We start from the raw sequence: 72,089 nt of genomic DNA, 5'->3' as shown, positions 1-72,089 counted from the left end.
ACTCCGAGATGCTTGCACCAGTCCATAGATGGATTGCTGGAGCTTGCACATTTTGTTAGCACCTTTAGGATTGACAAAACCTTCTGGTTGCATCATATACAACTCTTCTTTAATAAATCCATTAAGGAATGCAGTTTTGACATCCATTTGCCAGATTTCATAAAATGCGGCAATTACTAACATGATTCAGACAGACTCAAGCATAGATACGAGTGAGAAGCTCTCATCGTAGTCAACACCTTGAACTTGTCGAAAAACCTTTTGCGACAATTCTAGCTTTGTAGATAGTAACACTACTATCAGCGTCCGTCTTCCTCTTGAAAATCCATTTATTCTCAATTGCTTGCCGATCATCGGGCAAGTCAACCAAAGTCCAAACTTTGTTCTCATACATGGATCCCATCTCAGATTTCATGGCTTCAAGCCACTTTGCGGAATCTGGGCTCACCATCGCTTCTTCATAGTTCGTAGGTTCATCATGATCTAGTAGCATGACTTCCAGAACAGGATTACCGTACCACTCTGGCGCGGATCTTACTCTGGTTGATCTACGTGGTTCAGTAGTATCTTGATCTGAAGTTTCATGATCATTATCATTGGCTTCCTCACTAACCGGTGTAGGTGTCACTAAAACAGTTTTCTGTGATGTACTACTTTCCAATAAGGGAGCAGGTACAGTTACCTCGTCAAGTTCTACTTTCCTCCCACTCACTTCTTTCGAGAGAAACTCCTTCTCCAGAAAGTTTCCGAATTTAGCAACAAAAGTCTTGCCTTTCGGATCTGTGATAGAAGGTGTATCCAATAGTTTCCTTTGGATATCCTATGAAGACGCACTTCTCCGATTTGAGTTTGAGCTTTATCAGGATGAAACTTTTTCATATAAGCATCGCAACCCCAAATTTAAGAAACGACAGCTTAGGTTTCTTGCCAAACCATAGTTCACACGGTGTCGTCTCAACGGATTTAGATGGTGCCCTATTTAACGTGAATGCAGCTGTCTCTAATGCATAACCCCAAAACGATAGTGGTAGATCGGTAAGACACATCATAGATCGCACCATATCTAATAAAGTACGATTATGACGTTCGGACACACCATTACATTGTGGTGTTCTAGGTGGCATGAGTAGTGAAACTATTTCACATTGTTTTTAACTGAAGGCCAAACTCGTAACTCAAATACTCTTCTCTACGATCAGATCGTAGAAACTTTATTTTCTTGTTACGATGATTTTTCACTTCACTCTGAAATTCTTTGAACTTTTCAAATGTTTCAGACTTATGTTTCATCAAGTAGATATACTCATATCTGCTCAAATCATCTGTGAAGATCAGAAAATAATGATACCTGTCGCGAGCCTCAATATTCATTGGATCACATACATCAGTATGTATGATTTTCAACAAATCTATTGCTCGCTCCATTGTTCCGAAGAACAGAGTCTTAGTCATCTTGCCCATGAGGCATGGTTCGCAAGCATCAACTGATTCATAATCAAGTGATTCCAAAAGCCCATCAGTATGGAGTTTCTTCATGCGCTTTACACCAATATGACCTAAACGGCAGTGTTACAAACAAGTTGCACTTATCATTATTAACTTTGCATCTTTTGGTTTCAATATTATGATTATGTGTATCACTATGATCGAGATCCAACGAACTATTTTCATTGGGTGTGTAACCATATAAGGTTTCATTCATGTAAACAGAACAACAATTTATTCTCTTACTTAAATGAATAACCGTATTACAATAAACATGATCAAATCATATTCATGCTCAACGCCAACACCAAATAACACTTATTCAGGTTCAACACTAATCCCGAAAGTATAGGGAGTGTGCGACGATGATCATATCAATCTTGGAACCACTTCCAACATACATCGTCACTTCACCCTTAACTAGTCTCTGTTTATTCTGCAACTCCCGTTTTGAGTTACTAATCTTAGCAACTGAACTAGTATCAAATACTGAGGGGTTGCTATAAACACTAGTAAAGTACACATCAATAACATGTATATCAAATATACTTATGTTCACTTTGCCATCCTTCTTTTCCGCCAATCACTTGGGGTAGATCCGCTTCCAGTGACCAGTCCCTTTGCAGTAGAAGCACTTAGTCTCAGGCTTAGGACCAGACTTGGGCTTCTTCACTTGAGAAGCAACTTGCTTGCTGTTCTTCTTGAAGTTCCCCTTCTTCCCTTTGCCCTTTTCTTGAAACTAGTGGTCTTGTCAATCATCAACACTTGATGCTCTTTCTTGATTTCTACCTTCGTCGATTTCAATATCACGAAGAGCTCGGGAATCGTTTTCGTCATCCCTTGCATACTATAGTTCATCATTAAGTTCAGTAACTTAGTGATGGTGACTAGAGAATTCTGTCAATCACTATCTTATCTGGAAGATTAACTCCCACTTGATTCAAGCAATTGAAGTACCCAGACAATCTGAGCACATGCTCACTAGTTGAGCGATTCTCCTCCATCTTTTAGCTATAGAACTTGTTGGAGACTTCATATCTCTCAACTCGGGTATTTGCTTGAAATATTAACTTCAATTACTGGAACATCTCATATGGTCCATGATGTTCAAACATCTTTGAAGTCCCGATTCTAAGCCGTTAAGCATGGTGCACTTAAACTATCAAGTAGTCATCATATTGAGCTAGCCAAACGTTCATAACGTCTGCATCTGCTCCTGCAATAGGTCCGTCACCTAGCGGTGCATCAAGGACATAATTCTTCTGTGCAGCAATGAGGATAAACCTCAGATCGCGGATCAAATCCGCAACATTGCTACTAACATTTTCAACATAATTTTCTCTAGGAACATATTAAAATAAACACAGGGAAGCAACAACGCGAGCTATTGATCTACAACATGATTTGCAAAATACTACCAGGACTAAGTTCATGATAAATTTAAGTTCAATTTAATCATATTACTTAAGAACTCCCACTTAGACAGACATCCCTCTAATCCTCTAAGTGATCACGTGATCCAAATCAACTAAACCATGTCCGATCATCACGTGAGATGGAGTAGTTTCAATGGTGAACATCACTATGTTGATCATATCTACTATATGATTCACGCTCGACCTTTCGGTCTCCGTGTTCCGAGGCCATATCTGTATATGCTAGGCTCGTCAAGTATAACCTGAGTATTCCGCATGTGCAACTGTTTTGCACCCGTTGTATTTGAACGTAGAGCCTATCACACCCGATCATCACGTGGTGTCTCAGCACGAAGAACTTTCGCAACGGTGCATACTCAGGGAGAACACTTCTTGATAATTTAGTGAGAGATCATCTTATAATGCTACCGTCAATCAAAGCAAGATAAGATGCATAAAAAGATAAACATCACATGCAATCAATATAAGTGATATGATATGGTCATCATCATCTTGTGCTTGTGATCTCCATCTCCGAAGCACCGTCATGATCACCATCGTCACCGGCGCGACACCTTGATCTCCATCGTAGCATCGTTGTCGTCTCGCCAATCTTATGCTTTCACGACTATCACTACCGTTTAGTAATAAAGTAAAGCATTACATCGCGATTGCATTGCATACAATAAAGCGACAACCATATGGCTCCTGCCAGTTGCCGATAACTTTGTTACAAAACATGATCATCTCATACAATAAAATTCAGCATCATGCCTTGACCATATCACATCACAACATGCCCTGCAAAAACAAGTTAGACGTCCTCTACTTTGTTGTTGCATGTTTTACGTGGCTGCTACGGGCTTAAGTAAGAACCAACCTCACCTACGCATCAAAACCACAACGATAGTTTGTCAAATAGACTCCGTTTTAACCTTCGCAAGGACCGGGCGTAGCCATACTTGGTTCAACTAAAGTTGGAGAGGCAGTCGCCCGCAAGCCATCTCTGTGCAAAGCACGTCGAGGGAACCGGTCTCGCGTAAGCGTACGCGTAAGGTTGGTCCGGGTCGTCTCGTCCAACAATACCGTCGAACCAAAATATGACATGCTGGTAGGCAGTATGACTTGTATCGTCCACAACTTACTTGTGTTCTACTCGTGCATATAACATCAACATCAATAACCTAGGCTCGGATGCCACTGTTGGGTTTCGTAGTAATTTCAAAAAATTTCCTACGCGCACACAGGATCATGTGATGCATAGCAACGAGGGGGAGAGTATTGTCTACGTACCCAACGCAGACCGACTGCGGAAGCGATGACACGACGTAGAGGAAGTAGTCGTACGTCTTCACGATCCAACCGATCAAGCACCGAAACTACGGCACCTCCGAGTTCGAGCACACGTTCAGCTCGATGACGATCCCCGGACTCCGATCCAGCAAAGTGTCGGGGATGAGTTCCGTCAGTACGACGGCGTGGTGACGATCTTGATGAACTACAGCAGCAGGGCTTCGCCTAAACTCCGCTACAGTATTATCGAGGAATATGGTGGCAGGGGGCACCGCACACGGCTAAGGAATCGATCACGTGGATCAACTTGTGTCAACTTGTGTGTTTAGAGGTGCCCCTGCCTCCGTATATAAAGGAGTAGAGGGGGGAGGCTGGCCGGCCATAGAGGGAGGCGCAGGAGAGTCCTACTCCCTCTGGGAGTAGGATTCCTCCCCCCAATCCTAGTCCAACTAGGATTCCTCGGAGGGGAAGGGAGAGAGGGGGGTCGGCCACCTTCTCCTAGTCCTAATAGGACTAGGGGAGGGGGAAGAGGCGCAGCCACCTTGGGCTGCCCCTTTCTCCTTTCCACTAAGGCCCATGAAGGCCCATATAGCTCCCGGGGGGTTCCGGTAACCTCCCGGTAACCCGGTAAAATCCCGATTTCACTCGGAACACTTCCGATATCCAAATATAGGCTTCCAATATATCAATCTTTACGTCTCGACCATTTCGAGACTCCTCGTCATGTCCGTGATCACATCCGGGACTCCGAACAACCTTCGGTACATCAAAATGCATAAACTCATAATATAACTGTCATCGTAACCTTAAGCGTGCGGACCCTACGGGTTCGAGAACAATGTAGACATGACCGAGACACGTCTCCGGTCAATAACCAATAGCGGGACCTGGATGCCCATATTGGCTCCTACATATTCTACGAAGATCTTTATCGGTCAGACCGCATAACGACATACGTTGTTCCCTTTGTCATCGGTATGTTACTTGCCCGAGATTTGATCGTCGGTATCCAATACCTAGTTCAATCTCGTTACCGGCAAGTCTCTTTACTCGTTCCGTAATACATCATCTCACAACTAACATATTAGTTGCAGTGCTTGCAAGGCTTTATGTGATGTGCATTACCGAGAGGGCCCAGAGATACCTCTCCAACAATCGGAGTGACAAATCCTAATCTCGAAATACGCCAACCCAACATCGACCATTGGAGACACCTGTAGTACTCCTTTATAATCACCCAGTTACGTTGTGACGTTTGGTAGTACCCAAAGTGTTCCTCCGGTAAACGGGAGTTGCATAATCTCATAGTCATAGGAACATGTATAAGTCATGAAGAAAGCAATAGCAACACACTAAACGATCGGGTGCTAAGCTAATGGAATGGGTCATGTCAATCAGATCATTCTACTAATGATGTGACCTCGTTAATCAAATAACAACTCATTGTTCATGGTTAGGAAACATAACCATCTTTGATTAACGAGCTAGTCAAGTAGAGGCATACTAGTGACACTATGTTTGTCTATGTATTCACACATGTATTATGTTTCCGGTAAATACAATTCTAGCATGAATAATAAACATTTATCATGATTATAAGGAAATAAATAATAACTTTATTATTGCCTCTAGGGCATATTTCCTTCAATATGCCATGCCGACGTTGAATGCCTAGATTTTAAGGACTTCCTCGAGGGCAACCTAGTCAAATTCGTTATTGTAGACTTTGATAACGACAAACAAGTCCTGGGTCTGATAGGCCTCGTTGTAGGCAACACCTTCGACCTCCAAAAGAATCGGTTGGTGTCCTCTCGTCAGCCTTCAATGCTGACCCTGGCAGGAGCCATGGTTCATCCTTCGTACGGTAAACTGGAGAAACCTCCATACACGTTTCATCGTTATGCATGGTAGCGGAATGTACTAGATATAGACCACATCCACTATGCTGCAATGGATGGCTACCTTTGTTTCAATATCTACAAGGGTTGGATGAAGAGCAAGAGCCAAGTGTGCGGTTCAAGCAAAGAAGTATCAGCCAAGAGGAAGAGGGACAAGGACGAAGTCGAGGACGTGGATGAGGACTCCGAGTAAGGTGGCAGTCTTATTGCTCATGATGGTTCTAGTGCAGTGTCTACCGGAATAGTTGCAAAGTTTAATTTCAGGTGTGCTTAATTTAATTTGAGGGGTGTGTTGTGTTGAGCCCCCAGCAGAACTATGTTATGTTTCTTCTCATTACTTTAACTCTTCAGTATGTACATACTAGTATTTCTTACATTTCATCTTTTAGTTGGTATAGTACTACCACTCGTTTCTTCACATTATATACGTACAATATATATGGCCAACATCATATATAGCCAGCAGTTTAGTTGTCAAAGAATTTCAGGGTGCTTAGTTTTGTCAAAGAATTCTAGGGTGCTTAGTTTTATTTGAGGGGTGGGTTGTGCACTTGTGTTGGACACCATTATTGTGACAAGACTTTTTAATAGTACTATATGCATAATTTGACGACGAGCGCTCTCTATATGTACCACATTTTTTTTAATTCCAAGTTTTGCTCCATGGCGCAATCCATCGATACTACTACTGTACAAAAGTGGAGTATATACATTTTTTAAAAGGCTAGAGGGCGGGGCAGTCTAGCTCGGTCGGTTTCACGAGAGGCGAGGGCCTTTGTGATTTGACAGCTCATTACTGTTATCAAATCGAATAGTACTGTGCTGCCCGCTGCATGCCCGACGCCTTCATTAAACTCCTCCGTTAAACCCGCATGCAAACCGACAATCCTACTCCGGCCACACGTCCGTTCATGAGCGGGCCGGAATTAAACGCAACACCGGCCGAGATTCTCCCGTCCGCCCTCAGTTTAAACAAGGCCAGACGCCGGCCAAGCTCCTACCGTCCGCCCTCTATTTACACGAGGCCAGACAGACAGCGGGCAAGAATCGCACCCCTCCGCCGCTCCCCCATCTCCTCCTTCACCATTTTCTCCACTCTTCCGATGGCTTCCGATGAGCCGTTTTCCGGCATATTACTCGGCTGGGTGGCCCGCCGAGCCCTCTGGATATGGGCGAGGCCGCTCGGTGCTAAACCAACCTTGCTTGGCCCGACGGAGCCAGTTGCCGCCCCAAGCAAGCGTGTGGTTCAACAACTCGCCAATCCAGTTCAGCTCGATGAGGAGTGGCGAGTTGCTCCATGTCGGCACGTCGGTGAGCACGCCAGTATGGGCGCCGTCGCTGCCGCGTCGTACCGTGCCACCAGTGTCTGCGGTGGCCGCGCCTCTCGTGTCTGTGGGCGCGCCTCCCGTGCCTGCGACAGCGCCATGCAGGCAGAGACAGTAGATGGGTGTGTGGAGAGCGACGAGTCGGTGGCCAGCTTCTCCGTGTCCGCCGCCATCATCAAGGAGAAGTAGAACACGGGAGGCCGCCGCCACTTGGGACCCATGAAGGCCACCGCCGAGGCGACGACTGCGAATTCAGGTGGTTTCTTTGCTGCTTCATCTCTTCCGAGGACCTTCGTCGACCCTGCAAGTGTCTGACAGACATGAGAAAGACAAAGGGATCCGCGGGCAGCCATTTAGAACTAAAATAAGTCTAGATACATCCATTTCTAGGACAAGTATTTCCGGACGGAGGGGGTATTAATTATACTTGAGAGCCGGATTGGCACCTCTTAGTTCATGTAAATGTAATGAAATCCATCATGTTTATATGAAGATCCGACTTTTTTATACGAAATCCTTCATGCTTATATGAAATCAGTCTGTGTTTGCACGATTTTCATCTGGTTGGTTAGAGTTGTAAAAATGTATGCCGCTGGCGTTTGATGTCGTCCTCCGCGGAAGGAAGCGGGAGAAAATTTGCCGGCTGCCGTTGGAGATGCTCTTTATGCTGGAAATAATAGAGTGACATCCAATCCATTTGAGTTAATTGCCTGTATGATTGTCCCTTTATAAAAAGTAATTGCATGTACAGTGTACACGTGACTTGCAGGGTGGCTACAGCTTCCTACAGAAAGTTAAAAAGAAACAAGTCCATCCTTAATCTTGTATTCTAAGTACTCTGTGGGTTCCACTATCAGTACAGTAGCGAAAGAAGTATATATTAAATAAGTAGAGTAATATATAATATAAAAATCTAAAGTTAAAAGATAGAATTCGAACTCATGTCATCGCGTTGCGAGCATCCGGCGCTAACCAGCCCAGCACATTTTTGTTGTAGACCATGCTGGAGATATATCTCCATGTCTACTCTTATACTCCATTCGTTCCTAAATATTTATCTTTTTCAGATTTCAAATGGACTACCACATACGGATGTGTATGTAGACATATTTTAGAGTGTAGATTCACTCATTTTGCTCTGTATGTCTTTTTAGGAAGGGGTCATATTTGTCCTTGATTTATTTATGAGGTATCCAGATGGCACTGCACCGCCAAGAAAAGAGGGTAACATCAAAATTATGGACTACTTTTTTGAGTATGTTGGTAAGGTCCGGTCATAGTCACTTGTTGAAATCTCTAAAAAGACAAATACTCCCTCCGTCCGGAAATACTTGTCATCAAAATGGATAAAAGGAAATGTATCTAGACGTACTTTTGTTTTAGATACATCTCTTTTTATCCATTTTGATGACAAGTATTTTCAGACGGAGGGAGTAGAAAACAGAGTTGGTGATGATGGTGTGCATGCCATCCTGCAATATAGGCCGTCGGATTTATATCTAACGGATAGGTAAGAAACTATGGCAATTTTGCAAAAATATACCCACACGTCTCTCCACGTTCGCAAATAAGGCCTTCCCTCGTTCAGCCTTTTTTCTCACAAGATAAACTACTCATACAAATGCATCTTAATGTTCCGTGCAACGCACGGGCAGCTAGCTAATTTCTTTTAAAATAGTTGCTGCCATAATTGGGTTGAAGTGATATATTTTATGTCTGCCCCGAATGATTTCAGATTCACTAGTAGTAACAAAGAAAAGGTTGCCTTGTTAATTAACAGAAAATAGGGTGAAAACTATCACATGAGGCCAGTAAAAACAAGGCACACTGGGTTCAGCGTCATCGTCACTATAGCTGTGCGCGAGAGAGAAGTCTACATATCGAGGGGGCTACCAAGCGAGGCACCGAGACACAATGTCTGAGAGAGAAACCAATTGACATATTATGATCAGATCGAGTTGTCACCCTTATGCTATCATTGTTGGGGGGGAGAGAAAGACGTATCGAGAGTGTGCGAGGTAGGCACAGAGGCACAACTAGCGAGTGTGTGTGTGTGTGTGTGTGTGTGTTTGAAAGAGGAGTAGATAGATTATTATCAAGATCGATGTGCCACCCTACTCCTTTGGTGTCGGGTAGTGTGTGTGTGTATGTTTGAGAGAGAAGCCAGTCGATAGATTAGTATCAAGATCGAGGTGTCACCCTACTCCTTCGGTGTTGGGAAGTGTGGGTGTGTGGGTGTGTGGGGGGGGGCAGTGACACTCACATATCTCTACTCTTATAAAAATACAGAGTTGGTGATGATGGTGTTCCTGCCATCCTGCAATATAGGCCATCCGATTTATATCCGACGGATAGGAAGGAAACTATGGCAATTTTGCAAAAAGATACCCACACCCCTCTCCGCATTTGCAAATAAGGCATTCCCTTGTTCATCCTTTTCTCCCACAAGATAAACTTCTCATACAAATGCATCTTGATGTTCCGTGCAACGCATGGACATCTTGCTAGTAGGTAGAAGGAGTTTGTGTGACACATATCTAGCTATATTAAGGGATAGGTAGATAGCATATGTGTGAGAGACATTATTATACTTTGAGACATTAGTGGCTGTGGGTAGGCGGAATTAAAGGGGTGGGCGTTTTAGACATAGAGAGCGTGTGTGTTTTTGTGTGAGAGACTTGTAGGACGGGGTAGAAATACGAATTTAACCCTGATGGAGGGAGAGAAATACACGAAGTGCGCGTGTGTGATTCCGATGCCCACAGGGAAATGAGATATGTATGCGTGTGAGAGAGATTGCACAATTCATTCACGTATCACTATCTAGCGATCGTGGACGTGCATCGCTTGAACATAAGTCAATATCTACTTCGTATCGTGGCCAAAGATACAATATCGATTCAATGCTATAAAGATTGGACACTCACATATCACATTTTTTTACATTTAAATAAACCTTTTCAGTTGTGCATGCCAAAGTTACAGTGATGTTTCTTCAAACAACCAATGTAGCTATCATGTACATGCACCATCGTTACTCTTGCATTCAAATTCATTAGTCTAGGATGATTTAAGTTTCTATTTTGAAGTAATATATGTAATATTCATATATGAATTCAACGGTTACGCAATTTATGAAATGGAGGCTATGTGATCATATGAGGTAACACTTTTAAGTAGCTGACTACAATATCCATTTCTTTTTGTGCGCCTCTACACTAACACATCAATGCATTATGTTTAAAGTAAATAACCAATGGCACTAAATTATCTATTTACACGAGAAATACATAGGCTGAGCGTTTGATCCCTTTTTTTGTGAACGCGCCACTACACCCGTACGATTGGCCGCACCCATGTGAACGTCCAAGTTATCAGCGCATCATCCCGAGTTATTGTCTTTTTTTCTGGGGTGGACTTCACACCAGTTATTAACTGCTGACGCGTGCCCCGTGTACACAGTCTAGCATGACCTTCCCGCTAGCACGGTCCAAAATTAGCTGAAACTGGATACGAATGATCCCACGGGCGGCAAAATCTCCCGCCTCCTTCTAAAATTTCCGCCACCTTAGTCTTTAGCATGCGAAATCCCTCTTTTGTCCTTGGTGAACAGAGACCAACAGTTACAATACCGCCCTCATCTACATGATAGGTCGGGGCTGCTTTGGTACCTTCCGGTTCCCCCCACTACACGGCACCCCCATTTCCTCTCCCCCTCCCGCAAAAACGACTAACTCCACAGCACCAGAGCATCTTACATCACGCCGTCCGTACTTCATCGCCCTTTCTCCCCTCCCCTCTCAAAACCCCAGACAGCTCATCCACCGGCGTACCATAGCCCATTCACTGCCAGCGGCGTCCACCTCGCCGGATTTGCTTCTGCGGCCGCATCTACCCCTCCCGCCTCCCCTAGAAACAAGTAGACTGCTCATCCACCACTGTACCACAGCGCATTCAGTGTCGGCCTTGTCCATGGCGCTGGATCTGCTTCGCCGGTACTCTTGTCACGTGCATCTGTAGTGGCTCATTTGTACTCCCCATTGGAGACGCTTCGTCCACACCCCCCGGAGCCGCCCCACCGACGCCACCGTCAACGGCCTCTGATCCTCTTCGCCGACACCTTCCTCAACCCTACCGGAGCCGCTTCGCCGACACCTTCCTCAACCCTACCGGAGCCGCTTCACCGACACCATTATCAACCCTACCGAAGTAGTTTCGCCTATACCATTCTCAACCCTACCGGGGCCGCTTTGCCAACTCACAAGTCCACGGCCTCAGATCCGCTTCCTCGCACCCTCATCCAACCTACCGGAGCAACTTCTGACGCCCCGTCCACGGTCGCAGATCCGCATCGTCGACACCACCCTTAACCCAACCATCGGAGCAGCTTCTGACGCCCTGTCCACGGCTGCAGATCTGCATCGTCGACACCATCCTTAACCCAACCACCGGAGCGGCTTCTGACGCCCCGTCCATGGCTGCAGATCCACGTTGTTAATGTTGGGGCACGTTGCAGAAAAATTAAAATTCTTCCTACGGTTTCACCAAGATCCATCTATGAGTTCATCTAAGCAACGAGTCATGGGAGAGATATTGCATCTACATACCACTTTGTAGATCGCGTGCGGAAGCGTTCAAAAGAACGGGGTTGAAGTAGTCGTTCTCGTCGTGATCCTATCACCGGAGATCCTAGCGCCGAACGGACGGCACCTCCGCGTTCAACACACGTACGGTCAGCGTGACGTTTCCTCCGTCTTGATCCAGCAAGGGGGAAGGAGAGGTTGATGATGATCCAGCAGCACGACGGCGTGGTGGTGGATGCAGCAGAACTCCGGCAGGGCTTCGCCAAGCTGCTGCGGGAGGAGAACGAGGTGTAGCAGGGGGAGGGAGGCGCCAAGACTTGGGTGCGGCTGACCTCCCTCCCCCCTCCTTTATATAGGCCCCCAGGGGGGGCTCCGGCCCTGGGAGATCAATCTCCCAAGGGGGGCGGCGGCCAAAGGGGGTGGAGTGCCCCCCCCTAGGGTTTCCAACCCTAGGCGCAGGGGGGCCCAAGGGGGGCGCACCAGCCCACTAGGGGATGGTTCCCCTCCCACTTCAGCCCACGGGGCCATCCGGGATAGGTGGCCCCACCCGGTGGACCCCCGGGACCCTTCCAGCTGTCCCGGTACAATACCGGGTGACCCCGAAACTTTCCCGATGGCCGAAACAGCACTTCCTATATAGTTTTCTTTACCTCCGGACCATTCCGGAACTCCTCGTGACGTCCGGGATCCCATCTGGGACTCCAAACAACATTCGGTTTGCTGCATACTCATATTCATACAACCCTAGCGTCACCGAACCTTAAGTGTGTAGACCCTACGGGTTCGGGAGACATGCAGACATGACCGAGACGGCTCTCCAGTCGATAACCAACAGAGGGATCTGGATACCCATGTTGGTTCCCACATACTCTTCGATGATCTCATCGGATGAACCACGATGTCGAGGGTTCAAGCAACCCCGTATACTATTCCCTTTGTCAGACGGTATGTTACTTGCCCGAGACTCGATCATCGGTATCCCAATACCTCGTTCAATCTCATTACCGGCAAGTCACTTTACTCGTACCATAATGCATGATCCCGTGACCAAACACTTGGTCACTTTGAGCTCATTATGATGATGCACTACCGAGTGGGCCCAGTGATACCTCTCCGTAACACGGAGTGACAAATCCCAGTCTCGATCCGTGTCAACCCAACAAACACTTTCGGAGATACCTGTAGTGCACCTTTATAGTCACCCAGTTACGTTGTGACGTTTGGTACACCCAAAGCACTCCTACGGTATCCGGGAGTTACACGATCTCATGGTCTAAGGAAGAGATACTTGACATTGGAAAAGCTCTAGCAAAACGAACTACACGATCTTGTGCTATGCTTAGGATTGGGTCTTGTCCATCACATCATTCTCCTAATGATGTGATCCCGTTGTCAATGACATCCAATGTCCATAGTCAGGAAACCATGACTATCTGTTGACCAATGAGCTAGTCAACTAGAGGCTTACTAGGGACGTATTGTGGTCTATGTATTCACACGTGTATTACGATTTCCGGATAATACAATTATAGCATGAATAAAAGACAATTATCATGAACAAGGAAATATAATAATAATCCTTTTATTATTGCCTCTAGGGCATATTTCCAACAGTCTCCCACTTGCACTAGAGTCAATAATCTAGTTACATTGTGATGAATCGAACACCCATAGAGTTCTGGTGCTGATCATGTTTTGCTCGCGGAAGAGGTTTAGTCAACGGATCTGCGACATTCAGATCCGTATGCACTTTGCAAATTTCTATGTCTCCATCTTGAACATTTTCACGGATGGAGTTGAAACGACGCTTGATGTGCCTGGTCTTCTTATGAAACCTGGGCTCCTTGGCAAGGGCAATAGCTCCAGTGTTGTCACAGAAGAGTTTGATCGGCCCCGACGCATTGGGTATGACTCCTAGGTCGGTGATGAACTCCTTCACCCATATTGCTTCATGCGCTGCCTCCGAGGCTGCCATGTACTCCACTTCACATGTAGATCCCGCCACGACGCTCTACTTGCAGCTGCACCAGCTTACTGCCCCACCATTCAACATATACACGTATCCGGTTTGTGACTTCGAGTCATCCAGATCTGTGTCGAAGCTAGCATCGACGTAACCCTTTACGACGAGCTCTTCGTCACCTCCATAAACGAGAAACATGTCATTTGTCCTTTTCAGGTACTTCAGGATATTCTTGACCACTGTCCAGTGTTCCTTGCCGGGATTACTTTGGTACCTTCCTACCAAACTTACGGCAAGGTTTACATCAGGTCTGGTACACAGCATGGCATACATAATAGATCCTATGGCTGAGGCATAGGGGATGACGCTCATCTCTTCTTTATCTTTTGCCGTGGTCGGGCATTGAGCCGAGCTCAATCTCACACCTTGCAGTACAGGCAAGAACCCTTTCTTGGACTGATCCATTTTGAACTTCTTCAAAATCTTATCAAGGTATGTGCTTTGTGAAAGACCTATGAGGCGTCTCGATCTATCCCTATAGATCTTGATGCCTAATATGTAAGCAGCTTCTCCAAGGTCCTTCATTGAAAAACACTTATTCAAGTAGGCCTTAATGCTGTCCAAGAATTCTATATCATTTCCCATCAAAAGTATGTCATCTACATATAATATGAGAAATGCTACAGAGCTCCCACTCACTTTCTTGTAAACGCAGGCTTCTCCATAAGTCTGCATAAACCCAAATGCTTTGATCATCTCATCAAAGCGAATGTTCCAACTCCGAGATGCTTGCACCAGCCCATAAATGGATCGCTGGAGCTTGCATACTTTGTTAGCAGTCTTAGGATCGACAAAACCCTCTGGCTGCATCATATACAGTTCTTCCTTAAGATGCCCGTTAAGGAATGCCGTTTTCACGTCCATCTGCCATATCTCATAATCATAGTATGCGGCAATTGCTAACATGATTCGAACGGACTTAAGCTTCGCTACAGGAGAGAAAGTCTCATCGTATTCAATCCCTTGAACTTGCCGATAACCCTTAGCGACAAGTCGAGCTTTATAGATGATGACATTACCATCCGCGTCCGTCTTCTTCTTAAAGATCCATTTGTTTTCTATCGCTCGCCGATCATCGGGCAAGTCAGTCAAAGTCCATACTTTGTTTTCATACATGGATTCTATCTCGGATTTCATGGCTTCTAGCCATTTGTTGGAATCTGGGCCCGCCATCGCTTCTTCATAGTTCGAAGGTTCACCGTTGTCTAACAACATGATTTCCAGGACAGGGTTGCCATACCACTCTGGTGTGGAACGTGTCCTTGTGGACCTACGAAGTTCAGTAGCAACTTGATCAGAAGTACCTTGATCATCATCATTAATTTCCTCTCCAGTCGGTGTAGGCACCACAGGAACGTTTTCCTGAGCTGCACTACTTTCCGGTTCAAGAGGTAGTACTTCATTGAGTTCTACTTTCCTCCCACTTACTCCTTTCGAGAGAAACTCTTTTTCCAGAAAGGATCCGTTCTTGGCAACAAAGATCTTGCCCTCGGATCTTAAGTAGAAGGTATACCCAATGGTTTCCTTAGGGTATCCTATGAAGATGCATTTTTCCGACTTGGGTTCGAGCTTTTCAGGTTGAAGTTTCTTGACATAAGCATCGCATCCCCAAACTTTTAGAAACGACAGCTTAGGTTTCTTCCCAAACCATAATTCATACGGTGTCGTCTCAACGGATTTAGACGGTGCCCTATTTAAAGTGAATGTAGCTGTCTCTAGAGCGTATCCCCAAAATGATAGCGGTAAATCGGTAAGAGACATCATAGATCGTACCATATCCAATAGAGTGCGATTACGACGTTCGGACACACCATTACGCTGAGGTGTTCCAGGCGGCGTGAGTTGTGAAACGATTCCACATTTTCTTAAGTGTGTACCAAATTCGTGACTTAAATATTCTCCTCCATGATCTGATCGTTAGAATTTTATCTTTCGGTCACGTTGATTCTCTACTTCATTCTCAAATTCTTTGAACTTTTCAAAGGTCTCAGACTTGTGTTTCATCAAGTAGACATACCCATATCTACTCAAGTCATCAGTGAGAGTGAGAACATAACGATATCCTCCGCGGGCCTCAACGCTCATTGGACCGCACACATCGGTATGTATGATTTCCAATAAGTTGGTTGCTCGCTCCATTGTTCCGGAGAACGGAGTCTTGGTCATTTTTCCCATGAGGCATGGTTCGCACGTGTCAAATGATTCATAATCGAGAGACTCTAAAAGTCCATCAGTATGGAGCTTCTTCATGCGCTTGACACCTATGTGACCAAGGCAGCAGTGCCACAAGTATGTGGGACTATCGTTATCAACTTTACATCTTTTGGTATTCACACTATGAATATGTGTAATATTACGTTCGAGATTCATTAAGAATAAACCATTGACCATTGGGGCATGACCATAAAACATATCTCTCATATAAATAGAACAACCATTATTCTCAGATTTAAATGAGTATCCATCTCGTATCAAACGAGATCCAGATACAATGTTCATGCTCAAACTTGGCACTAAATAACAATTATTGAGGTTTAAAACTAATCCCGTAGGTAAATGTAGAGGTAGCGTGCCGACGGCGATCACATCGACCTTGGAACCATTCCCGACGCGCATCGTCACCTCGTCCTTCGCCAGTCTCCGCTTATTCCGCAGCTCCTGCTGTGAGTTACAAATGTGAGCAACGGCACCGGTATCAAATACCCAGGAGTTACTACGAGTACTGGTAAGGTACACATCAATTACATGTATATCAAATATACCTTTAGTGTTGCCGGCCTTCTTGTCCGCTAAGTATTTGGGGCAGTTCCGCTTCCAGTGACCCTTCCCCTTGCAATAAAAGCACTCAGTCTCAGGCTTGGGTCCATTCTTTGACTTCTTCCCGGCAACTGGCTTACCGGGCGCGGCAACATCTTTGCCGTCCTTCTTGAAGTTCTTCTTACCCTTGCCCTTCTTGAACTTAGTGGTCTTATTGACCATCAACACTTGATGTTCTTTCTTGATTTCAATCTCTGCTGACTTCAGCATTGAGAATACTTCAGGAATGGTCTTCACCATCCCCTGCATATTGTAGTTCAACACAAAGCTCTTGTAGCTCGGTGGGAGCGACTGAAGGATTCTGTCAATGACCGCCTCGTCCGGGAGGTTGATCTCCAGCTGGGACAGGCGGTTGTGCAACCCAGACATTTTGAGTATGTGCTCACTGACAGAACTGTTTTCCTCCATATTACAACTATATAACTTGTCGGAGACTTCATATCTCTCGACCCGGGCATGAGCTTGGAAAACCATTTTCAGCTCCTTGAACATCTCATATGCTCTGTGCTTCTCAAAATGCTTTTGGAGCCCCGGTTCTAAGCTGTAAAGCATGCCGCACTGAACGAGGGAGTAATCATCAGCACGTGATTGCCAAGTGTTCATAATGTCTTGGTTCTCTGGGATGGGTGCTTCACCTAGCGGTGCATCTAGGACATAATCTTTCTTGGCTGCTATGAGGATGATCCTCAGGTTCTGGACCCAGTCCGAATAGTTGCTGCCATCATCTTTCAGCTTGGTTTTCTCTAGGAACGCGTTGAAGTTCATGTTGACATGAGCGTTGGCCATTTGATCTACAAGACATATTTTGCAGAAGTTTTAGACTAAGTTCATGATAATTAAGTTCATCTAATCAAATTATTTAATGAACTCCCACTCAGATTAGACATCCCTCTAGTCATCTAAGTGTTACACGATCTGAGTCGACTAGGCCGTGTCCGATCATCACGTGAGACGGACTAGTCATCATCGGTGAACATCTCCATGTTGATCATATCTTCCATACGACTCATGTTCGACCTTTCGGTCTCTGTGTTCCGAGGCCATGTCTGTACATGCTAGGCTTGTCAAGTTGACCTTAAGTGTTCTGCATGTGTAAATCTGTCTTACACCCGTTGTATGTGAACGTAAGGATCTATCACACCCGATCATCACGTGGTGCTTCGAAACGACGAACTTTAGCAACGGTGCACAGTTAGGGGGAACACTTTCTTGAAAATTATTATAAGGGATCATCTTATTTACTACCGCCGTTCTAAGTAAACAAGATGCATAAAACATAATAAACATCACATGCAATTATATAGTAGTGACATGATATGGCCAATATCATATAGCTCCTTCGATCTCCATCTTCGGGACTCCATGATCATCTTCGTCACCGGCATGACACCATGATCTCCATCATCATGATCTCCATCATTGTGTCTTCATGAAGTTGTCACACCAACAACTAATTCTACTTCTATGGCTAACGCGTTTAGCAATAAAGTAAAGTAATTTACATGGCGTTCTTCAATGACACACAGGTTATACAAAAATAAAGACAACTCCTATGGCTCCTGCCGGTTGTCATACTCATCGACATGCAAGTCGTGATTCCTATTACAAGAACATGATCTCATACATCACAATATATCATTCATCATTCATCACAACTTCTGGCCATATCACATCACATGACAATTGCTGCAAAAACAAGTTAGACGTCCTCTAATTGTTGTTGCATCTTTTACGTGGCTGCAATTGGGTTCTAGCAAGAACGTTTTCTTACCTATGAATAACCACAACGTGATTTTGTCAACTTCTATTTACCCTTCATAAGGACCCTTTTCATCTAATCCGCTCCAACTAAAGTAGGAGAGACAGACACCCGCTAGCCACCTTATGCAACTAGTGCATGTCAGTCGGTGGAACCTGTCTCACGTAAGCGTACGTGTAAGGTCGGTCCGGGGCGCTTCATCCCACAATACCGCTGAAGCAAGGAAAGACTAGTAGCAGCAAGCAAGTTGACAAGATCTACGCCCACAACAAATTTGTGTTCTACTCGTGCAATAGAGAACTACGCATAGACCTAGCTCATGATGCCACTGTTGGGGAACGTTGCAGAAAATTAAAAAATTTCCTACGGTTTCACCAAGATCCATCTATGAGTTCATCTAAGCAATGAGTCATGGGAGAGAGATTGCATCTACATACCACTTTGTAGATCGCATGCGGAAGCGTTCAAAAGAACGGGGTTGAAGTAGTCGTTCTCGTCGTGATCTATCACCGGAGATCCTAGCGCCAAACGGACGGCACCTCCGCGTTCAACACACGTACGGTCAGCCTGACGTCTCCTCCGTCTTGATCCAGCAAGGGGGAAGGAGAGGTTGATGATGATCCAGCAGCACGACGGCGTGGTGGTGGATGCAGCAGAACTCCGGTAGGGCTTCACCAAGCTGCTGCGGGAGGAGGACGAGGTGTAGCAGGGGGAGGGAGGCGCCAAGACTTGGGTGCGGCTGCCCTCCCTCCCCCCCTCCTTTATATAGGCCCCCAGGGGGGGCGCCGGCCCTGGGAGATCAATCTCCCAAGGGGGGGCGGCAGCCAAAGGGGGTGGAGTGCCCCCCAAGGCAAGTGGTGCCCCCCCCCCCCACCTAGGGTTTCCAACCCTAGGCGCAGGGGGGCCCAAGGGGGGCACACCAGCCCACTAGGGGCTGGTTCCCCTCCCACTTCAGCCCACGGGGCCCTCCGGGATAGGTGGCCCCACCCGGTGGACCCCCGGGACCCTTCCGGTGGTCCCGGTACAATACCGGGTGACCCCGAAACTTTCCCGATGGCCGAAACAGCACTTCCTATATAGTTTTCTTTACCTCCGGACCATTCCGGAACTCCTCGTGACGTCCGGGATCTCATCTGGGACTCCGAACAACATTCGGTTTGCTGCATACTCATATTCATACAACCCTAGCGTCACCAAACCTTAAGTGTGTAGACCCTACGGGTTCGGGAGACATGCAGACATGACCTAGACGGCTCTCCGGTCAATAAACAACAGCGGGATCTGGATACCCATGTTGGTTCCCACGTACTCCTCGATGATCTCATCGGATGAACCACGATGTCGAGGGTTCAAGCAACCCCGTATACTATTCCCTTTGTCAGACGGTATGTTACTTGTCCGAGACTCGATCGTAGGTATCCCAATACCTCGTTCAGTCTCATTACCGGCAAGTCACTTTACTCGTACCGTAATGCATGATCCCGTGACCAGACACTTGGTCACTTTGAGCTCATTATGATGATGCACTACCGAGTGGGCCCAGTGATACCTCTCCGTAACACGGAGTGACAAATCCCAGTCTCGATCCATGTCAACCCAACAGACACTTTCGGAGATACCTGTAGTGCACCTTTATAGTCACCCAGTTACGTTGTGACGTTTGGTACACCCAAAGCACTCCTACGGTATCCGGGAGTTACATGATCTCATGGTCTAAGGAAGAGATACTTGACATTGGAAAAGCTCTAGCAAAACGAACTACACGATCTTGTGCTATGCTTAGGATTGGGTCTTGTCCATCACATCATTCTCCTAATGATGTGATCCCGTTGTCAATGACATCCAATGTCCATAGTCAGGAAACCATGACTATCTGTTGACCAACGAGCTAGTCAACTAGAGGCTTACTAGGGACGTATTGTGGTCTATGTATTCACACGTGTATTATGATTTCCGGATAATACAATTATAGCATGAATAAAAGACAATTATCATGAACAAGGAAATATAATAATAATCCTTTTATTATTGCCTCTAGGGCATATTTCCAACAGTTGACACCATCCTTAACCCAACCATGGGAGCAGCTTCACCTACACCCTCGTCCACGGCCACAGATCCGCTTCGGCCACACCGTAGTCCACCCTACCGGAGCCGCTCCACAAACCCCCTACTCGACGGTTCTAGATCTCCTTACCGGACCCCGAAAGCCAGCGCAGTGTCATCACCCTTGACGTTTCTAACCTAATTCCCACCGTCTGGAGAGATGCCAAGCACCCGCCACGGCCTAGGTACTTGTCACCTTTAAACCCGTTCAGCATTACCTGCCCGATGTACTTCAAATATACTAACCGGTCACTGTTACCTGTTATGCAGCTGGCAAAAACTACAAGGACGATGTTTCTTCTGGATCTAACAGCTTGGCCAACCAAGATCTTGGACTGAGGCATTGCTATGATCTTGTAAGCGCGTCTCTCTCTCTCTCTCTTGTATTGTTCTGTGCCTACCAGCGTGCTTTGCTAGGATTTTCGACCAGTAATCCCTTTGTGCAGACAATGATTTCTACTACTGGCTGCTAAATTAGATATGTAGATGTCATTCATGATACTACCTCGTACCTCCGTTCCTAAATATAAGTCTTTCTAGAGATTCAACTAAAGGCTACATACGGAGCAAAATGAGTGAATCTACACTCGAAAATGCATCTATATACATCTGTATGTGGTCCATATTGGAATCTCTACAAATACATATATTTAGGAACAGGGGCAGTACATTACACAAAATCGTAGGTGGCATGTAGGAATTCTAGTGCACTACATTAGGCTCCCTTAGAGTGCCTGCTAGTCCAGCATACAGAGTCATGGCTAGTTTATGGTACGCACACAATCGTTAAGTGGTGGTTTAAATATGCGCAAGGGATATGCAATGTAGTATCATGTAGAGATGTCTGAAATTAGCCGTGTCAACTTGCTGATAGGGTTACACAATGAAAAAGTACAAGATGTATGTGGCAATTTCATGGAACATCACAAAAAAGGAGAGGCAGCGGTGAGCCTATAAAGTGTGCTATGGTACGCCACTCCTCCATTGCAATCATTGTGACATGTTATTTGTATGCCAGTTCTATTAGCCAAGTTTCTAAGGGATAGTTATTACGAGTTATCCTAAGAAAATAAGCACCTGTGAATATAAGCTCCATGTAATAAGCCAACCAGTTCTTTTCATTGCGTTTTCAGCTTATCTTTGGTATGATCAGTGGAAAGTCTAGATTGCATTATATTTTTTGCATTTTGCTTCCCATATGGAAATTAATTTGACTTGCAAGCATCACAAATTGAACCCAGTGTAGTAATTAATATGATAGGAAAACAAACCATCACTATTTGCTCAAAATGCAAATACAAAGATACCATCTACTTGGCACAATCTACTTTGGTCAATGTTTTCCATAGAGATCCCATTACCTAATTTAGATGAAGAACGCATGACCCACATTTAAATGAAGAACAATTATTTATTGAAATTCGATGGTCCAAGTGGTTGGTTATTATCATATAGCAGCACCACCTGAAAGCATCATATAGCAGCAGCAGCAGCTCATAGCAACTCATCATACAGCAGCAGTAGTCTGCAATTCATCATATACCAGCAGTAGCTCATAACAATTCATCATATAGCAGGAGCAGGAGTAGCTCATAGCAATTCATCATATAGCAGCAGCAGGAGCAACTCATAGCAAATCATCATATAGCAGCAGCAGGAGCAGCTTATAGCAACTCATCATATAGCAGCAGCAGCAGCTCATAGCAATTCATCATATAGCAACAGCAGCGGCTCATAGCAATTCATCATATAGCAGCAGCAGCTCATAGCAATTCATCATATAGCAGCAGTAGGAGCATCTCATAGCAATGCATCATATAGCAGCAGAAGCAGCTCATAACAATTCATCGTATAGTGGATCAGAATGAAAATTTGGCAAAAAATCATAGGAGATCCTCACCTGGTTGGATGAGCTCATCCTTCAATAGCACCTCAAGGCCATGGCCTGGGAGGAGGGTAGGGGGAATAAGGTGCCTTCTGCCCAGTGTGGCATCAGCTGTAGTTGTGCAGCGCCTGCCGGAGTAGTGCGTTGGACGAACCACGGTGGAGCAGCTGCTGGAGACCATGAGAATGAGGGGCGGCACCAGAGGGAGGAGCAGCCAGGGAGATTTGCCCCTAATCGCCGGCCATGTAGCCTAGCTGGACATAGCATCGTCGAGGACCAGGCCAGATGGGACCAGTGGCGACGGCTCGCTGGAGGAACCCTAGTGCTGCAGGCAGGGGGTCGAGGTAGAGGGAAAGGGGAGAGGAGATGCAAGCGGGCAGGGCAATGAACGCTTGCGTGTTTGTTTTTACTTGAGGGTCAGGTGTGCCACGGGCGTCAGCAGTTGCATTTTGAGTGTAATATAGGCAGACAACAGAGTCATTTCACTATTCCCCTCCCCTTCAATTTTTAGTGAGGTTCTACCCGAAACACCCCCCTCCAAAGCGAAATTAGTTAAGCCCAAGCCCATAACTCAAAAATGACTTCTTTACATCTTTTATGGCTTATTTTGACAATATGCCCTGAAAAGGCAAAATCGAACTGGCCCTTAACCTGGAATTCAATTGTGCGTGCAATGATGAATCACTCCTGCCTGCTATCTGTACATTTAGGCATCATCATACATGGCATAACCTAATACATGTGCATTCCATTGTAGAATCTGGAATGTGCAATGTTTATGTTAGTTCATACGTTGCACATGATGTTTAAATGCCCCTTAAATCTGGTCAGTCAAGTGATGGTCTTTAAGCCTCCTTCTTTGCTTCTTTTCTTGATATGTAAGATTTGCTCACACATCTGTTCAATTGCTTGTTTGCATCAGCCAACATACTAGGACTGTTTGCTGTATTACTTGTTGTTCTTGACCTAACACTCTAATAGAGCTTGTCAACAATTTAAACACTAAGGTAAGGATGGCAATTTTACCCATGGGCATGGGTACCCGTGGGTACCCGACCCGAATGGGTAGGGTATGGGCATGGTTTTGTGCCCATGGGCAGCGCCCGAACCCGACCCGATTAATCGTGGGTAGGGCATGGGCATAATTCTTTACCCGCGGGTATACCCGAACCCGACCCGATAGTCGGACAACCTTTCTTCCTGCCCCATTAACTCTTTCCTTGTAGCCACGTAATCACCTTTGTTATCTAAAGAGTATAAGGAAATCAGATCAAAAATAAAGGAAAGGGAAATTACTCTGCCGTAAATTACTCTACCAGCCCGGAGTATATGCTACAACATGATTTTTTCCATAGAATTGTTGACAAATTGACGTCCTCGTCTCCTCTTCTCCTGGTCGTCCTCCCAGAACCTTCCCTTTTCCTCCGAAACCTCCATCTGTCCCAGGCTCCCAGCGATGAGCCATCTAAGTCGCCGTCCGTGGTGATCGTCCCTGCACGAGGCTGCGGCGAAGGCGAGGTAGGCCACAGCGACGAGGCGGGCCGCGAGCCAGTACCATATGGCAGGGAGCAGGACCGCTCCGATGACCAGGCAAAACTGCCGACGTTTAGGGTATGAATCTTACCTATTCGTACAAAATGAGTATGAACTGATTCAGTACTAGTGTAGATCGAATGGGTTCTTGTTCAGTACTAGAGTACGTCAAACTGATGGATATTCCTATACTAGTGTACGCACTACATGGATGTATTCGTGTGTGCACTATTGTGTTTGCCCGTTTAATTAACAAGTTAATATCTATAAGCTTCCAGTTAAGATTCTTCTGTTGCATGTTTTTGGTGCGAAGAATGCTAAGTAGTTACTGGTAACTTTGATTTTAAATATTGCTATTTAGGGATCACAATATTTCAATTTTTTTACATTTTAAACATTCTGTACCTTGGTTCATTTTTACTGAAACTAAAGACTATCTTCTATAGAGTTCAGAAACTTGTTTGTATTCTTGTAAAAATAAAAAAAATTGAATACGCAAAGCATGGCTGAACTACAAACATACTTTTATGATTTAAGATTCAAGTCACTGTTAAGAAATCACATAATTCTCATTGTTGGACCGGACGCTGTCGGATTCCTTAAACAGACTGCAAATATCAACTTCCATGCACGACTTGCGAACCTGCACCTGCAGTTTTCATGGTCAGATGCATCATGCTTGGCATGAGTGAATGGTACCTCAGTCATGGGCCTCATGTGACCCTGAAGAATATAAGTAGATGAAATAAAGTGAAATTTATTTGGCTAGTCTCTATCAAGTTCATGCTATACTGACAATAAAATGCCATGACTGAATTTCAGTGCATAGTATCGTCCACTAAAATGCATTTTGAGCGAACTGTTAGCTTTGTCGATCAGGGTAGGTGCGACAGAATAGAGTCTCACAATTATCTTAGTCCATCATCATAACTTTTATACATATTAATATAATCTCTATATGCTTTCTGCTCTATGTAACAGTACGTGCATGCGTGAACAATAGAAAAGGATTCCTATACTAGTGTACGCCAAACTGAATAATTTTCTTATACTAGTGTATGCAGTACATGTATGTATTCGTGTGTGCACTATTGGGTTTTCCCGTTTGACTAATTAGTTAATATCAATAAACTTCCAGTTAAGATTCTTCTGTTGCATGTTTTTGGTGCAAAGAATGTTAATTAGTTACAGGTTATTCTCATTTTAAATATTGCTGTTCAGCGATCACAATATTTCCAATTTTTACATTTTAAAGATTCTGTACCTTGGTTCATTTTTACTGAAATTGTAGACTATCTTCTATACAGTTTAGAAACTTGGTTGTTTTGTATCATGTACAGTTTACAGGCTTCTCAAGATGAAGCACAAGTCTCAGCTGTTGCAAACATTGAAAATGTGAACTCAGCTAGTGCCCCAGCATCTGATGCTCAGGCCACTCCAATATCTGAAGCTGCTCCATCTCAAATTGCTACTGCTAGTACAACAAGCAAAGTTGGTAGTAAGAGGAAGCTCACATCAGCAGTATGGGATGAGATGGAAAAGAAACTTATTGATGGAGTATGGAAAGCTGAATGCAATTATTGTCACACAAAACTTAGTGCTCTTGGTACACATGGCACCAAACACTTGCATGCTCATTTGGCCTCTTGTCCTGCTAGGCATGTACCTATGGGTCCAAAGCAACAAAAATTAAAGTTGACAGCGGCTGAAGGTGGAAAAGTAAATGTTGAAAATTACACTTTTGATCAAGAGAAGGCTAGGAGAGAGCTTGCACTGATGATCTGCGAACATGAGTACCCTTTATCTATGGTGGATCACCATGGTTTTCGTAGGTTTTGTTCTTATTTGCAACCATTGTTCAAGATGGTGAGCAGAAATACTATTAGGAATGACATTGTAGCTATGCATTCTACTCAGAAGGAGAAGATGGTGAATTTTTTTGCAAGCTTCAAACACCGAGTGGCTGTCACTACAGATTTGTGGACAACAGGCTATCAAAAGAGAGGTTACATGGCTGTTACGGCACACTACATAGATGATTCTTGGAACCTGGAGAGCTTTCTTATAAGGTAAAATTCTAAATATTCCAGAATTTAAATTATTACCATGGTTATGTAGCCACTCATGATTTATTTATGTTTATGGTGTCAGGTTTGCTTATGTGCCATGCCCACATACAGCTGAGGTCATATGTGAAGCCTTGTATGAGTGTCTTGTTGAGTGGCACCTAGAGAGGAAGATTTCCACTGTCACATTGGACAACTGCACATCTAATGAGAAAGCTATGACCATATTGCCAGATAAGTTGGATACTAGCTCTCTTATGTTAGATGGCCAGTTTCTGCATATGCGTTGTGCTGCTCACATATTAAACCTGATTGTGAAAGATGGAATGAGTGTCTTAGAGGAAGGTGTAGAGAGAGTACGTGATAGTGTTGCATTTTGGTCAGCAACACCTAAAAGGCATGAAAAGTTTGAAAAGATGGCAAAAACATTGAACATAGAGTATAACAGAAGGTTAAATCTTGACTGTAAGACTAGATGGAATTCAACTTACCTTATGATAAGCATTGCTCTACAATACATAGAGATATTTGAAAAATTGAAGGCACGTGAAAAGAAATTTGATTGTTGCCCAACCAAAGATGATTGGAAGTTTGCAAAGGAAATGTGTGATAGGTTGAAGCTCTTCTTTGATATCACTGAGTCATTTTCAGGAACTAAGTATGTAACAGCAAATCTCTTTTTCCCTAAAGTAGTTACCATTCGTTTGGCCATAAGGAAATGGGGTAAAAGTGAAAATGAGCTTATACAAAAAATGTCAGAGGAAATGAAGGATAAATTTGAGAAGTATTGGAACGATATACATGGTCTTATGGCAGTTGCAACAGTCCTTGATCCAAGGTACAAACTTCATATTCTCAATGCTCTATATGGTCCTCTGTACGGAAGACATCATGCAGCCAAAGAAATAGAGAAAGTGAGGGGGTTAATGTTTGACTTGGTAAAGCAATACCAAGATAAAGCAGAATGTGAGGATACATGGGATGCTTCTGCTACTTCAATCCCATCTGGAGAAGAGGATGAAGCCATGAAACTCTTGGATCTTTATATGTCCAATCGTGTCGTTACACCTTCTTCTTCTTTGTCCCATACGGAATTGGAATTGTATTTGGAAGAAGCTCCTCTGCCTAGAACACAAGACCTGGACATCATTGATTGGTGGAAAGTTGGGGGCGCAAGTATCCTACCTTACAAAAACTTGCTCGTGATATATTGCCTATTCCTATAACATCCGTTGCTTCAGAATGTGCATTCAGTACTAGTGGTAGAGTTCTTAGTGCACACCGTAGTAGACTTACTCCTAATGTGGCTGAAGCTCTCATGTGCATGCAAGCTTGGTCTCATGCTGATCTATTAGGTACTCAATGTTTGAACTGCATCTTATTCTTATTTTCGAAATACCTTGCTGTTTACATATTAATTGTTGGTTATTTCATCAGGTGGCTGGAATTCCACTCTCTTTGCAACATTTCAAAGTGTTCTTGAGGACAATGAAGAAGAGATGGTAACTACTTTTTTTGCAACCTTGTTGTTTGCACTTCAAGATTTTGCTCTTAAATTGTAAGATTATTGCTGCATAATTAAATCATGTTCTTTTGATCTGTATCGTGTGAAGGATGAATCTACTTCAATTATCACTCAAGAATGAAGACTTGGAGCTACTGGTCGGTGGCTGCGATAGAAAGCACATTTGTTATTTAATAAAATCTGTTTCAAGATTTGGCGATGTACTTTTTTGTTTTACATAATTTTGCACTGCTATTATTGGCTACTCATGTAATAAGGATATTTACTGCTGCGTGTGATTTTCCGACCTTGGTTTTGCAAACACAGTCAGAATATTTACTTATGTGTGTGATTATCATCAGTCAGCTTGTTAACTGTGAATTGAGATAATTAATTCTTTTTGTTATATTTTGTATTGGTGATGGCATAATATATGTATTATTGAGCTGCCCGATGGGTGCCCGATGGGTATGGGTACCCGATGGGTATGGGTATGGGTGTGGTTTTGTGCCCATCAGCAACATGGGCATGGGTATGGGATTGTTGTGCCCGCCCTATACCCTACCCATTGCCATCCTTACACTAAGGGTTGTTGTAGTGGGGCCTTGTCTAACTCATAGGTGACATAAAGGTTTGGCTGTACACTACAGTAGGCTCTCCAAGAGTACCTGGAGATCCAGTTCGAAGGTATGCCTAGTTTTTACATAGTGCAGACATAGTAAATGCTCATTTCATTTTGTGCAGGTGCAAGAGATGCGGCATGTTTCTTTATGTGGTGTTGTTTTGTTATAATCTCATCCTTTTGTGTTCACATACTGGAAAGTATGCATATTTATCTTCCAAGGAGACGAGTAACTAGTTTGTGTCACCTTGCAGAGGGGGTGCAATGAAGATAAGATTGAGGATTTCCAAGTACAAGATGTTAGGAAGGAGCCTTGCAAGAGAAGTAGGAGCTACGCTAAGCCTCTTCAACCTGCTAAGGTAAGTCACTGTATGCAACTCAACAGTTCAATTCCTTGTTTGTTTCAGGCATAGTTAATTTGCTCTTTTCAATTGCTTTATTTGTACTCAGTTAATGAGATGCCCAAATAATCATGCCTGATGTTTGATACTTGTATAACTATTAGTTGACATAATTAAAGGCCTTACCATTTAATTACGCTGCCGAAGTGTGCCTGAAGCTTTGAAGTCTATTAACCAACTATTATTGCATGAGGCTCACAATCTAGTTTATACTACGCTAATGATTGCATAGTTTTGCCTGCTGTAGTATGTTTGTATGAAACCCTCTGCTGTTCATTATGCTCCCTAAGACTTTAGTTGAGCTACAGAATGGCCAACTGCTTGCTTACTTATATGCAACGTGTTGTCTAAATTTGTAACTTGTCTGTGTTTTCGATTGGGCCCCAACATCATGCTCCTCTGGTGAGCTAAGAGGGATTTCTGTATGCAGGCTGCACACACTATCTTTTTTATAATTTTTAAAATATCACCTGCTTATGCTTCATGACGTGTAACATTTTTTTTAAAGTGATGTGTAACATTATTGTTAGTCTTGTTTTGCCATGTAGTACAAAATAGTGTCTTGCTCGCTTGACTGTTGTAACTATATTTTTTCCCTAGTCATGTGTACTTACAAAAACATTTCAGGATGAAGTGACATCAACACAAAGATCTGCGAGCAGTGCGGCATGGCCGTTACCGAATGATTATGGATTGGAATTGGAATGTGCTGATGTTCTCGAGCATCAACTAGAGGTGGCAAGACAATGTGTACATGATTGTCAACATTTAATCAACAAGTTGAGACTGGATATGCAGGTATTAGATGCAGGAGTCAAAAAAATGAAACAAGACATTGAGGTAACCATGAAGGAATTGGAGATTTTACAGACTGAAATTTGTGCTATCTGAATCCGGCCAATCGATTATAGTTCAAATGGTGTTAAGTTGATGCGCGTCCATGATGTATGAGCTGTATTTGCCCAGTATATGTAATTTGCTGTTTGTGTATGTTTTATTATCACCTGTGCCGAACCATAATGCCCAGTGGGTATAATCGGCTGTAATTTCTTTATTGTATAGTGTAGGATTATTCTACCTTTCTATGCCTTGATCTCTTTGTTGTATAGTGTATGCTTTTTAGAGGTGATAGTATTGAGTAGGATAATTCTTTGAATATGCTATATCGTTCAAACAGGGGCCAACTCGCCTGACCATGGCCCTTCATGGGTCGTACGATCCATGGGCCATGTACGGGCCGTCAGATCCATGGGCCTCCAATGGGCCGTTGGATCCATGGGCCTTCAATGGGCCGTCAGATCCATGGGCCTTCAATGGGTCGTAGGATCCATGGGCCTTCTACGTCTCGTAGGATCCATGGGCCTTCTACGTCTTGTAGGATCCATGGGCCTTCTACATCTCGTAGGATCCATGGGCCTTGTAAGGGCCGACTCATTTATGGGTCTTGTATGGGCCTTTAATGGGCCGTAGACGGGCCTTTAATGGAAATCGTACATTTTATGGGCTGACCATAACGGGCCGTTAATAGGCCGTATTTGGTGATGCTATGAAAATGGCCCAACAGATTAATGGTCCACAAACGGGCCGACTGTAGCGACGGGCTAAATTTGGCCCACAAGTAGAAAATGACAGTAACGGGCCGTAAGTAACCGAATGCTGCAAATGAGCCCAAGAATAAATGGGCCCTCAGAAGGCCGAAAGATAACTTGGGCTAGAAACGGCCCAACAGAATAACGGGCTGTTAATGGGTATAAAGTGATACACTGTTCATTACGGGCCAGTTTCACCACGGGCCGTTAATGGGTGTAAAGCGATACATTGTTCATTACGGGACAGTTTCACCACGGGCTGTTAATGGGCCAATAGTTACAAAGGGCCTCATATGGGCCGAAAGACGTCATGGGCTATACATGGGCCAGAAGTGAAAATGGGCTGGAATCATATTGGATGGCCCAGATGACGCTACTAGGCCTAATTCGGATAGGGCATAACGGGCCTTGGGTTAGCGGGCTGTAAATGGGCTATGTGCGAACAGGCCATTAACAGGCTTTCCATGGGCCGGCCCGACACGTTTTGACCAAGTCAAACGGGCCGGCCTTTTCACACGAATGGGCCACTGTTGGGCCGTGCCACATGTCGACGTATCATAGGCGCCTTCTGTCCAATGAGTGGATGACATCTGTCCCAACGATGAGCGGACACGTGTTTCCTCCAGCCAATGATGATTTTACACATGGAAAATCCCCATTGGTCGGGGCTGTTAACGGGTTATCGGATCCAAAAGCCAACCCGATAGCTTAACGGCGTTCCGTTACGATGGATGCCACGTGTTGGTCACCCTTGACGAAAGCACTTCTATGACGCGTGATTTATCGTCATGGAAGTGGACACTTCCGTGATGATAATTTTGGTAATGTCATGAAACACTTCTACGACAGCACAGGTATGACTATCTTGATTCTGTCATAAAATCATCATGGATGTACATGCATGACAAAAAACGCGACCTATTGTGACAAACATGTATCATCACAGAAGTGTATTTTTTTTGTAGTGACTTGATGTGCACGAATTGTTCTTTTATGACATGTCGATGCATAGGAAGAGAGTTAGACTTCGTTGTTGCATGATATATGTTTCTTTGTGCTCAATACTAAATTACAAATAATTGTTAATTAAAATTGTCTTATATACCTTGGGATTCGGGCGGATCAATTACTTGAGTACTATATGCCTAGCTTAATGGCTTTAAAGAAAGCGCTGTCAAGGAGACAACACAGAAGTTTTAGAGAGCCATTTACTTCTTTTGTGTGCTTTTAAAAAGTTTAAAAAATATAGAGGGGAACCTAAAAAATTTCATAAAAAGAAAAGCGAAAGTGAGAAAGACGAGAATTGTTAAAGTGGGAGCTAGCCTTGAACTTTGCTCATGCCCATGGAAACTTTGTGAACCGTGATTACAAAAACTATTCAACAAAAATAATTATCCCCTTGTACAAATCCATTTTATTATAAAAATAATGTGCCAAGATTTGCCTTTAGGATGATTAGATTGCTTGTTTGGTATGTGCAGTGCAAAAACAAAAACTTGGCCGTAGTGTGTGATTTTTCATTTTTTTACTCGAACGTCGAATGTTTCTGAAATTTTTACACATCACTGCTATAAATTTTATTTTTTTGTCCTAATGTTTCAGAATTTTTGGAGTTACAGAAGTATGGTTAATGTTTGGATTGCTAAAGACTATCTTATTTTTGACATATTCTGTTTTTTATGCATTGTTTTGTGTGTTTTGATGGAACTATGGATTGTATCGTTGGTATAAGACATGGACAAGTTAGAATACAATAGGTATAATGCAAAAATAAAATATGAATGGGTTTGCAATAGTACTTAAAGTGGTGATTTGCTTTATCATACTAATGCATCTCACGAGGGTTTTGTTAAGTTTTGTGTGATTGAAGTTTTCAAGTTTTGGATGAGATCACGATGGACGAAGGAAGCAAGAGCCTAAGCTTGGGGATGCGCGAGGCACCCCAAGGTAATATTCAAGGACTCCCAAGCAACTAAGCTTGGGGATGCCCCGGAAGGCATCCCCTCTTTCTTCTAACGACCATCAGTAATCTTACTTGGAGCTATATTTTTATTCGTCAGATGATATGCGCAAATTATTGGAGCGTTTTTTGTTTTTATTTTTTATTTTCAATTTTTATTTTATACACCATGCTGGTATGAGATAGTCCTTGGTTGATTTATAGAATGATCTATGCACTTCGCTTATATCTTTTGAGTATGGCCTATAGAATTCTTCATGTGCTTCACTTATATCATTTGAAGTTTTCATTACCTGTTTCTCTACAAAGGAAAACCGTCATTTGTAGAATGCTCTTTTGCTTCACTTATATTTGTTAGGTTGTGGGCATATCTTTTGTAGAAAGAACTAAACTCTCATGCTTCACTTATATCTATTTAGAGAGTTAATAGGAATTGGTCATTCACATGGTTAGTCATAAAATCCTACATAAAACTTGTAGATCACTGAGTATGATATGTTTGATTCCTTGCAATAGTTTTGCAATATAGAATGGTAATATGTGGGAGGTACTCCTGAATGATTATGGTTTTGTAAGAATATTGGTGTTAAGGTTTGTGATTCCCGAAGCATGCACGTATGGTTTCCCGTTATGCTAGGAAGTTGGAGCACAATTTATCCTTGATTGTCTATCTTTGCGTGAAGGTCAGGGGTGCGCGATGGTTAACTCCTACCAACCTCCCCCCTAGGAGCATGTGTAGTAGTACTTTGCTTTGAGGGCTAATGAACTTTTGCAATAAGTATGTGAGTTCTTTATGACTAATGTGAGTCCATGGATTATACGCACTCTCACCATTCCACAATTGCTAGCCTCTCTACCATCGCACAACTTTCGCCGGTGCATAAACCCCTCCTTATACCTTCCTCAAAACATCCACCATACCTACCTATTATGGCATTTCCGTAGCCATTCAAGATATATTGCCATGCAACTTCCATCATCATCATATACATGACTTGAGCGTTCATTGTCATATTGCTTTTCATGATCGTAAGACAACTAGCATGATATTTTCATGGATTGTCCATTTTTGATATCTTTGCTACGCTAGATCATTGCACATCCTGGTACACCGCCAGAGGCATTCATATAGAGTCATATTTTGTTCTAGTATCGAGTTGTAAGTAAATAAAAGTGTGATGATCATCATTATTAGAGCATTGCCTTAGTGATGAAAGGATGATGGAGACTATGATTCCCCCACATCGGGGTGAGTCTCCGGACTTAAAATTAAAAAAAGAGGCCAAATAGCCCCCCCAAAAAAGAGAGGCCAAAGAGCCTAAAAAGAAGAAAAAAGAGAGAAAATAAAAAAATGATAAGAGAAAAAAAGAAGGGGCAATGTTACTATCCTTTTACCACACTTGTGCTTCAAAGTAGCACCATGTTCTTCATATAGAGAGTCTCCTATATTGTCACTTTCATATACTAGTGGGAATTTTTCATTATAGAACTTGGCTTGTATATTCCGATGTGGGCTTCCTCAAATGCCCGAGGTCTTCATGAGCAAGCAAGTTGGATGCACACCTACTTAGTTTTTAGTTTGAGATTTCATACACTTATAGCTCCTAGTGCATCTATTGCATGGCAATCCCTACTCCTCACATTGATATCGATTGATGGGCATCTTCATAACCTGTTGATCCGCCTAGTTCATGTGAGACTTTCTCAATTCTATCTTCTCCGCATAAACCTCTACCACCGCATTCTATTCCACCCATAGTGCTATATCCATGGACTGCGCTCATGTATTGCGTGAGAGTTGAAAAAGTTGAAGCGCGTTAAAAAATATGAACCAATTGCTTGCTAACACCGGGATAGTGCATGATTTATATTTTTTGTTAAGAAGATGGAGCATGAGAAGGCTATATGATTTTGTAGGGATAGTGTTCTTTAGAATTGATATTTTGAAAGACATGATTGTTTGTTGGGATGCCCGAGTATTGATGTCTTTATGTCAAATTGATAGACTATTGCCTTGAATCACCCATGTCTTACTATTCATTCCATGATTAGATTTTATGGTCAAGATTATGCTAGGTAGCATTCCACATCAAAAATTATCTTTTTTAGCATTTACCTACTTGAGGACGAGCAGGAATTAAGCTTGGGGATGCTAATATGTCTCCATCATATCTATAATTTTTGTTTGTTTCATGCCAATATTCTACAACTTTCATATACTTTTGGCAACTTTTTATATTATTTTTGGGACTAACATATTGATCCAGTGCCCAGTGTCAGTTCTTGTTTGTTGCATGTTTTTTCTTTCGCAGAATATCCATACCAAACAAAGTCCAAACGCGATAAAAAATTACAAAGATTTATTTTGGAATATTTATGATTTTTGGGGAAAAAATCAATTTGAGACGATGCCCGAGGGGCCCACAAGCCCTAGGGCGCGCCCCCCTACCTAGGGCGCGTCTAGGAGGCTTGTCGGGCCCCTGTAAGGCGGTTGGTGCCCTTCTTTCGCCGCAAGAAAGCTAATATTCGGATAAAAATCGTGTTAAAATTTCAACCCAATCGGAGTTACGGGTCTCCGGGAATTTAGGAAACGGTGAAAGGCCAAAATCTGGAAACAGAGAAACAGGAGTAAACAGAGAGAGAGAGAGAGAGAGATCCAATCTCGGAGGGGCTCCCGCCCCCGTCGCCATGGAGGCCATGGACCAGAGGGGAAACCCTCTTCCCATCTAAGGGGAGGTCAAGGAAGTAGAAGAAGGAGGGGTGCTCTCTCCCCTTCTCTCCCGATGGCGCCGGAACGCCACCGGGGTAATCATCGTGTGACGGCGATCTACTCCAACAACTCCGTCATCTTCACCAACATCTCCATCACCTTCCCCCATCTATCTACAGTGGTCCACTCTCCCGCAACCCGTTGTACCCTCTACTTGAACATGGTGCTTTATGATTCAGATTATTATCCAATGATGTGTTGCCATCCTATGATGTCTGAGTAGATTTTTGTTGTCCTATCAGGTAATTGGTGGATTGCTATGATTGGTTTAATTTGCTTGTGGTTATGTTGTTGTCCTTTGGTGCCCATCATATGAGCATGCATGTGGATCACACCATAGGGTTAGTTGTATGTTGATAGCAGCTTTAGCTTACCATTAAAATTGATGCATACAAGATTGAAGGGGGGGCCAATATATATCTTAATGCTATGGTTGGGTTTTACCTTAATGAACTATAGTAGTTGCGGATCCTTGCAAATAGTTCCAACCATAAGTGCATAGAATTCCAAGTAAGGGACGACATGCTAACAGTGTCCTCTCCCACATAAAAACTTGCTATCGGTCTAGTAATTAACATAGTCAATTGCTAAGGGACAATTCCGCAAATCCTACCACCACCAATCCACACTCGTTATACTAAGTTAATTGTTTCTTTATTTAAACAGCCCCTAACTTTTATTTACGTGGTCTTTATTATCTTACAAGCCTATCTTACCACACCTACAAAGTACTTCTAGTTTCATACTTGTTCTAGGTAAAGTGAACTCTAAACGTGCATAGAGTTGTATCGGTGGTCGATAGAACTTGAAGGGAACACAAATCCTACCTTTAGCTCCTCGTTGGATTCGACACTCTTATTTATCGAGAAAGTCTACAACTGATCCCCTATACTTGTGGGTTATCAACTGCTATCGTTGTTACCAATATCAAACTATCATACTACTGTGCTACTGATCATTTTGCTACAAATATTTAGTTCTCCAGGTGTGGTTGAATTGACAACTCAACTACCAATACTTGCAAATAGTCTTTGGCTCCCCTTGTGTCGATTAATATATTTGGGTTGAATACTCTACCCTCGAAAACTGGTGCGATCCCCTAACTTGTGGTTATCAAGACCTTTTTTCTGGCGCCATTGCCGGGGAGCATAGCCATATTTTCTGAGTTACTTGGGATTTATATCTGTTGATCACTATGAAGAATCTAAAATATGATAGAACAAAGATCATTCCCTCTAGGACGAGGGGAGGTAAGGAACTATTTTCTAGCTCTGCACTTGATTCTCCTTCTATTTTGAGTAAACTTGGGACACCACCACATGCTATTAATTTTGATATGTCGCAAGTAGTTGACCATGCTACTTCTGCTATGAATGATGATACTTATGATGCTAGTACTTTGCATGATAAAACTGTGCTGCTAGGTGAATTTCTTGATGAACAACTTGCTAAAGCTAAAGAATTTGAGAATGCTGAAACTGATGAAATTACTGAAACTGAAAATTATGATTCACCTATTAGGCCTAGCTATCCTAGATATGAAATGCCTGAGATACCTGAGGGTTATGTTATGTATGGAAAGATAGCTAGGGAATTTCTTGCTTGTAATGATAGAGATGATCTTAAGAAACTACTATGTAAGCTTAAAGAAAAATCTTTGCATGCTAGAATGAAATATGATCCTAAGTTTGCTACTTCACCTATCTTTGTTAATGAGAAGGATTATGAATTCTCTGTCAACCCTGAGTTAATTACTTTGGTTGAATCTGATCCTTTCCATGGTTATGAAACTGAAACAGTTGTGGCACATCTTACTAAGTTGAATGATATAGCCACACTATTTGCTCATGAGGAAAAAATTGCTAAATTATATTCTTAATTTGTTTCCTTTCTCGTTAAAGGGTGATGCTAACACATGGTTTAATACTCTTGCTCCTGGTTGTGTGCATACTCTTTAGGATATGATATATTACTTCTTTGAAAATATTTTCCTGCTCATAAGAAACAAGCTTCCTTACAAGAAATATTTAACTTTGTGCAAATTGAAGAAGAGAATCTCCCTCAAGCTTGGGGGAGGCTTCTCCAATTACTTAACGCTTTGCCTAATCATCCTCTTAAGAAAAATGAAATACTTGATATATTTTATAATGGACTAATCTAGGGACTTCCTAGATAGTTGTGCTAGTTGTGTTTTTAGCAAAAGAACTATTGAACAAGTTGAAGAACTATTGAATAATATATTGAAGAATGGTAATGATTGGACACTCCCTGAACCACCGCCTAAAACAAATCTGAAGAAGAGGGATATTCTATTTCTCAGTCCTGAAGATATGCAAGAGGCAAATAAATCTATGAAAGAAAAATGTATTAAATCTGAATATGTTACGAATTTACCACCTATTGAAGAAATGCATGGTCTTGACACTCCAACACAGGTAGTAGAGGTAAATTCTCTTATAAGATTTGATAAAGTGATATCCCTTATAATAAATCTTCTAGTCAATGCCTGGATGAATTTGACAATTACATTGTTAAGGAAGAAAAATTTAGTGCATATGTTAAGAAGTCGTTGAAACATAATGCCTACATGATTGATCGCTTGAGTGACTTGTTGTTTAGAATTGCTAATGATGTCAAAGGTGTAGGTAAACATGCTTCCATGGTCCAAACCCAGTTAGAACAAGTTTCTAAATCTCAAAATGATTTGCTCAATGAAATGAATGATCAGGTTGTTAGGGTAATGACTAGAGGAGGTAGAATGACTCGGGAGCCACTTTACCCTGAAGGTCACCCTAAAATAATTGAACAAGGCTCTCAAAGAACTAATATAGATGCACCTAGTCCATCTAAAAAGAAAAATGATAGAGCTTTGCATACTTCTAGTGAACATGAGTAGAAAAACCTTTTGAGGATAGTAATGATGCTCCTATTTATGATGCTGAGATGCAATCTGATAATGAACATTCACCTAGTGATAATGATGATGTTCATGTATATGCTCAATCAGACAATGATAAAGTACCTGATAATGATGTTGAAATAGAACCTGTTGTTGATGTTGATAACCCACCTCCTAAAAATAAACGTTATGATAAGAGAGATTTTCATTGCTTGAAAACATGGTAAAGAAAGAGAACCATGGGTTCAGAAACACATTCCCTTTCCTCCTAAGCCACATAAGAATAAGGATGAGGAAGAATTTGAACGCTTTGCTGAAATGCTTAGGCCAGTCTTTTTACGTACCCGTTTGGTTGATATCTTGAAGATGGCCCTATGCTAAGTATATGAAAGATATTGTCACTAATAAAAGAAAAAACACCTGAAGCTGGAATCCACCATGCTTGCAAATTATTCTTTGAAGGATGGAGTACCTAAGAAACTAGGAGATCCAGGAATACCAACTATACCATGCTCCAGTAAAAGAAATTATGTCAAAACTGCTTTATGTGATATAGGAGCCGGTGTTAGTGTTATGCCTTTATCTTTATATAGAAGACTTGATTTGAATAAACTCACACCTACTGAAATACATTGCAAATGGCTAATAAATCAACTGCCATACCTATCGGTATTTGTGAGGATGTGCCTGTTGTAGTTGCAAATGTGACTATCTTAACAGACTTTGTTATACTTGATATGCTCGAGGACGACAATATATCGATTATCCTTGGTAGACCCTTTTTAGATAACGCAGGGGCTGTTATTGATTGCAACAAAAGCAAGGTCACTTTTTATATCAATGGTAATGAACATATGGTGCACTTTCCGAAGAAACAATTTCAAGTAAATGGTATTAATGTTATTGAAAAGACTCCGGCAATTACTATTAAAAATTTCAACTCCCTCTTCCTACTGTCAAAAAGAAGTATGAAACACTTATTATTTGGGAGATGCATATCCCCTTTGAGGTAACCTAGTGTTATACGAAGATTCTTCGATTTCATGTTACTCAGAAATAGTTTGTTAATAAGACTTGATCAACCTTTTTAATGGATTCTTTTTAGAGGAATGTGGTCGATGAATTTAGTAAGCACAACCTTTTGTACCCACTTTTTGTTTTCTATTATTTTTAGTTAAATGCAATAAAATGCCATGATTATCCTCTTTTCTGAATTATTAGTGCAATAAAAAATAGCCCCAAAATAGAAGTACTCAAAATTATCTGAAATTTTAACATGAATTTTTCTACAACATTTAAGAGTTTTTGGCACTGAGAACACCCTAGGGGTGCCCCAGGTGCCCACAAGGCACCACGGCACGCCATGGTGGCTTGTGGACCCCATACGGACCCCCTCACTTATTCCTTCAGCCCACTTCGTCTCTTACCTCTAAAAAAATTCCTGTTATCTCTCTCTCTCTCTCTCTCTCTCTCTCTCTCTCTCTCTCTCTCTCTCTCTCTCTCTCTCTCTCTCTCGTGTTCTTGCTCCCAAACCTAAGATTTTCGATCTCTTTGCTCGGAGCTCCGTTTCCAAAACTATTTTGGAGGATTCTACTTGGTACCTCACTCCCCATTGCTCCAATTAGTTTTTGCTCTAGTGGAATATATTTTGCAGAATTAGCCGCTCTTGGTGCTACTGAAAATGAGCTTGTATGTTGAATTCTTTGAGTTCCACGTACTTTGAATGCTTGATATAGCCTCTAGATATTCATGAGTGGTTGCTATCAATCTTGTGAAGTTTTGTTGACATCATTTTGTGGCCCAAAAAAATCAAAAAAAAATTCACAGAAAAATGAACTTTTCCTGGTTTTCTTCAAGGAGGAGGTCCTCTGAAGGGTCTTCGAGTGAGAGCCCGATACGACAAGCCTATGTTGAACCAAGGGCAAGATCAGTGTGGATTATCGATACCAAATCATGTCGGTGGTCGTGCGACGAGTTTATGATAGGTGCTGGTATTAAAGAAGAATTTGATGAATATATTCATAATGCTAAGACCGCTCCCTTCATCGCAGAAAAGTGCACACAACACTACAACCTTACCATCTCATTCACTAAAAACTTTGAGTTCATCCCTACACTACTAGAGTTTTATTTCACTTATATGACCGAGCTTATAATATGCCTCTAGAAGAATTCTATGATGCATGTAAAATTCCATATTGGGGCTCACTAGATGAACCAAAAAAAGGGATTATGATATGTTCCTGAATAGTCTTTGTAATGGTGAGGATAGAGAGTCACACAAGCTAGAATAAAAAAGTCTTCAGTTTCCCTCTATTCCTTACTTTACATTGTTTAATGGCAAATGCATCGTGGGTAAACAAGACTGTAGTACACTTTGAGCCCCTGACTTGAGCATTATTCATACTTCTCTAATAGGCATCAAAAGATATAACCTTGGGGCAATTGTTGCATGGAGGTTGCAGTGCAACACGAATAGTGGCCATTTTTATGGAGGAATTTATGCCTCTCGCATAGATGCAAGGCTAGGAGTCTCACCTAGTCCCAACGATCCTATCTTACCTAACAAATATTTAGACTTTGAGGCAATGCAACACCATAAGTTTATTAACAGAACTATAACTATAACCTAATGTTTGATAAAAATCATATTGTACCTGTTATTTTGCATGCACCTACTCTCTTTGACTTTCAGAGTAAACAAAGATACTACATCCACAAGAGCGAGGCACGCGAGCACAACAGAGTAGTAGAAGGCGCTCTCCTGGAAGAGGAGGAGGCATGGAGAGCCTCCATGAGCTATCACTTTGATAATTACCCAGACCAGCAATGGTGATTACCAAGCTAGACACAAGCCTAAGCTTGGGGGAGTACGTATTTCTCACTGACATTACATTCATGTTCAGACATTTCAGTTGTCGGTGTTCATCCTTTTTCATTTTATAATCCACGTTACTTTTATTTTCTTGCTTTCTTCTTGTGTGTTTAAAAAACTTTGGTAAATCAAATCAAAAAATATTTATCGCTTCTTTTTGGTCTTTTTCCTGGTTTAAATTAGTTATAGTGTTAAAAGAAAACCCAAAAAGATGTCTCGTTTCTTCTTTTGCTTGTTGGGAGTTTTCCCGTGTAAATAGTTTTTCTCATTTTTATTTTTATTTCATCCATTTCTTTCTTCAAGAAAAAACTAAAAACTCTAAAAATATTTTAGTGTGTTTCTCTGAAATTATTTTCTTTTCTTTTGTTGAATCATCGTAAGGAGAAGACCACAATGAAAATGGTGTGTGGATCTCATATGCATTATTGTTGACCTAACAAAGAGCCATATTATTTATCTTCTCCTTTGAATAAAATGTTTGCAGATTCCAGCTTAGTCCACGACACTCGCGCACTGTTATTATTTTCATATCATTTGGTCATGCAAGTGAAAGGCAATAATGACGATAATTTGATGAAGTGGTTGTGGGAAGGAAAAGCGGGTATGAACTCAACTTGTTTTTGTTTTTGTAAGTATGTTTAACTCGGTATCCATGATTCATCATATTATGATTAAACATGTTTATGAAGACAATTAGATATTATAGTTGCTCATGCCATGCTTATGTAGCTAGGAGTGGATAATGATTTATCTTGGGTTTCAACATGCATTAAATGATTATGATGTGGTATGATGATATGGTATCCTCCTCTGCATGTTTCAAGTGGATTGACTTGGCACATGTTCACACATGTAATTGATTCAAAACCAGCATAGCCTCCACGCTATTTATGTTCCTGGTGTTTATATCCTACTCATGCTAGTATTCAATGTTAATTATTCACAATGCATGTTTATGACCATTTTCGCTCTCTAGTTGGTTGCTTCTCAATCTTTTGCTAGCCTTTGCCTGTACTAAGCGGAATACTGCTTGTGCATCAAAATCCCTAAACCAAAGTTTTTCCAGATGAGTCCACTATATCTACCTATATGCGCTATTACTCTGTTGTTCCAAGTAATTTTGCATGTGCCACCTCTAAATATTCAAGTGAACATCTGTTTTGTGTGCCCGTACCACTCATGAAGTGACAAGGGGCGGTCAGTATCTTCCATGCTAACCGGTTTATTCTCATGATGGGTGTTTATCCAATTCTCCTTACACGAGAGGGGCTGGTAATCGGGATGCCCGGTCCCTTGATTAAAATTCCAAAATATTAAAACAAACTCCCCCAAAAAGTTGTTGGTATGGAGGGCACCCGAGGATTCGGCTAGCCATGGCTTGTGTTTTTTTGTGGAGGGGGAGTAGATTTACATTTTCGTTTGGGAACCGCTGGCAATTTGTTTAATTAGCATGGAAGATATTGAAAATTCTTGGTCATGAAGTTGAAGGAAAGGCATACCTCCCAAAATTAAATTTACCTCCGATTTAAGCTTCGAGCCCTGGCACCTCTGCAAGGCCCTGCTTCCCTCTACGAAGGGCCTATCTATTACTTTTATTGTTGAGTCATCACCTTCTCAAACAAGCACCAGTCCTGATAGCACTATTGTCATTCTTATGCATTATGTATAGTTAATTTTGTGTGCATCATGACTGGATCTCTTATACCATGAATTACAATGTTTAGTCGCTGCTTGAACTTTGGAGGTGCTCTACATTTATGCTTTGCGGTCTCAGAAAGGGCTAGCGAGATACCATGTTGTCATATTATATCATGATTGTTTTGACAAAGTGTTGGCATCTGAGATATTTTATTATGACTCGCTAGTTGATAATGCCATTTATATGAATGAATATAATTTCCAAGAGTTATCATTTTCATGGTTAGTTATGATCTTTGCTGAAAACCTCGGTATTATTTAAGCATATATATAGATACAAGAACAAAAGAGTTCATAAAAGTTTTCTTTATCACTTTCAGTTTGTCAACTGAATTGCTTGAGGACAAGCAATGAGTTAAGCTTGGGGAGTTGATACGTCTCTGTCGTATCTACTTTTCCAAACACTTCTGCTCTTGTTTTGGACTCTAATTTGCATGATTTGAATGAAACTAACCTGGACTGATGTTGTTTCAGCAGAACTACCATGGTGTTTTTTGTGCAGAAATAAAAGTTCTCAAAATTCGACGATTTTTTTTTTGGAGATTTTTGATGGAATAAATAAAAAATACTGGAGCAAACACCCACTAGAGGGGGGCCACTTGCTGCCCACGAGGCACCAGGGCGCGCCCACCACCCTGGGTGCGCCCTGGTAGATCGTGGGGCCCAGAGGCTCCGCTGACCCTAATCTCAAGCCTATAAATTCCTATTTCCCATGAAAAAATAAGGGAGGAAGTTTCATCGCATTTTATGTTACGGAGCCGCCACCACCTCATGTTCTTCATGAGGAGGGCAGATCTGGAGTCTGTTCAGGGCTCCGGAGAGGGGGATTTGTTGTTACCATCATCATCAACCATCCTCCATCACCAATCTCATGATGCTCACTGCCTGGAGTGAGTAATTCCTTCATAGACTCGCTAGACGGTGATGGGTTGGATCCCTAGTATCCACTATGTTCTGAGATTGATCTCGCTATGACTTTCCTATGCTTAATGCTTGTCACTAAGGCCCGAGTGCCATGATTTCATATCTGAACCCTTTATGTTTTCATGAATATATTTGTGTTCTCGATCCTATCTTGCAAGTTATACGCACCTATTACGTGTTATGATCTGCATACCCCAAGGTGACAATAATTGGGATTCTTTCTGGTGATTACCGTAGTTTGAGGAGTTCATGTATTTACTATGTGTTAATATCTTGTTCCAGTTTTCTATTAAAAGTAGGCCTTAATATCTCTTAGTTTCCTTATGGACCCCGCTACCACGGGAGGGTAGGACAAAAGATGGCATGCAAGTTCTTATCGCAAGCACGTATGACTAAAAATAGAATACATGCCTACATTACATTAATGAATTGGAGCTAGTTCTGTGTTGCCCTAGATCATAATTGTTACATGATGAATGCCATCCAACATAATTATCCATCACCAATCCAATGCGTACGAGCTTTTCACATATTGATCTTTGCTAAGTTACTACTACTGTTGCTACTGTTACAATTTCTATAGAACTGCTACTACTACTGTTGCCGTTACTACTGCTATCGTTGTTATCAATATCAAACTACATACTACTGTTTTACTAATCATCTGCTATAGATATTTAGTTCCCCAGTTGTGGTTGAATTGACAACTCAACTGCTAATACTTGCAGATATTCTTTGGCTCTCCTTGTGTCGAATCAATAAATTTGGGTTGAATACTCTACCCTCGAAAACTATTTTGATCCCCTATACTTGTGGGTTATCATCGAGCAAACAATTATTGTGGCAAACCAAAAAGCAAACAAACAAAAAATTACTATGGCACAAGACGCTCCAAGTAAAACTCATATCATGTGATGAATAAAAATATAGCTCCAAGTAATATACCAATGGTTTGTAGACGAAAGAGGGGATGCCATCCAGGGAATCCCCAGGCTTAGACGCTTGGGTCTTCCTTGAATATTACCTTGGGGTGCCTTGGGCGTCCCCAAGCTTAGGGTCTTTCTGCTCCTTATTCCTTCATCCATCGTGATCTCACCCAAAACTTGAAAACTTCAGCACACAAAACTCAACGAAACTTCGTGAGATCCGTTAGTATAACAAGCAAATCACAAACTTTAGGTACTGTTATGAACCCATTCATATTTTATTATTGCATAATACCTACTGTATTCTAACTTCTCCATTACTTATAGCGCCTGATATAATCCATAGAATAATCAAAAGAAGCAAATGATGTAACGAAAACAAAATCTGTCTAAAATAGAACAGTCTATAATAATTTGAAAAAATGCCATACTTCTGTACCTCTAAACATTCTAAAAATTAGGAAACCATGGAAAATTTGTATATCCATCATGTGTAAAAAACTCAGATCAAAAGCACGTTCCAGTGATTTTTGCAAATCCCCGGATTGGGCACAAATGTTTCTATTTTTTCCATAGAATCAAATCAACTATCAACCAAATCATCCCAAAGGCTTTACTTGGCACAAACACTAACTAAAACACAAAAACACAATCCTAACAGTATTATAATTGTCTCAACACACAAAAAACAGAAAATAGAAAGGAAAATAAGATAAATATTGGGTTGCCTCCCAACAAGCGTTATTGATTTACGCTCCTAGCTAGGCGTAAGGCATTGTTTCAGGTATTGTCATATTTCTTACCCAAGTCATTTTAATCAATTCCTCAAAAGCTTCTCTCTTTGATTCTCTATTCTCATGTTCTACTTTTCTAGTAGGAGAACTTAAATATTTAAAGAGACTTTGTTCGATAATTTTGACATTCATAACTTCAAATTCCGAATCATCAAAGTAGAGATCCTCATGCAAAACATGTATTTCATCATCAATTGCATCCCTAGCCATGCTTTCAAATCATACTACACTAAATCCCTCATCAATTTCCTTAGTGATCCACTCAAATTTATCACAAGTGTGGTGGTACAAAGTTTTAATAACTTTGGAGTAGGGAACTCTCTTCCTAATATTTTCACCATAAGCAAAATAATCACTAGATTCCAACCTACGTATGGTGTCCTTGTCATGAAGGATTTCTTCTATAGGCTGATGCTAAAAATCTACTATATAAAAAGCAAAGATGTCCCTAACTTCCCGAATTATGTAATCCAATTCATGCATAAGAATAATGGTGGCAATCTTTTTAGTCCTAGGGTTATGGATGTTGGGAAGTTCATAGAATATCTTTTGTAAAGCCGAATGAATATGCAAGAATTTTCTTTCTAACTTAACCACAATCATGGCAATAGCATCCACATAGCAAATTGTTTTGTCAAGAATAGACCCTTTAATTATTGGTATAACTCCCATGCAATTAAAGAATTCTTGAATGATATTCTTCCCAATGATATTCCCACTACCCACATGATAGATTTTAGTTTTGAAATTTTTGGGAGCTTTCTTCTCCAAAGGATTATGATTAAGATAGAAGAATTTACGTTTTTCCTCAAGAAATTCATTAGTACTATCTTCACTAGCACTTTCAACAATAACTTTCTCAAACACATACATGATATCAATTTCAAGCAAGCAAACACGCAAGTAAAAATATTTTTGTGTTTTTGTAATTTTTTATGAGAAGTGGGGGAGATGAAACTGAGAGGCAAAGGCAAATAAAAAGTAGAGCAAGTAGATGATAGTTTGTACAAAGGTACTTGATAGGTTTTGATGATGTCTCCCCGGCAACGAAGCCAAAAATTCTTCCTGCTACTTGTGAACTGCGTTGAGATTTTCCCCGAAGAGGAGAGGAGATGCAATACAATAGAGATAAGTATTTCCTCGGTGATAACCAAGGTTTATCGAACCAATAGTTGAATCATGCAAGCCTCGTGAACAACACATGCACACGCAAAAGCAAATACTTGCACCCAACACGTGCAAGAGGGTTGTCGATCCCCTTGAACTCGTTGATTGAAAGGATCAAACCTCGTAATGGTTGATAGATAAATTATAAAACAAAATAAAAGTAATAAAATTGCAGCAAGGATATTTTGTTTTTTATATATGATAAAAGTAGACCTGGGTAGTTTTCACTAGAGGCTTCTCTCTCGAACACATAGCATATGGTGGGTAAACAAACTATTGTTGGACAATTGATAGAAAAGTACATAGTTATGACGATATTCAAGGCAATGATCATGTACATAGGCATCACGTCCGAGACAAATAGACCGACTCCTGCCTGCATCTACTACTATTACTCAACCCATCGACTGCTATCCAGCATGCATCTAGGGTATTAAGTCAGTAAAACAGAGTAATGCCTTAAGCAAGATGACATGATACAGACAAACTAAACTCAACTAATATGAATAAACTCCATCGTTTTACCTTAATGGCAACAATACAAATATGTGTCTTGACCCCTACTTTGTCACTGGGATAAAGTACCGCAAGATTGAACCCATTATAAAGCACCTCTCCTGCTGAAGATAAATCAATCTAGTTGGCCAAACCAAATGGAAAGATCAGAGACAAATACAAAGTTATACAGATTATGCATAATAAAGTTCAGAAAAGACTCAATTACTTCTCATGAATATTTTGATCATAAACCCATAATTCATCGGATCCTGACAAACACACCGCAAAAGAAGATTACGTCGGATAGAACTCTAAGAACATCAAGGAGAACATGGTATTGAAGATCAAAGACTGAGAAGAAGCCATCTAGCTACTAGCTACGGACCCGTAGGTCTGTGGTAAACTACTCACGCATCATCGGAAGGGGGCAAGGATGATGTAGAAGCCCTCTGTGATCAATTCCCCCTCCGGCAGAGTACCAAAAAAGGCCTCCATATGGGATCACGGAAGAACATAAGTTTGCAGCGGCGGAAAAAGTGTTTCGGGTGGCTCTCTGTTTGTTTGGGAATATTTCTGAATTTATAGGTTTGGAATTAGGTCAGCACGTGCCATGAGGGGCCCACAAGCTCAGGGGGTGCGCCCTATGAGCTTGTCGCTCCCTCATGGCTCTTCTGGCCTCCTCTGAACCTTCTAGGGTCCCTTCTGGTCCAGAAAAAATTAATCGAAAGATATTTTTTTCCCGTTTGGACTCCATTGATATTGATTTCATGAAAAGCCAAAACAAGCAAAAAAACAACAACCGGCATGGGCACTAGGTTAATAGGATAGTCCCAAAAAATGATATGAAATAGCATATAATTGCATATAAAACATCCAAAATTGATACTATATTAGCACGAAACAATAAAAAATTATAGATACGTTGGAGACGTATCAGACATTCTCAAACTACTGCCCTCATTCCATAGATTTGCAAAATGTAAAATTGGCATTGGTGACACTATCAGACTCTGGAAAGATCCATGGAATCCCCCCCCCCCAACAGTAGCACCCTGAGCTCTACTCCTTCACAATCAACTCATACATCAAACTCCACCAAGCTATCCATTATGAGGATGTGGAAAATCTTTTCCGCAGACCACTATCCACTGAAGCACATCAACAATTCATTGAAATTCAGGAAATCATCAATAATCCGCGTGTGGTTAACCACAATGACTCTTGGGCTTACACCTGGACCTCACCATCCTAGTCCTCCATGAAGATGTACAATTGCTCGATAGGTCCCAACAACAACCACTTCATTTTCAAGCTCCTTCAGAAAGCCTCCACCATGCTTAGGCACAAAATCTTTTTTTGGCTGCTCCTCTTTGACAGAGTCAATACCAGGAATCTTTTGAGAAGAAAATCTATGTTTCTGGAATCATATGAATGTGTTCTCTGCAATGACAAGGCCGAGGAAACATCTATGCACCTATTTTGGGACCGCCCATTCTCTTTGCACCGCTGGAACGAAATCATGCCCACTAGAAGAAGAGGAATATCAAGTTTTGATGAGATACGTCTGGCTATCTCAATTCTTCCAAAAGACTTGGCACTTGACATTATCATTATTGGGTGTTGGAGTCTTTGGTCTGTCCGAAATGATAATATCTTCAAAAAAACAGTTGCTCACCCCCAGTGCTGAAAATTTAACATGAAGGAAGGACTCACAATGTCTCCGTTGAGAGCTAAGACAACTAAAGTAAACAAGATCAAGTCCTGGACTGAAAGCAGCCTGTAATTTCATTTAATGTTTGACTGCACTGGCATTGGTTAAGGCTTTTGCCTTCATGTAACACTTTTGTATATGCTTTTTTTAATTAATGAAAATATACCATAGAACAATTGTTGTACGGTTCGCCGGTCGGGAAAAAAATTGTAAGGTGTATGTCGGGCATAATCGATGTTAAACCCGCTAAAATATGTATGCCTCCATTGCAACGCACGGACAAATAACTAGTCAACATTAAAACAAATCCATTGAGGAAAAGATAAGATCTGAACAATTTTGACACTTAGAGAGTAGGGAACGAAGGGACCAACCTTAGATGATGGAGACTAAAATTAATGGGAAGGAGAAGAGAAAATTAAGAGTGATGTTCCTTCAGACTTGTCAAAAGAATTTAAATGGAGTGTTTTCGCTCATTTTGCCTTGGCGGAACCCAAAAAGGGACTTGATAGCCAGCAAATGTTAGATTTTCAAGCATGACAAAAGAGCGTTTATTATGGTAAATTATGTTGTCGCGAGGGTGAAAATTCCTTTAGCAAGCATAGCAAAATCCGTCATGTTCAGTTTTTTGCCAGGATTTGCCGTGCTTATTAAACAAAATTATCATCCACGCGACATAAAAACGTTCATTTTGTCAATGCTTAAAAATCCGTCGTCCGGTTTTTAACGTTTCCAAAAAAAAGATGAAATGTTTCTCTTGGTGCATTCCGTCCATAAAGGATTCCTATCGTCACACAATTTCTCCAAAAATGGCTTGGTTCCAAACAAAACCCTAACCCAGCACTGTGCACAATAACATGAGCAGTGTTGGAGTAGGCCATGTGCTGTCAGCCAAAGCCTAAAGAAGACAATTGGTTGTCAGTTTGTGAATAGATGGCCTCGCATCGCAGCCGCACCGCTCTCCGATTGCTCCATTCATCCATTAACTCCCCACCTTCATTATGCATGCATGCTTTGCCTTCCTCCTTTATAACTCCTGCCTTGCTACCCCCTCCCTCCCTCCCTCCTATAGCAGCAGCAGCAGCAGCAGCAGCAGCAGCTAAACACAAGCCACTTCACATCGCATCGCATCACATCCACTGACCTCTCCCTCCGAGGAGAGCTCCCTCGCGTCGCCGCCAGTGCGGGCGGGAGCCATGAGAGGAGGAGGAGGAGGAGGGGAGGACACGCGGAGGACGGCGGCCGGGCAGGCCATGGTGGAGCTGCAGGCCAACGGCGCGACCGCGACGTCGGCCAGCGGGGCGATGGTGGTGGGGCTGAGCCCGCTGAGCGAGACGCTGTGGCGGGACAGCAAGGCGATGCCCGGAGCGGGCGCGGCGGTGCTCATCGGCGAGGTGTCGGCGAGGCTGACGTGGAAGGACCTGTCGGTCACCGTGGCGCTGGGCCCCGGCAAGACGCAGACCGTGCTGGACGAGCTCACCGGCTTCGCCGAGCCCGGGTCGCTGACGGCGCTCATGGGCCCGTCCGGCTCCGGCAAGTCCACGCTCCTCGACGCCCTCGCCGGCCGCCTCGCCGCCAACGCCTTCCTCTCCGGCAGCGTGCTGCTCAACGGCCGCAAGGCCAAGCTCTCCTTCGGCGCCGCGGTACGGCCAGCCACCTCGCCTCACTCGTTTTACTTCGCTTGTTTTTATCCGGCAACGAGACCGCCATTTTTGGGCATTAGACTCTCCATGTTACTTTCATCCACCTTAGTTGGTGTTCATGCCATTTCCGAGCATGTGAAAGCTAGCTAGCCACCTCTGCTAGCAGATGCCATGGCCAGGCGCAGTACGTTTGGAGCGGTAGAACGGAGCCGTACGGTCGCTCTCACCTGCTAATTAATTCTACACCGGCGCGTAGTTATCGACGCCATCGAAATCCACGGGGTACGCGCGCGACCGGCTCTTGATTCGGCCCGTTGGCTTCGCAGCTGTCCCAGGCGGGGTAGTACATGCATATGGCGCCCTGCCCCAGTACCCCTACGCTAGGAGTAGCAGCAGCTCTCCTACGGGCAGCCAGAGCGATAGCGTGCCGTGTCGAGTGGTTGGGCGGAGCAATTAATACTCGTTCAGTTTTTCTGATCCCGTTGCTGCTTTGCTTTCAATTCCATGCCCCTTCATACAGATCTCGCACGCAACGTTTTTCTTTGCTCTCCGTCGACCGATCTCAACGGCGAAATATCTTCCCTGCATGGTTCAAAGCGAAATGGCCTGCTGCGACCTACTACCTCCTAGGTGACATAAATACAGACAGCTGTGTAGTAATTTGTTATTGTGGCGCTGTTCCGAATTTATGTTGATCGATGTGCTGGTTTACACTTCAGTTTGGGCATCTTCCTCTACTAGTACTTGCTTAGTTTTACGGCAGTACGTAGATTCTAGCTTGTACTAGTCAGTAATAAAACTGGGTAATTAAGTTTTGCCCGCATGAGACGAAAAACACTGGCCCTCTCGGTATGTACTCCGTACCAGTACGAGTTTGGCATAGCCGACTTCCGAGGAATGCTACTTTGGATGCAACGAAACCACCAGGATACTACTTTTCGGATCATGGCAACATGACCATCCTCGTAGAAGAATGCTTGCTGATGTGGTGTTGGCATATGTATGCAGGCGTACGTGACGCAGGACGACAACCTGATCGGGACGCTGACGGTGCGGGAGACGATCGGCTACTCGGCGCTGCTGCGGCTGCCGGACAAGATGCCGCGCGACGACAAGCGCGCGCTGGTGGAGGGCACCATCGTGGAGATGGGGCTCCAGGACTGCGCCGACACCGTCATCGGCAACTGGCACCTCCGGGGCGTCAGCGGCGGCGAGAAGCGCCGGGTCAGCATCGCCCTGGAGCTCCTCATGCGGCCCCGCCTCCTCTTCCTCGACGAGCCCACCAGCGGCCTCGACAGGTACGTGGTATTCAGTAGTGCCTGTGTGGTTGTGCTGTTGGAGATCGAATTGAATTGACGGCTCTGGTTGCGCGCGCAGCTCCTCGGCCTTCTTCGTGACGCAGACGCTGCGGGGCCTGGCGAGGGACGGCAGGACAGTGATTGCGTCCATCCACCAGCCCAGCAGCGAGGTCTTCGAGCTCTTCGACATGCTCTTCCTGCTCTCCGGGGGCAAAAACGTCTACTTCGGACAGGCAGCGCAAGCATGTGAGGTAATCAATTCCTCCACGATCCAGTATCTGTCTATTGCAGTAACTTCCTTCCTGCTCCACATGTAATGGCATCAGTAATTAATCACTTCACAGTACGTAGTAGTAGTACCCCTGCTTCTTCTGCATCACATATGTTATGCGATCGCTCACCTGCACCTGTTTCCTCCCACACGCAGTTCTTCGCTGAAGTTGGTTTCCCATGCCCGCCTTTGAGAAATCCCTCGGATCATTTCCTGAGGTGCGTCAACTCCGACTTCGACAAGGTCAAGGCCACCCTGAAAGGATCAATGAAAGCAAGGGTAAGGGGGGACCTGGACACATCGATAACCCGGCAATTCATGTGTACATATAAATTGTGCCAGCATGTTTTCACCTGCAAGTGGTCTAATTTTCATATACCTTGCAGATCGAAAGGTCTGATGATCCTCTAGACAAGATAACCACATCAGAGGCCATCAGGAAACTGGTCTCTGCCTACAACAGGTCGCAGTACTACTATGCTGCCAGGGAGAAAGTTAATGACATTGCACGAATCGTACGTCCTCTCAGACCCCCTAAATGCAACATATACGTTTCTCTGCCCTTTTATTTTGTGCATCCGGACAGGCAATGACCAAATGAAATGCATGTGTTGTTTGCTGCAGAAAGGAACAGTGATGGATTCAAGGGGCAGCCAGGCCAGCTTCTTGATGCAGGCGTGTACACTTACCAGGCGTTCATTCATCAACATGTCGCGCGACTTTGGGTACTACTGGCTCAGGCTCTTGATCTATCTCCTCGTGACCGTCTGCATCGGCACAATCTACCTGGATGTCGGCACCAAATACACATCCATCCTGGTAAGTGCTGAATAATCAATCAGTGGTTATCTGGAACAAAATGCCATGAATCTGTAATAACAAGTAGACACTTAAGCAATGACATCACGTTCCTTCATGAAAAGTGTTCTTTGTGGGCAATGACATTAACTCCCTCTTTTCACAGGCCAGGGCAGCATGTGCAGCATTCGTCTTTGGATTCGTCACCTTCATGTCCATTGGAGGATTCCCTTCATTCGTGGAAGAAATGAAGGTGAAGCTCCAGACTTTTATCATTCCATACGGGAATCGGAGCTGCCATGTACAATTTGCTCACCTGCTTCTCGACTTGTTCACAGGTTTTCCAGCGGGAACGGTTGAATGGGCACTACGGTGTTGCAGCATTTGTCATTGCCAACACCATCTCTGCTCTGCCATTCCTGGTCCTGATATGCTTCATGTCAGGGACAGTATGCTACTTCATGGTGCGCCTTCATCCCGGTTTCACACACTACATCTTCTTTGTCTTGAACCTCTACGCCAGTGTCACCGTGGTTGAGAGTTTGATGATGGCCATTGCAAGTGTCATACCCAATTTCCTCATGGGCATCATCATAGGAGCTGGAATTCAGGTACATTTTGGCCCAATTTTCATTTGGTATCCTATACTCTTATCAACTCCAGTTGTGTCTTCAGATAACAAATATCCTTTGCTGCCTGTTTCTCAAAATTATGGCCTTGTTGAAGTAGCCAGTAAATGGAGATGATAGTTACAACTTAATAGCTTTGAATCTAGTGCAGTTCTCGTTACAGGTAGGGATTAAAGCACCTTGCTAAATTAAAGGAAAAACAAAAAGAAGCTTGTCGTTTGTCTTTCTTACAATCTTTAAGCGTGTAACTTGTACGGCGCAAGATGTGTTCATCAATGAGGGAACTCCAAACTTCCAAAATGTTCTCTAGAACCAGAATACATTGAAAGGCTTTGGTAAAAATGTATTACTTTTATAAACCATCAAGCTTAACAAATGAATAAGTACTGTACCGCATTGCTACTACATGCTCAAAACTGGCTACTGAATAGCAGTATAAATTCATCAGCAGGAGGATCTTCCAAAGATCTTATTATGGTCTAGGATAAAGATACTACAGGCATAGACTGTCCTATTAGTGAGCTAAGTTTTTCAACCTAGGAGCTTCACATGAAAAAATTGTCTCACGATTTTTCTTGGACAGGGAATATTCATGCTTGTCTCCGGATACTTCAGACTTCCATATGACATCCCGAAGGTTTTCTGGAGATACCCCATGCAGTACATCAGCTTCCATTACTGGGCACTACAGGTAAATTTCGTGTTGCCATAGACCACGGCAGCATGGTGGATTCCAGTATGAAATTTGACATCAAACTCTTATCCGTCTACAGGGCCAATGCCAGAATGACATGGACGGTCTCCTATTCGACAACCAATACCCGGACCAGCCGAAGATCCCTGGGGAGTTCATCCTGAAGTACATCTTCCAGATCAATGTGCACCGGTCGAAGTGGATCGACCTGTCGGTCATCTTCAGCATGATCTTCATCTACCGCCTGCTGTTCTTCATCATGATCAAGGTGAACGAGGACGTGATGCCCTGGATCCGGGGCTACATCGCGAGGAAAAGGCTTCAGAAGAAGGTGCCTGCCATCGGCAAGACGCCTTCCCTGAGAGGCTATGTTGTGGATCCGGAGCTTGGTCCTAACGAAGGCTAGAAAGATATAAGCTGGGGGTTGCTGGGTAGCACAAATAGGAGGTCTCCTACCGGTTCTTGGCGTGATATGTATCTATGGTCAGAGAAACTGGTAAATTTTTATACGTTTTGGAAGTGAAGCTCGTTTGAGTAGAGGTACATACACACATGTAATGCGTGCAGAATGGCATCGGCGATGCAGGGTGACACATAATTGGACGTTCACAGCTTATTGCTGTCTTGAGAGGGCAGCAAAATAGGCAGAAATGGCTGGGGGCACTAATTGGCACACATGGCCGCACTGTATGAGCACAGTGATTCTTCTCGCTTGCAGATTACGTACTTACTGAGACGACAGTATTCAAGTTACAATAAATATCCACAATTGCGGTTAGATAGATTGACAGGTTTACAAAACATTCCACATGGATTGACAGGCTCTCTAAACATTCCACATGGGGTCATTCAAGTTGTGTTTGTAATATCTGGCCTTCCTTTTCAAAGCTATACTACTCACTGCTGCGGACCAACAATAATTGTTAATGCGGTGCAGTGAGTGTCACCACGAACTGAAGATTTAAAGCCACCCTGTGGACGCGTGTACTGTGTACAGCGTGTACAGGAAGACTTTGGTGCTAAACAGCTACTATATGCAGAACGATTTAGGCTGGTCCCCTTATGCCAGATTCGAAGTCGGTATATACCCCGGTAAGTCGAAGTTGCATACAGGGTGAAAAACAAATGATTTTCTAACTGTCAATATGTGAAAAAAATTAGACATGTCCGTGTCGTTTACATGGATGTAAAATTTCATGGAGAATAGACGAGCTTTGTGGTCTGTGTGAAAAAAATGATGCTTAAAAAGTAAAAAACTTTACTGAGGCCCAAAACATTTCTTTTCTTCAAAAAAATTCGACGCACATAAAATGTAACAACATGTACTACATAGTTTTAAAAATGGGTTAAAAAATATTGTTGCCGAATTTACTATAGTATGTAGGCTCTAGAAAGCCACTTGGCTGCCCACCTGTGTCCCTGATCTTCACTAACAATTGTCACTTTCATCAAAATAAAATGGTTACCATCTTTGTTTCCTCTAAAATATGTACCAGATCCCTTTTTGAGCATGAATACATCAGAGGGAATCATAATAGAATATATTTTTGCATTTCCAAACAGTCAAAGGGGGTTAGTACTAATACTCCATAGACGATAAACCTGATTGGAAGTGTTGGTCAGATGGTCATTATGTTGTAGTGGCATCTAGTAGTATGTTTACTGTGTTTTCTCTGAATGAGACCATCTTTTTTCTTTACGGAACTGACTGAGTTCATCTAGAACAGGTGTTGTAACTTCTAAAGTTTATTCATCCTTAGAATGTATGAGCGGACCTTCTTCCACCCAATAAAGAAACAAATGGCATGGTGATAGAAGCAACGAGAGGAGTAAATAAGCAACAGAGTAGATGTCATGTGCGATGCAGGGACCGTTGTGGGTGAGACATGCATGTGCTCATAAGAAAATCTGCCAGCAGGATATAAACATTGGAGAAACTGGTGGTTTCATTTAAGATGGATCTGGAGGTTTGAAGAAGCGTAGTTGGTCCAAATAGATCCCATGGAATGAAAACCCAAATTCACACATCTTGATTAAGAGTATACCAGAAGTTTGAAAATTTGAATCCATATATAAAGCATTGCCTAATTTCAGGGCCAGCTGGGTTTTCTTGGGCGTTATGCAGTACTAGCTGGCTGTGTCCTAATTTTACCCGTAGCAATAGCCAAATTTAGTAAGAATTTGGTAAGAAATTTTTATCAAAAAATAAAATAAATAAATTTAGTAAGAATTGCTTTGCAAGCTTCTATCATAAGAGTCACATTCTTAGCAGTTGTGAGCCTTGATAGGGATTAATCCTTCAGAGCAGAACAGAATAGAACTACGAAGTAGGAGTACTGATGTGGACAGAAGGCATTAAATAATTTATACTGAAGTGGAAAAGGGGTGCATGCAACTGCAAGTGATAATCCGGAACAAAGAAACTAGCACAACAAGTATTTTCAGGGTTGATATCGAGGTGCCCACACCAGAATGTCACCAACGCAAACATTCACAGTTTGCACCCAGTATTTTCCATATGAACAAGCAGATCATTGCAAGACATGAAGTTAATATATATCAAAGCCACAAACAAGTCATAAAATTAAAGGTACATCAGCTAGATAATGCTACCAAACCTAATCTACTGATACTAAAAGCAAGCAAGTACCATGCTGTGATATAGTTTACTTTAGCTGGTGCCAGGGTCAAGGACTGGAAGCCTACAGTAAAAGCTGATGGATTTATCTGTCAACCGTGTTCCTGGAATGAAGTACTGGAATATCACTGTCAGGCAAGCACCATTAGGAGCAATACCTACACAAAAAATCAAGGTAATAGTTAATACGAATTTATATTATTTTTCAACAGGTTTTCCTTTTGCGAAAGATTTTTCAACAGGTTTACAGAAACGGCTGAAAAACAAACCATAGAAGGTACAATCTGGCTTGGCCAAATGACATTGTAGGCTCTTAACTAGGTGCTTCATGCTCACTTGCTGCGAGAAAATAGAATAACAAGCACCTGTGAACATCTGACATGAAAATAATAGAACGATTATTTAATAAATGAAGCTTAGGAGCAATACCACTGACAGTGCTTCCCCTCTCTCAACCGCCATTTCCATACGAATGGTAGCACTCACATTTTGATCAACGACAGGTGCATTTGCTGAAATAGAGAACATCGATATAAAAATGTGAAGTGCGTTGGACACTAATGACACCTACTCCCTCCGTCCCATAATGCAAGGAGATCCAATAAGCCCCTATCTTTTCCTCTTTGTTGCTGATGGTTTAGTCAGTCTCATGAAGAAGGAAACAAATGACGGCAACCTGACACCTATTAAGATTGCGAGGAACAGCCCAGGAATCTCAAATCTTCTTTTCGCAGATGATAGCCTAATTTTCTTTAAGGCAAATGTTGTACAGGCACAGGTTATGAAGAAGGTGTTGGCGTCTTTCCAGCGAGGTACGGGGCAATTGCTGAGCGAAAATAAATGCTCTTTACTTTTCAGCGAGTGGTGCCCGGAAGAGTCTAGGGAAGAGATAAAGAGAGTTCTGGGAGTGGTTTCCTCCTCCTTTGAGAGCAAGTATCTGGGTTTTCCAACTCCAGAAGGGAGGATGAAGGACGAGAAATTCCAACCGATCTTGGATAGATTCAGTAAGAGGTGTAGTGATTGGTCAGGAAGATTTATGGCATACGCAGCAAAGGAAGTACACGTCAAATCCGTGGTCCAGGCTCTCCCCTGCTTTACTATGGGGGTCTTCCTACTCTCAAAAGGCTTTTGCGAGAAATATGAGAAGATGATTCGTGATTTCTGGTGGGGGGATGAAGAAGGGCATAGGAAGGTACATTGGATGTCGTGGGAACGCATGACACGACCGAAAAGGGCAGGTGGTATTGGCTTTAGGGATATGCACCTGTTCAACATTGCACTGCTTGCAAAGCAAGGGTGGAGGCTACTACAAAATCCGGACAGTTTGTGTGCGAGAGTGCTCAAGTCAAAATACTATCCACACGGAAATCTCCTTGATACGGTTTTTGCCTCAGACGCGTCCCCGGTATGGAGAGGAATTGAGGTTGGGTTGGAGCTCCTAAAGAAAGGCATCATCTGGCGGGTGGGGGATGGAAGAAGCATTCAAATCCAAAGAGACCAGTGGATCCCTCGGAAGGAAGGACTAAGGACTGCATCTTTTGTTAGGAGGTCAAGACTGCGGTGGGTGAACCAGCTCATGCAACCAGAGTAGAGAGTGGAATGTGGAGCTTATAAGGCAAATTTTCCACCCCTTTGATGCAGATGAAATATGCAAATTATCCATTCCAAGGTCTGATGCAGAAGATTGTATTGCTTGGCACTACGAAAGAAACGGGGTTTTCTCAGTAAGAAGTGCATATAAACTGGCCGCTGCAACACATGGGCAGACCCGACAGTCCCCATCTAGCTCGTCAAATGATCCTGACGATAGGAGCATCTGGGACCTCATTTGGAAGTCGAATGTTCCACCAAAAGTGAAAAAATTTGGCTGGCGAGTTGCCACCAACACGCTAGCCACGAAGAAGAACAAGTGGAGGAGGACCTTAGAGCTGGATGCCACCTGCAACATCTGTGGTTGTGGCGAGGAAGACGAATTCCATGCGGTGGTATCATGTACTAAAAGTCGTGCTCTCAGACACGAAATGAGGAAAGAATGGGAACTCCCGCCCGAGAACTCTTTCCAGTACACGGGCCCGGACTGGCTGCAACTGCTATTAGCGACAACATCAGTGGATGTGAGGGCGAGGGTGTTGATGCTTCTTTGGAGGGGATGGCATCTGCGTGGTGATTGTGTTCATGGAAAAGGCAAGGAATCAATTGGCCATTCTGTCCAATTTCTCCTGAAGTACGAGGATGAAATACAGTTGGCAAGAACCAGTACATACCCCTCTTCGGAGGCTGGCAAAGAGAGGTGGCCCTGTGCCAACACTGAAGTGCAGAGTGATGATCAGAAATTAATGAAATGGACTGTTCCAGATCAAGGTGCAGTAAAATTAAACTCTGACGCAACTTATCTGCCAGACAGTGGCCTATGCTGGGCGGGAGCAGCTGCGAGGGACTGTCGAGGCCTGGTGCTCATATCAGTTGGAAAACAGATTGGCAGCGCGGCAAGTGTGGAGGAAGCAGAGGCTAGAGCAGCTTTGGTTGGGATGCAGGCCCTGGCAGGAATATACAGTGGGCCAATGGTGCTAGAGGTGGATTGCATGGCGTTAGTTAATGAACTTAAAAAGGGCTCCCTGAATCTATCTCCTTGTTTTGGTGTGCTACGGGATATCATGGAGGTCTCCGAGAGTTTTACTTCCTTCAAGGTCACTCACGTTGGAAGGAAGTGCAACACACTGGCCCATGAATTAGCAGCAGAGGCAAGACAGAAGGGTGATCTGCAGCTCCTTGCTAGAGTTCCAGACAGACTGACGCCTTTGATGCAGGCTGAGTGTTTTCCCCCCACTTGAGTATTTGGTGTACTCGAGTTTCTCAAAAAAAAAAAAAAAACGTCCTATATTATGGGACGGAGGGGAGTACTTCGGAATTTAAGGAAGCTAATGCTGAATGCTGATTACAGCTCCCAGCAGCCATAATTTACCACGAGCACCAAGAATCCGAAGCCTTTTGAATTCTGAACCAAGAGTAACAAGAGAAGTTGAAACTTGCAGATGGAGATCACCATATTGGGTAACTGTTACAGACAGAAGATCACCAATGTTTTTTAGACGATCCACCAAATTCTGTAACTGTTGTAGATCTGGAACCTGGACCAGAGTCTGCAGAAAGATAAATTTCTACTAATAAGCAGCTGACAGTAGAAAGATAACACCAACCCAGTATGAAAATCTACAACGTCCGCTAATAGCTAACAACAGTAAAATAAATTTCTTCTAACAATCATCCAAGTTGAAGATATCTTCAAGATCACAAGCAGCACAGACCTCTGGGTAGGTACAGATATTTCGCAAAGAAAAATACTTAGCATTGAAGAGAACAGTAGAACTGTAGGAACTAATAAGAACTAGTATTCGATAAGCGTCGTTGCTATTTTTACATTTTATACTTCTGTAACCATTTGTTGACTAATGTTACTATGAATCACATCTTTTCCAGTTTCTTGCTCGCAGATAGATAATTTTAGTAAATTTCCAAAGGTATAACAATGCAAGATAGGAATATCCACATCAATTAAAATGGACTAGACGTCTAGATCAGTGCTTCAAATAATGGGACACAATCAAACTTTACTGTCTATTAACTAACATCTTTGCTATCAGTAAATTATGTGAATAAGTCATTCCCATATTCATATTTTATATATTTCTACATTTCATATTTTAATTAATTGTTGACTATTGTTAAATGGTATATTGTGCGGTATGCCGGTATCTTGCTGGAACATGGATATCTTGAGGATTTTTGTTACAACAAATTAAGAGTGGTTCTGTGCATCAGATTTACATTGATTAGACCTCTAAACAGTGCTTCAAATAATGAGACGCGAATACATGATCAAACTTCAGCATGTTAAAGATAAATTATCTTTGCTACTGGCAAATTACGTGAATATCAAGTTCAGGGGCTCAACAAACAAAATGCTGTTTGGAGGATGGATCCAGGTCATTACATTTTATGGCTCAGCCTGTATGAAACTGTGAATTGGTACCTAATTTTGTTTCTGCACTCCAGCATCACAACTAGGCCATCAGAAGTTGCATGGCCACTACCTGCTTCAATTTAACTAGTTCTTTTCGCATTTGGACAGCTAGAGTAGATTATGTTGTGAAAGCATTCAATCAGATAAACAAATAGGATAATTTTTTACTGATGAATGATAAGAAACTGGAAAATGCCATGTGAGAACTCCCCACCTCAGGAAGCTCTTGGGCGGCGTCAAGTGCGTCCTGCAAGCGCGCAACATCGGAGCGTGACAGTGGCTTCGAGATGGGCACGTCCTGCACGACGGCGGAGCGAGCGCCCTTGGTCTCGAACGTGAGGAACGGGGCAGCAGAACGGGACCCGGGGGTCTGCTTGTTGACGAGCTTGACCTGAATCGCTGCGGGGGCGTCCCCGGTAGCCGGCGACTGCGCGTGGACAGCGAGCGCGCTACGGAGGGCGCGATGGAGCAGCGCGACGTCGACGGAGAAGGCGACGCGGTTGCCGTCCCGCGACGACACGTTGTACTCGCGGAAGAGGAGGTCCTTGGCGAACTGCGCGACGCACTGCGGCCCGTCGCCTTCGGGCCCCGTGGAGCCGAGGAGGTTGTGGAGGAGCATGGCGTGCGTGGGGGTGAGGTAGACGTGGCACACGCGGCCCACCTTGTCGATGGCCGGAAGGAACCCTGCGGGAGCGGACGGCGCGCGTGAGGTGTTCGGTGAATTGCGACAGAGGGAGGGGAATTGAGGAGTGTGCTGCGCTGGGGCTTACGCTTGTCGAGCAGGGAGATGCCGTCGTCGGTGAAGGAGGCCTTGAACTTCATGGTGGCTTGCGCTCCTCGATGGACGCGGCGGCGGATTCTGGCTTCGTCTCCTCGGCTGGCGGCAAGGGGCTGGTGGTGGGGTGCGCCGCGCAGCCGTGTCTTCGACTCTTCCGGTTTTTGGCGCTCCTTTGTTTTTGTTTTTTTGAGGGGTGAATTTTTTGGCGCTCCTTTGGAGGCTTCCCGCGTAGCGTAGGCGAGGCGCCCCTATTTCTTTTTTTTTTTACAAACTCCGAAGCTTTTTATTCAACCATCATAAGGTATACATGGATAAAATCAAGTCTATTAGGCTGACCTAACCAAACATGGCGGTCATTCATTGGGCATGCATGCTTGGCGAGTTTGAGAGCCTCGACATTCGAGCCCCTATTTCAACCTTTACCGTTGTGAACAGTTCCTGCATCGCATACGCTTCTCAACCCAGTCTGGTTGAGCAAAAACAGGTCCTAATGCGCTATCTGTAAATTGTTCGGTTGCCTGCATCTGGTGTCCCTGCATTAGCTAATACGCAAGTGCACTTTGTTTGGTTGCCTACATTGGCTCTAGCGGCACATGAACATGGCGTTTGGTTGCATACGGCGTACATGTTGTGCTTACCTTGTACCCTAGTTGGTGAGCTTACCCACAATGATCACATCTAGCACACCAACGCCATAACACAACAATGGCGATGAACTGGGCGAAGGTGATGAAGTTCTTCAGCTTCAGCCCAAACTGACGATCCACCTTAGCACCTTCCACTTTGACACCTTCAACCTTGCCACTGTCAACACTGCTGCCTCTGTGCTTTCGCACCCAGTCGGAGTAACCTTGTTCTGCTGCCTGCCTAGTCTTGAACTCTCTATAGCTGTTGTTGCTATACGATGCCACTTGTGCATTGGCTTCTTCCCATGAACTATAAAACCCTGGAGCCTTATCGATGAACACGACATACCACTTGTCCTAGCAATGCACAAGAGCAAGAGTTGAAGCAGAAAATCAATGAAGCACGCGAGTAGCAAGTAAAGTAGCACACAAACAACAATGGAGCAGAAGAGAAGTAAAGCATGCATGATCATACGGCATAGCAAGTTCAACCTAGCACTACCTTGGTGTCAACCTACCACCACATCCAAAAGAGGGTGTCGTCCTACCACCGCAAGTTCATCATCAACGTGAGGGGCTAGTATATACTACCTCACCAAAATATACAGACCATCAAATTGTTTTTTAGCCCTAGCTACACAAAATGTACGTCGTCATCGTAATCGTCGTCGTCATCGCCACCGCCATCGCCGTTGGGATCATGCACGCTCATAAGCAGCACTATCTCTAGTAGTAGTGCTTGTCTAGCCAGCTCCTGAACCACAACACCCTGTGAGCGTCTGCCATGGCAACGAACCCAACACCCTGGGCCTTGTTGTCAAGCAGGTGGCTGAGAGCTGCCATGAGAGCCTCGTCGCTGAAGCCACCCTGGGTCATGACAGCGCCATACAGGTCAGGGTGGACGTCGAGGGCCTTGCACTCCTTGATGGTTGTTGCCACCTCCTTCACCGTCTCAGTCATGCTACAAAAGACATTGATCTCCTCCTCCATTAGGCCTCCTCTCTTCCTCTTCATATCATGGACGGGGTCAAATGGCTTGTCGAAGGGCTTCGCAGCTGGCTTGTCGGGGCCATCAAGGACCTCGACGTCCGGGGTCCCAGGGAAGTCTGGCATGGGAGAACCGAGAGGCTCCCCCAAGCCCATGGCATGCTTCCCTGTTGCCAACCCGAAGGAGAAGATGTGCTGCATCTGGTTGTAGTTCTGGATGGGTGTGTTGAGGAGCTCAGTGTCCCTTGGTGATCCTAAGAACGAAACACAAGTGTTGTTAGTTGCGATTAGGAGTAGGCAATGGTGGAAAGTATGAAAATGAAGAGGGTCATGAGCTAACCGCGACATGGCCAGCGTAGTGCTTTGCCTCCAGAACTATGGAGCAAGTGTTCTCATCCCATGAGGCGCCACTAAGGTCTCTTAGCTTGGACACTTGGATCCATCGACCTCTCCATTTCCTCAGGTGGTTGTACACATGGGTGGTAGAATCCTCCTGCCCATAGAACTCGAACACTTGCTTCGCAACGGTGTTCAAATGCACCTCCTTGAAGCCCTTGTCAGTCCTAACTCCACTAGAGATGAGCTCACACATATTGTTCAGCACAAACGTGGACATGAATGGCTGCCACTTCATGTTGTTTGACCTACCATCCTTATTTGCCTTTGCTGCTGCTACCTTGAGTGCAGCGGCAGCAGCAGCACCAGCATGAGTTGGCTCAACAAGCACTACTGACACATAGAGGGAATCAGACGCGAACACCTCTGAATCAGGTGCCATCTCGGACATAAGTTGCGAGTCCTCGACAAACTATGGAGCAAACTGGCTGTTGGACAAGACAAGGGCCTGACTAAGATCTTGCGTCTGCGTGGTCATGTCCTACAATCGTAGCACACATCGACAATAAGCAGGAGCATACATGTACATGGTTCATCACTATCATAGCAAGCATATGGTTCATCACTATCATACTAAGCACATATGGTTCATCGCTATCATACTAAGCATACCGAACAATCTATGAGCACGTATATACATCTACAACAAACAACATGCTACAAATGGACCACCAATAGCTACAAAACACGGATCTAAGCACAAATCAACACAAGCACAAGGTTCAACTTCAAACTCTACTACTAATCTAGCCTACCACATGCTTGAACATCTAGCCCTACCACTAATTGCAACCGCAGCATAGCAATGAACCATATCAGCTCACATATCAGACCACTAATCAACCATGCATCTAGATCAAACCCTAGCTACAACTCAGATCTAGCTAGAAAAAACAGAGAGAAAGGTGGATTGAACTCATAGAGGCCATGGCTACAGCTCGATGGCGAGGGGGGACGGTCGTGGAAGATCAACGTCGGTCGGTGAAGGAGCGCCGACGCCGTGGACCACCGGCCGATGAAGATGCGCCGCTTACCTACTCGTCGGTGCCGACGCGCGTCAGCGGGGAGATCGAAGGGAGGGAGAATGGTGGCGGGAGTTGGGGGGTGAGAGGGGCTAAATAGGGGTGGACTCGACGGGAGGTGAGCCAAAATCCTCCCGCCGATTTTTTGGCGACGCGGGCGACCTCGTGCCATCTCCCTCCTCGCACGAGGGGAGAAGCGCGTTGCCTTCCCTTGCCTCGCCCGAGCCAGGCTCGCGAGCTACTGCCGATTCGGGTGTTTCCCCTGGGCCTGGCCTAGACGTGCTTTAAGTTCCATGTGATGCGGGCCGCACAGTGAACACAGGCTACCAAACGGGCTCAATCTCTCCCGCACGGGCCAGGCTGGGCCATATGCAGGCAACCAAACACGCCCTAAGCGAGCACATGGGGAAGCCTCACGTCGGTGGGAGCCCAGATGGGCCGGCCCATTCGCGTGCCATGGTAGGCCACGCCCAGTTTTTTTTCCTGTTTCTCATCTCATTTTTTGCATTATTTTTGTACTTTCTCCTATACTTTAAAATATATATACAAAAACACGCTTCAAAAACACATTTGAAAAATGTTGTAAAACTAGTTAAAAAATGTTGACTAATTAATAAAAATATTGAACAACTATTTAAAAAATGTTGAACAAGTATTTGAATTTTTTAAACAAGTATTTGACAAATCTTAAATAAGTACTAAAAGTAAATGAATGAGAATTTTAAAAATGTTGAACATGCATTATAAATGTTAAAACAATTATTTTAAAAAAGTTGAATAAGTATTAAAAATGTTGAACAAGTGCTTAAAAATGTTGAACATGTTTTTGAAAAATGTTGAATAACTATTTTAAAATGTTGAACAAGTATTTAAAAAATATTGAGCAAGTATTTAAACAATGTTCAAATAAGTATTAAAATATTGAACAAGTATTTGAAAAATGTTGAATAAGCGTTCGGGCAATGTTGAACATGTATACAAAAAAAATTTATCACTTATTAAAAAAATATTTTAACATATACAAAAATGTAGAGTGAAAATATGGAAAAGTCGGAGAATAAGCAAAAGAAAAACAGAACAAAGAAACATGAAAAAACAGAGAAGAAGTAGAGGAAACCCCGATCGATTAGAATTAAGTAGGTCCGACCTACTAATTTAACATGAACACGATTCTAGCCCATTGGCAAGCAACGAGTGCAATCGGAATTTCTATTGGACGCACGTCGTGTCAAAGTGTCGACCTTTGGCACAAACATGACGATGGAGCGATGACCTGGCCAGGCCGATTAAGGTGTTGCAGCGTTTTTCTGTTTTAGGAACTTTCTAGAGTTTTCCAGCTGGTTTTCTCTGGTAATGGCAACCTTCTAGAAGGTTCCCTGAACAGGTTTTCCTTTTTATTTTTGGATTTTGGTTTTTCTCTTTCTGTTTATATTTCTTCATTCTTTTTTCTTTTCTTTTCCTTTTCTGTTTCTTTTTTTCTTTTTTGGTTTCATTTTTATGCTTCAAGTTTGTTTTTCTCTCTTTAAAGAGATCATGTTTTGAAAATTGTTCAGAAAATTAAGAAAATGCTCGTGTTTTTTAAAAAGTTCAAATTTTATAAAAATGGTCGTGTTTTTAAAAAAATTGTGCATAAATTCAAAAAAGTTTGCATTTTAAAAAACATGTTCAGGAATTTTAAGAAATGTTCCCATTTTTTAGAAACTGTTTGGAATGTTTTTGTTCAAATTTATCAGAACTTTTCATGTCAGCAGGATTTCAAAAAATGTTCTTGTACTCAAAACTTGACCACAAATTCAAAATTTGTTCTTGTTTTCAAATAATTGGTCACATATTCAAAAATAGTTCGCATTTCAAATTTGTTTGAATTTTCAAATTTTATCCATATCGAAATTTGTTCTAAAAATTCTAAATATATTCACGATTTAAAAAATTTCCCATTTTAAAATTTTGCTCATAAATTCGAAAAAAAATCATGTTTACAAAAAAGTTCAGTATATTAATTGTCCCTGTTTTCAAATGATGTTCGCGTTTTGAAAAAATGTTCATGAATTTCAAGAGATGTTCCTGCTTCTGAAAAATTGTTCAACAATTCAAAAAATGTTCCCATTATCAAAAATTGTTCAGAATATTAAAGATGTCTCACCAATACAAATATTGTTTGCTTTTTCAAAAAATGTTCTGGAATTTCGAAAAAAATTCAACAATTCAACAACAGTTCCAAATATCAAATTTTTGTTCTCAAAATTCAACAAATGATCGGGTTTTCATCAAATGTTTAGGAATTTCAAAATTCTTTCTGTTGAAACATGTGCATGTTTTTATTTTCTTTTTTGGAAATTTGAAAAATTGTTTGAGTTATTCAATAAACTATCCGATTTTCAAACACTTTTTGTTGTTAAAAAAATCATAATTTCCAAATAAAGTTTGAAAAATTCAAAAAATTGTCCGGATTCTTCTTTGGAATTAGTTTTTATACTAGCACGCTCCTCTTTTTTACACTAGCATTTGTTAGCTCTACTGGTTAGCTTAGCTGCTCTTCTCCACAAGATCGAGGTCCAAAGTTCAAATCCTAGCTAGGACTTTGCACGCTTCCTTTTCTTTTTAACATCATTGCGCTACTGTACATCATACAGGCGCACTCGCATAGCGCCCACTAGTGGGCCGACCCAGTCGAAGCGTCTGTGCATGCATCATGTGGTTGTTCCATGCAAAATGCGTCGAATAGGAGCTCCCAGTGCAATCAACCGATAAACCAAGGTTCGAATCCCACCAATGCTTGATTCTTTTCTCTTTCTATTTCTTTTAATGTCCGCTATTGGGCTGGCCTGTTACTGTAGCATTCAACGCGAGAGTAACCTCTCATCTTGCTTAATGTGAGAAATAAACGTCGCGGTTGTATGGGGGCGTTCGTTCTTTGGCACGTGTGGGCCTTACACTTTTGGGCTCGCCTCTTCTAAAAAACTGCGGGCCTTGTGCCTTCGTACCTTTTCAACAAAGTGGGTTGGGTTATGCTTTTCAGAGATGGTCTTAATTCAAAGGGAATTTTTTATAGCGGCACCTGAGCCAAATAGCAGTTTCTCATTAAAAAGAAAAAGTTGAATGGGAAGTCTCAAAAGAAAACCTGAGTTGCCTGAGTTGTATAAAGTCTAAAAAATCCTGAGCTGAATAGCATGAGAAAAGGGGACGCGGAGTTTCTATGAGCTCGGGTGAACAATTTGAGCTCGGATGAACACTAAAATAAAATAAAATTGTGAAAATATTGACAAAACTTCTAAGATCTTGCAAAACTTTATCATGAAATCACATTTGTCGAAGGCGTGGCAAATGTGATTTCATGATGAAATTTTGCAAGCTCTTAAAACTTTGGAGCATTGTTTTTTTTTTCGTCGCAACTTCCACAAATGTGATTTCATGATGAAATTTTGCAAGGTTTTAAAACTTTTGTCAATGTTTTTTTACTGTTCAATCGAGCTCATTTCTGAGACGGTTACTTTTGGAGAAAAGGGAGATCGGTCCCCATACGTGTTATGCCGCCTGCCCAGGACTTCTAGACACCCAGCTGATCAGCTGACCACCGTAGGCTTGTTTTTGCCTGACTCGTAGTTAGGCATTATCGAACAAGTTGTCCGGCTAGTTTCTTCGAAATATTTCGGTTATTGATTTTTCTTTTGATGAGTTTGGCTAATGATTCTTGATAACCCACAAGTATAGGGGATCAGAACAATTTTTGAGGGTAGAGTATTCAACCCAAAATTATTGATTCGACACAAGGTGAGCCAAAGAATATTCTCAAGTATTAGCAGTTGAGTTGTCAATTCAACCACACCTGAAAGACTTAATATCTGTAACAAAGTATTTAGTAGCAAAGTAGTATGGAAGTAACGGTAACAGTGGCAAAAGTAACAGTAGCAGTTTTGTAGCAATCGTAACAGTGGCAACGGAAAAGTAACTTAGTAAAGATCAATATGAAAAGAGTTCGTAGGCAATGGATCAATGATGGATAATTATGGCGGATGGCATTCGTCATGCAACAGTTATAACATAGGGTGACACAGAAATAGCTCCAATTCATCAATATAATGTAGGCATGTATTCCGAATATAGTCATACGTGCTTACGAAAAAGAACTTGCATGACATCTTTTGTCCTACCCTCCCGTGGCAGCGGGGTTCTATTGGAAACTAAGGGATATTAAGGCCTACCCTCCCGTGGCAACGTGTTCCATTCAAGTCATGCAAATTAGAGTCCAAAATAAGGGCAAAAGAGTTTGGAAAAGTAGATGCGATGGAGACGTATCAACTCCCCCAAGCTTAACCCATTGCTTGTCCTCAAGCAATTCAGTTGATAAACTGAAAGTGATAAAGAAAACAAATTACAAACTCGGTTTGATCTTGTTGTTGCAAATATGTAAAGCCATCATTCAAGTTTTCAGCAAAGATTATGAACTAACCATATTCACAATAACATTTAGGTCTCACGTTTACTCATATCAATGGCATAATCAATTAGCGAGTAATAATAATAAATCTCGGATAACAACACTTTTTCAAAATAATCATGATATGATATAATAAGATGGTATCTCGCTAGCCCTTTCCGAGACCGCAAAACATAAATGCAGAGCACCCCTGAAGATCAAGGATTGAATAGACATTGTAATTCATGGCAAAAGAGATCCAGTCATAGTCATACTCAATATCAATTAATAACAATGCATACAAATGACAGTGGTGCTCTCTAACTGGTGCTTTTTATGAGAGGATGATGACTCAGCAAGAAAAGTAAAGAGATAAGCCCTTCGTAGAGGGAAGCAGGGATTTGCAGAGGTGCTAGAGCTCGAGTTTTTGAAACAGAGATAAATAATATTTTGAGCGGCATGCTTTCATTGTCAACATAACAACCAAGAGATCTCGGTATCTTCCATGCTACATACATTATAGGTGGTTCCCAAACAGAATGGTAAAGTTTATACTCCCCCACCACCAACAAGCACACTCCACGGCTGGTCTGAAACAACGGGTACCGTCCAACTAACAACAATCCTGGGGGAGTTTTGTCTGCAATTATTTTGATTTGATTTGAGAGCATGGGATTGGGCATCCCGGTTACCAGCCATTTTCTCATGAATGATGAGCGGAGTCCACTCATAGTGAGAATAACCCACCTAGTATGGAAGATATAGACATCTCTAGTTGCTACATGAGCGATTCGAGCATACAAAACAGAATTTCATTTGAAGGTTTAGAGTTTGGCACATGCAAATTTACTTGGAACGACAGGTAAATACCGCATATAGGTGGGTATGGTGGACTCATATGGAACAACTTTGGGGTTTATGGAAGTGGATGCACAAGCAGTATTCATGCTTAGTACAAGTGTAGGCTAGAAAGAGACTGGGAAGCGACCAGCTAGAGAACGACAACAGTCATGAACATGCATTGAGATTAACCAACAATGAGTGCAAGCATGAGTAGGATATAAATCACCATGAATATAAATATCATGGAGGCTATGTTGATTTTGTTTCAACTACATGCGTAAACATGTGCCAAGTCAAGCCACTCAAATCATTCAAAGGAGGATACCATCCTATCATACTACATCACAACCATTTTAATAGCATGTTGGCACGCAAGGTAAACCATTATAAACTCCCAACTAATTAAGCATGTCATGAAAAACTATAATCTATAATGGTCATTGCAAACATGTTTCATTCATAAAAGGCTGAATCGGGAACGATGAACTAATCATATTTACAGAAAACAAGATAGGTCGAGTTCATACTAGCTTTTCCTCATCTCAATCATTTCATCATATATCGTCATTATTGCCTTTCACTTGCACGACCGACCAGTGTGGATAATAATAATAGTGCATGTGCATTGGAATAAGCTAGAATATGCAAACATTTATTCAAATGAGAAGACAAGGTAATATGGGCTCTTTGTTAGATCAACAATAATGCATATGAGAGCCACTCATCATTTTCATCGTGGTCTTCTCCTCTCAACCCCCAAAGAAGTGAAAAGAATTTCAAAGAAACATACTGAAATGTTTTTGGAGTTTTTGTTTTCTAAAGTAAATAAAACAAGAACGAGAAAAAACTATTTACACAGAAAAGCTCCCAACAAGCAAAAGAAGAACGAGAAATCTTTTTGGATTTTCTTTTTAATACTACAACTACATAGACATGGAAAGTAAACTAGCTAGAAGCTACAACTAATTTTTTTTTGTTTTTTCTCAAAGTTTTTCAAACACACAAGAAGAAAGCAAGAAAAGAAAATAAACTAGCATGGATAATACAATGGAAAAGTATGAACACCGACTACTGGAATGAATGCGTGAACATGAATGTAATGTCAGTGAGAAATACATACTCCTCCAAGCTTAGGCTTTTGGCCTAAGTTGGTCTAGGGCCACCACTGGCCCGGATGATATTCGAAATCATAGTTGGGGTCGTACTGTGCTGCAGCAGCTATCGCTTGATGAGCTGCTTCCTGGAGGCGAGTGGCCTCCGCTATTCTCTCATACTCGTTTGCCTCCTCTCTAGTTATAAAATGTCTCCCATTTACCTAAAAGTTAAAGAAGGAAGGAGCGGGAAGGGTGATATGGACAGCACGCCGTCTGTCAAAGATTAGTTGGTACTGGAGGGACTGGTCGTTCCTCTCAAGAAACTGGTAGCGTACCATAGCATTATAATCTAGAAAAGCAGGTGGCAACTCTATGTCATTTCCCCTTATGGGTGCATCAGGATAATTAGCTAAACGAGTTGCATAAATCCCACCAAAAAAATCTCCATCTTTAGCATTAAGATGTAACCTCCTCGCAACAATGGCCCCCCAAGTTATATCGCTTATCACCTAACACCGCACTCCTGAGGACACTAAGATATGGGATGCAAAGGTGGCTATGCTCATGCTTAGTGTTAATGCATCTACCTATAAATATAGCAAAGTAATATATGGCAGGAAAGTGAATGCTCCCTATGATAGCTTGTGTGATATTTCTAGTTTCTCCCACCGTGATGCTAGCAAGGAAATCGTTGTGTTCAGATTTGTGAGGCTCACTATGAATGCCCCACTATGGGATTTTGCAGGCAGTATAAAAATCTTCAAGGTCCATGGTATATGCTTTGTCATAAAGATCAAATAAAACAATATGGATATTGCGCCTAGATGAAAATTCAAACCTCCGCACAAAGGAATCAGTGAGGTAATAGTATTGTTGACACTTATCTGATAAGAAGTCCTCAAGATCAACATTACATACATACGCATCAAATTCATCCTTGAACCCTGCATGAACCATAAATTCATCCGACGTCCATTCACAAGGCCGCACTTGAGCTTCCCTTGGTGGTTCAAGGTCTGGCTCACGTATTGCGAGCCTCGGTGCTTGCTTCTCCTCGAAGAACCACCTTGGTACATTTTCTTGGACATTTTTCTTCCTCTCAAAAATTTCTGAAATTTTTAGTGACTCAAAATAAAAGTGAACCAAACTCAACAAGATTGATAGTAACTACTCCTACAAGTGCCTAGAGGCTATATCATGCATCAAAACTACTTTGGACCATACAAATTTGACATGCAAGCTCAAGAACAGGGTCACCATAGAAGCAAAAATTTGCAATAAATAAAGCACTAGAACAAAAACTAATTGGACCATTGGAGGAGTCACATACCAAAGAACAACCCCCAAAGCAGTTTTGCAAATGGAGCTTTGCACAAGGAGATCGAAAATGGCAGCAAAATGAGCTAGA

The 72,089-nt window shown here is 42.7% G+C and overlaps 2 protein-coding genes across 2 annotated transcripts; one reads left to right on the top strand and one right to left on the bottom strand.

The window, feature by feature from the left end:
* The first annotated feature begins 49,596 nt into the window (after positions 1-49,596).
* LOC123172229 (ABC transporter G family member 11-like) lies at positions 49,597-54,404 on the top strand. Its single transcript, XM_044589234.1, has 10 exons — positions 49,597-50,169; positions 51,178-51,467; positions 51,547-51,718; positions 51,895-52,017; positions 52,125-52,253; positions 52,363-52,557; positions 52,703-52,789; positions 52,875-53,147; positions 53,749-53,856; positions 53,939-54,404. The coding sequence occupies exons 1-10, from the start codon at positions 49,723-49,725 to the stop codon at positions 54,263-54,265; spliced, it is 2,151 nt and encodes a 716-aa protein (XP_044445169.1). The 5' UTR covers positions 49,597-49,722; the 3' UTR covers positions 54,266-54,404.
* Positions 54,405-56,392: 1,988 nt separating this feature from the next.
* LOC123172230 (uncharacterized) lies at positions 56,393-61,495 on the bottom strand. Its single transcript, XM_044589236.1, has 6 exons — positions 61,289-61,495; positions 60,733-61,202; positions 59,460-59,637; positions 56,927-57,009; positions 56,767-56,836; positions 56,393-56,655 (listed from the first exon to the last, which is right to left on the bottom strand). The coding sequence occupies exons 1-6, from the start codon at positions 61,338-61,340 to the stop codon at positions 56,531-56,533; spliced, it is 978 nt and encodes a 325-aa protein (XP_044445171.1). The 5' UTR covers positions 61,341-61,495; the 3' UTR covers positions 56,393-56,530.
* Between the last annotated feature and the right edge of the window lie 10,594 nt (positions 61,496-72,089).

This window comes from Triticum aestivum, unplaced genomic scaffold (genome assembly GCF_018294505.1).
Source record: "Triticum aestivum cultivar Chinese Spring unplaced genomic scaffold, IWGSC CS RefSeq v2.1 scaffold50792, whole genome shotgun sequence".
Lineage (NCBI taxonomy): Eukaryota > Viridiplantae > Streptophyta > Magnoliopsida > Poales > Poaceae > Triticum > Triticum aestivum.
Note: the sequence above shows the minus strand (reverse complement) of the source record. Positions and strands in the feature narration are given on the sequence as shown.

Coding starts and splice junctions, on each gene's coding strand:
- LOC123172229 (XM_044589234.1), top strand. CDS start 49,723: ATGAGAGGAGGAGGAGGAGGAGGGGAGGACACGCGGAGGACGGCGGCC. Junction 52,018..52,124: donor AAGGATCAATGAAAGCAAGG/GTAAGGGGGGAC, acceptor TATACCTTGCAG/ATCGAAAGGTCTGATGATCC. Junction 52,790..52,874: donor CATTCGTGGAAGAAATGAAG/GTGAAGCTCCAG, acceptor ACTTGTTCACAG/GTTTTCCAGCGGGAACGGTT.
- LOC123172230 (XM_044589236.1), bottom strand. CDS start 61,340: ATGAAGTTCAAGGCCTCCTTCACCGACGACGGCATCTCCCTGCTCGAC. Junction 59,638..60,732: donor CCGCCCAAGAGCTTCCTGAG/GTGGGGAGTTCT, acceptor ATCTTTCTGCAG/ACTCTGGTCCAGGTTCCAGA. Junction 57,010..59,459: donor TCGGATTCTTGGTGCTCGTG/GTAAATTATGGC, acceptor TCTCTATTTCAG/CAAATGCACCTGTCGTTGAT.